Genomic DNA, 72,089 nt, shown 5'->3' with positions numbered 1-72,089 from the left:
GAATAAGGGGCTGCTCTTTCAAAACTGAGATGAGGAGGAACTACTTCACTCAGAGGGTGGTAGGTCCATGGAATATGCTGCCCCAAAAAGCTGTAGAAGCTACATCATTACATAAATTTAAAACAGAAATAGACAGTTTCCTAGAAGTAAAGGGAATTAAGGGTTACGGGGAGCGGGCAGGAATTTGGACATGAGTCTAGGTTCGGATCGGTCATGGCCCTGTGGGTAGCGGAGCGGGCCCAGGGGCCGTGTAGCCTGATCCTGCTCCTATTTCGTGTGTCTAATTCTGTTAGATTCAGGAGATGGTTCTGTGATAGTAGATTGGCGGTTAGGATCAGATCAGCCATGATCTTATTGAATGGCGGAGCAGGTTTGAGGGGCCGATTGGCCTACTCCTGCTCCTATTTCTTATGTTCTTATGTTATGTTCTTATGAATGTGCCAAACACCTCGAGTCTCTTCGCCGGGGAGGAAGCGGAAGCCAAGCGCAAGCAGCGGAAGCAGCGCACATCAACCGAAGCACCCCACCCACCCGCCCCTTCAACCACCATCTGCCCCGCCTGTGACAGAGACTGTAGGTCCCGCATTGGACTCATCAGTCACCTGAAAACTCATTTTTAGTGTGGAAGCAAGTCAACCTCGGTTCCGAGGGACTGCCTAAGAAGAAGAGGTTAGCAGGACTTACTGCCAGATAGGAATTGGGCGACAGATGTGGCGTGGAGTTTACCTATCCAACAGACACCAATCCCTATCGTACCATGTGACCCATACCCCGCGATACTGTACCATGTGACCCACACCCCGCGATACTGTACCATGTGACCCATACCCCGCGATACTGTACCATGTGACCCATACCCCGCGATACTGTACCATGTGACCACACCCCGCGATACTGTACCATGTGACCCACACCCCGCGATATTGTACCATGTGACCCACACCCCGCAATACTGTACCATGTGACCTGCACCCCGCGATACTGTACCATGTGACCTGCACCCCGCGATACTGTACCATGTGACCCGCACCCCACGGTACTGTACCATGTGACCCGCACCCAGCGGTACTGTACCATGTGACCCGCACCCCGCGATACTGTACCATGTGACCCACACCCCGCGATACTGTACCATATGACCCATACCCCGCGATACTGTACCATGTGACCACTCCCCGCAATGCTGTACCATGTGACCCACACCCCGCGATACTGTACCGTGACCCACACCCCGCAATACTCTACCATGTGACCCACCCCGCAATAGTGTACCATGTGACCCGCACCCCGCGATACTGTAGCATGTGACCGGCACCCTGCGATACTGTACCATGTGACCCACACCCCGCGATACTGTACCATGTGACCCGCACCCCGCGATACTGTACCATATGACCCATACCCCGCGATACTGTACCATGTGACCACTCCCCGCAATGCTGTACCATGTGACCCACACCCCGCGATACTGTATCGTGACCCACACCCCGCAATACTGTACCATGTGACCCACCCCGCAATACTGTACCATGTGACCCGCACCCCGCGATACTGTAGCATGTGACCTGCACCCTGCGGTACTGTACCATGTGACCCACACCCCGCGATACTGTACCATGTGACCCGCACCCCGCGATACTGTACCATATGACCCATACCCCGCGATACTGTACCATGTGACCACTCCCCGCAATGCTGTACCATGTGACCCACACCCCGCGATACTGTATCGTGACCCACACCCCGCAATACTGTACCATGTGACCCACCCCGCAATACTGTACCATGTGACCCGCACCCCGCGATACTGTAGCATGTGACCTGCACCCTGCGATACCGTACCATGTGACCCACACCCCGCGATACTGTACCATGTGACCCACACCCCGCGATACTGTACCATGTGAACCACACCCTGCGATACTGTACCATGTGACCTGCATCCCGCGACACTGTACCATGTGACCCACACCCCGCGATACTGTACCATGTGACCCGCACCCCGCGATACTGTACCATGTGATCCACACCCCGCGATACTGTACCATGTGACCTGCACCCCGCGATACTGTACCATGTGACCCACTCCGCGATATTGTACCATGTGACCCGCACCCCGCGATACTGTACCATGTGACCCGCACCCCGCGATACTGTACCATGTGACCCACACCCCGCGGTCCTGTACCATGTGACCCGCACCCCGCGATACTGTACCATGTGACCCACACCCTGCGGTCCTGTACCATGTGACCCGCACCCCGCGATACTGTACCATGTGACCCACACCCCGTGATACTGTACCGTGACCCACACCCTGCAATACTGTACCATGTGACCCACACCCCGCGATACTGTACCATGTGACCAACACGCCGCCATACTGTACCATGTGACTCATGTCAGTGCTGTAGAGTTTCCCTGATTCTTAATGGGTAATACATACTCTTGTGTATCTTACCTTTATGCTAATTATTGGCAGAATTACAGGCAATTATAGACATTGGCCTGTAAATGACATGTTTGTGGCACACTGCAGGGCTACACTGATTTGGTTTCAGAGGCTGTTTCCAGGCTGCACCAGGTCCCAGCACTGGCTCCGGAATATCAATTCTACTGAATCTCCTGTTTTGAGTTGGAGGATTTCCTGCAGCACCATCTCACCGCCCCCCCACACCCCCTCACCGCCGCTCTTCAATCTGGGATCATGTTAAGTACATCCGGGTTGGCTTCACTTCTGCCAGGGATCACATTCTACAGATTCCAGGAATCTACAGACCCTGCCTGTAGCCAGAGCATTCAGCAGACTTCAAACGGAGGTCATGTCCCAAGGGATCGTGGAGTTGCAAGAATCTGTCTTGTGGCTCCCAGCCTAATGTTCTGAAATTCCAATGTTACAATCTGACAAATTAATGCTTTTTGGATTCTCAGGCTGAGGCAGATACAACAGGAAAAATGGGGCTCGCTTTTCAAAACTCAGCAGTCTTCAAAAATAGATGGAAACAGGAAATGCAAACAAGACATTCCTTGTTGTCAGACCCTGCACATTCAGATATTTGCTCCATTCTTCAGAGTTATTAAACACTGGAATATCCAACAGCAACTAGAGCACAGTGTCAGCCGTGGCTCAGTGGGCAGCACTCTCGCCTCTGTGTCACAAGGTCATGGGTTCAAGTCCCCACTCCAGGGACTTAAACACAAAAATCTAGGCGGACACTCCCAGTGCAGAACTGAGGGAGCGCCGCACTGTCAGAGGGGCTGGACTGAGGGAGCGCCACACTGTCGGAGGGGCAGTACTGAGGGAGCGCCGCACTGTTGGAGGGGCAATACTGAGGGAGCGCCGCACTGTCGGAGGGGCAGTACTGAGGGAGCGCTGCACTGTCAGAGGGGCTGGACTGAGGGAGCGCCACACTGTCGGAGGGGCAGTACTGAGGGAGCGCCGCACTGTCGGAGGGGCAGTACTGAGGGAGCGCCGCACTGTCGGAGGGGCAGTACTGAGGGAGCGCCGCACTGTCGGAGGGTCAGTACTGAGGGAGCGCCGCACTGTCGGAGGGGCAGTACTGAGGGAGCACCGCACTGTCGGAGGGGCGGTACTGAGGGAGCGCCGCACTGTCGGAGGGGCGGTACTGAGGGAGCGCCGCACTGTCGGAGGGGCGGTACTGAGGGAGCGCCGCACTGTCGGAGGGGCGGTACTGAGGGAGCGCCGCACTGTCGGAGGGGCGGTACTGAGGGAGCGCCGCACTGTCGGAGGGGCGGTACTGAGGGAGCGCCGCACTGTCGGAGGGGCAGTACTGAGGGAGCGCCGCACTGTCGGAGGGGCAGTACTGAGGGAGCGCCGCACTGTCGGAGGGGCAGTACTGAGGGAGCGCCGCACTGTCGGAGGGGCAGTACTGAGGGAGCGCCGCACTGTCGGAGGGGCAGTACTGAGGGAGCGCCGCACTGTCGGAGGGGCAGTACTGAGGGAGCGCCGCACTGTCGGAGGGGCAGTACTGAGGGAGCGCCGCACTGTCGGAGGGGCAGTACTGAGGGAGCGCCGCACTGTCGGAGGGGCAGTACTGAGGGAGCGCTGCACCATCGTAGGGGCAGTACTGAGGGAGCGCCGCACTGTCAGAGGGGCAGTGAGTGCCGCACTGTCGGAGGGGCAGTACTGAGGGAGTGCTACACTGTCGGGTGGGCAGTACTGGGGGAGCGCTGCACTGTGGGAGGGGCAGTACTGAGGGAGCGCCGCACTGTCGGAGAGGCAGTACTGAGGGAGCGCTGCACCGTCGGAGGGGCAGTACTGAGGGAGCGCCGCACTGTCAGAGGGGCAGTGAGTGCCGCACTGTCGGAGGGGCAGTACTGAGGGAGCGCCGCACTGTGGGAGGGGCAGTACCGAGGGAGTGCTGCACTGTCGGAGGGGCAGTACTGAGGGAGCGCCGCACTATCGGAGGGGCAGTACTGAGGGAGCGCCGCACTGTTGGAGGGGCAGTACTGAGGGAGTGCCGCACTGTGGGAGGGGCAGTACCGAGGGAGCGCTGCACTGTCGGAGGGGCAGTACTGAGGGAGCGCCACACTATCGGAGGGGCAGTACTGAGGGAGCGCTGCACTGTCAGAGGTGCCGTCTTTTGGATGAGACGTTAAACCGAGGTGTGGTGTGCGAGGGTCAGGGCGATGCATTTACTCGCTGCACCACCGGGAAAATAAATAAAAGAAACTTGCTTCCTTTCTGGAATGAAACTTTAGCAGAGACTGCTTCCTGTGACGGAGTGAAAATGGAAAGTGCATCTCCCGAGGGGGCCCCTGTTATGTACAGCTGAACTCACCAGATTCCCCGCCCCCTGCCCATGGAATGGTTTCCATTTCAAGCACAATAGGAGAACTGGATCTGCAGGGAAACAGGAATAATTGGAGCTGGCAGTAAAAGGGACTGGAGACTGCGAAATGTGAAAGCTGTTGTTAAGGTTGAACCAGCGATATAAACAGGGCCTTTAATAATGGGTCACTCCCTAAACATTAGCCACCAATTCCTCTTTAAGCAGCCTGTTGTACATTTGCGGTATGTTCTAGTTTTATTGCAGATTTCTGGAATTTGCCATTTTTCTGTTTATTATAACTCTGATTATCTCAGGATTTCTTGGCCTGATCAAAAGAGGATAATTGGCATTTTTTGCGGGGATTGTATTGATTCCTTTGGGGACTAGTTGGTAACTGTCTTGCTTTGCTCTGTGGATTTATGTATCCTATGTTTTAATGTAATAGGAACAGGACTCGATTCACCCGCCCTGGCTCCGTATCCTTGATACCCTTACCTAACAAAAATTCCTCGATCTCAGTTCTTGAAAATTTTCATTGGCCCCCAGCATCCACAGCTTGTTGGGGGAGAGAATTCCACATTTCCACTACCCTTTGTAAGAAAGAAGAAAGGCTTGCATTTCTGTAGCGCCTTTCACGACCACTGGACGTCCCAAAGCGCTTTACAGCCAATGAAGTATTTTTTGAAGTGTAGTCGCTGTTTCAATGTGAAGAAGTGCTTCCCGACATCACCCCTGAACGGCCTGGCTCTAATTTTAAGGTTCTGCCCCCTTGTTTTGGACTCCCCCCACCAGAGGAGATGGTTTCTCTCTCTCTGCCCTATCGAAACACCTCACTCAGATCACCCCTCAACCTTCTAAACTTCAGGGATTACAAGCCAAGTTTATGCAAACTTGTCCCCATGATTTAACCCTTCCAGCCCTGGTATTATGGTGAATCTGTGCTGCCCGCCCTCCATGGCCAGGGTCGAACTGCATTTCCCCAGGCTCCATTCTGAAGAGAGCAAGTCAGAACTATACGGACTGCAACATCTTCACTCACTGACCTGACGGTCAGGGTCCTGTAGACATTGAGCAGCTGTGACACAAACACACTCTCTAGTATGTTGCTTCCACGATAAAGGCTGGACTGGAGGGTTCTGCTGATCCTGCCCATCAGATCGCGGAACATTGTGTTCCCGGAATGGGCACCTTTGCCATCCTGTGTCCGTGTCCTGCAGCTTCTTACCACGGGAACATCGGAAAACATGGAACATCAGGCTTGCCCGTTCCACACACTCTGCCCTAACATGGGCTCAGCCCCATTTATTTATGGATATAATTCCTAAGTTCAGATCATTTACATGTTTTAAAATAAGGAAAGACCGTGGGTGAAGCAAGCGAGTGAGCTGCTTTTGCTTTTTTCAGCTCGAGCTGAGTGTTTCTGTAATAGACAACAGAGCCGGAATGCAGACACTCTCAGTAATGTGTCCCAGCTGGAATCGTTCTTACATCGGAAACCTGGGGACAATTAAAGTTCCTGGGCATGTAAGAAATAAAACCAAACCGTGTGGGGGAGGAATGCTGAGCTACAGTTCAAAATCCACAACACCAACTGCACACGGTTCTGACACCGGGCAGCCTGTGCTGGAACATGACACCGATCACAGGGCGGAACTGAACAGGGCATTTCAACATACGGGGTATGGGTTCCTCACTAACCTGAACTGGGTGTGTCTGAATGTACATAGCTAATATCTGGTTCGACTGCATTTATACTTCCGTAAGTTCACTGAGCAGGGTTTCCAAATCAGATTACTTTCCAGTTTTGAAATCAGCTTGATGCCAGTTTCCGAGATGCCCCAGTGTATTGTGAAATTTTGAGCCTGAGCTTCGGAAGGGGACATTTACACTGCAGCCTGGGCTCTGTAGTCCAGGTGTCAGCCGGGGCTCAGTGGGTCTCACACTCACCGCTGAGTCAGAAGGTTGTGGGTTCAGGCCCCGCTCCAGAGACTTGAGTACTTAATCCAGGCTGACACTCCCAGTGCAGAGTTGAGGGAGCGATGCACTGTCGGAGGGGCAGTACTGAGAGTGTGCCACACTGTCAGAGGGGCAGTACTGAGAGAGCGCCACACTGTCAGAGGGGCAGTACTGAGAGAGCGCCACACTGTCAGAGGGGCAGTACTGAGAGAGCGCCACACTGTCAGAGGGGCAGTACTGAGAGAGCGCCACACTGTCAGAGGGGCAGTACTGAGAGAGCGCCACACTGTCAGAGGGGCAGTACTGAGAGAGCGCCACACTGTCAGAGGGGCAGTACTGAGGGAGCGCCGCACTGTCGGAGGGGCAGTACTGAGGGAGCGCCGCACTGTCGGAGGGGCAGTACTGAGGGAGCGCTGCACTGTTGGAGAGGCAATACTGAGGGAGCGCCGCACTGTCAGAGGGGCAGTACTGAGGGAGCGCCGCACTGTCAGAGGGACAGTACTGAGGGAGCGCCGCACTGTCGGAGGGGCAGTACTGAGAGAGCGCCACACTGTCGGAGGGGCAGTACTGAGGGAGCGCCGCACTGTCGGAGGGGCAGTACTGAGGGAGCGCCGCACTGTCGGAGGGGCAGTACTGAGAGAGCGCCACACTGTCAGAGGGGCAGTACTGAGGGAGCGCCGCACTGTCGCAGGGGCAGTACTGAGGGAGCGCCGCACTGTCGGAGGGGCAGTACTGAGAGAGCGCCACACTGTCAGAGGGGCAGTACTGAGGGAGCGCCGCACTGTCGGAGGGGCAGTACTGAGGGAGCGCTGCACTATCGGAGGAGCAGTACTGAGAGAGCGCTGCACTGTCGGAGGGGCAGTACTGAGGGAGCGCTGCACTGTCGGAGAGGCAGTACTGAGGGAACGCCGCACTGTTGGAGAGGCAGTACTGAGGGAGCACCACACTGTCGGAGAGGCAGTACTGAGGGAGCGCTGCATTGTCGGAGGGGCAGTACTGAGGGAGCGCTGCACTGTTGGAGAGGCAATACTGAGAGAGCGCCGCACTGTCGGAGAGGCAGTACTGAGAGAGCGCTGCACTATTGGAGTGGCAGTACTGAGGGAGCGCTGCGCTGTCGGAGGGGCAGTACTGAGGGAGCGCCGCACTATCGGAGGAGCAGTACTGAGAGAGCGCTGCACTATTGGAGTGGCAGTACTGAGGGAGCGCTGCACTGTCGGACGGGCAGTATTGAGGGAGCGCTGCACTGTCAGAGGGGCAGTACTGAGGGAGCGCCGCACTGTCAGAGGGGCAGTACTGAGGGAGCGCTGCACTGTCGGAGAGGCAGTACTGAGGGAGCGCTGCACTGTCGGAGAGGCAGTACTGAGGGAGCGCTGCACTGTCAGAGGGGCAGTACCGAGGGAGCGCTGCACTGTTGGAGGGGCAGTACTGAGGGAGTGCCACACTGTCGGAGAGGGAGAGGCAGTACTGAGGGAGCGCTGCACTGTCAGAGGGGCATTACTGAGGGAGCGTCGCACTGTTGGAGGGGCAGTACTGAGGGAGCGCTGCACTGTCAGAGGGGCAGTACTGAGGGAGCACAGCACTGTTGGAGGGGCAGTACTGAGTGAGTGCCGCACTGTCGGAGGGGCAGTACTGAGGGAGTGCTGCACTGTCGGAGGTGCCGTCTTTCGGATAAGTCATTAAACCAAGGCTCCCTCTGACATTGCAGGTGGATGTAAAAGATCCCATGGCACTATTTTGAAGAAGAGCAGGGGAGTTCTCTTCTGGTGTCCTGGTCAAAATTTATCCCTCAACCAACATCATTAAAACCGATGATCTGGTCATTATCACACTGCTGTTTGTGGGAGCTTGCTGTGCACAAATTGGTTGCTGTATTTTCTACATTACAACAGTGACTACACTTCAAAAATACTTCATTGGCTGTAAAGCGCTTTGAGACGTCCTTAAGTCGTGACAGGCGCTATATAAATGTAAGTGTAAGGGTGAAATTTTCCGTTGCTGGGGGGCTTCACACCCACTGCTCCAACGTGCTTCACTGTGACTCTAAAGTTGGTGTGTAAAACGACTCTTGGATTATTTGATAGTATAATCAGTGTCACATATGAGAATGTCCTTAAATTCAGCTACTGTTCCTCCAGTGGGTGAGTGCACTGCCTAAAGCAAGGGCCCAGGTCCAGTGTTGAGTTAGCTGATCACAGCTGGGTGGTGGGAGGGTCATTGCATTTGGCCTCAGTGTCTGGCCAGGGTTCCTGCTCTCGTCTGCTACCCAGTGACCCCTGCTGGGCACATGTGTGGGCGTTGAACGAGAACAGGATCGGGTTCAGCTGCGATGCCCTTCAATCTCTCTCCAAGCGAATGGTGAGGCGTTTGAGAGCCAAGAACTTGCATTCTGTCGCCGTCCTCCTGTGCAAGAAGATACCTCAAAGCACTTTACAATAAAAAGCAAAAGGAACAGTGAGTGCCAAGCAGGAGAGGTAGAGGGAAAAGTACAAAGGGATAGAGTGAGGGAGAAAAGAGTTGAAGAGAAGGATATCAAGGAGGTTTTGAATGCAGAAAGAAGGTGGCAAGGTGATGCGAAGTACTGAGATACTTCCACAGGGTAGGAATCTTGGCACCGCAACTACTGGCCTTGGAGGGGGAGAAGTGCAGATTCACCAGAATGATACCGGGGCTAAAAGGGTTAAATTATGCAGACAGGTTGCACAGACTGGGCTTGTATTCCCTTGAGTATAGAAGATTAAGGGGTGATCTAATTGAGGTGTTTTAAGATGATTAAAGGATTTTCTAGGGTATAGACACTATTTCCTCTTGGGGGGTGGGGGGTGGTGGGGGAATCCAGAACAAGGGGGCATAACCTTAAAATTTGAGCTCGGTGTTCAGGGGTGATGTCAGGAAGCACTTCTTCACACAAAGGGTGGTGGAAATCTGCTCCCTCTCCAAGGTCATTATACCCTCCCTGAGGTGCGGTGTTCAGAACTGAACGCAGTTACCAGGTGGGGTCTAACCAGAGCTCTGTACAGCTGTCACATAACTTCCAGCCCTTTGTATTCCAGCCCTCTCGAGATAAAGGCCAACATTCTATCAGCCTTTTGAATGATTTTTTGTACCTGCCCACGAGCTTTTAGTGATGTCTGTACTTGGACCCCTGAACCTCTCTGCTCCTCCACAATTCCCAGTCTCTCACCATTTAGAAAATACTCTGATCTATATCTCTGTACTCCGATCGCTGGAGAGCCTCAGGAGTTCAGAGACGCTCAGACATTAAGATCGGCAACATGTCTATGGAACTGTAAGCAAAGGGTTGACGCCTACTGGAGAGAAGGGAAAAAACGAGAGGTCTTGGTACCATTAAACGGTGCTCGAATATCGAAGCTCCTTTTTTGTGAGAGATCTTATACAAGAGGCCCTTTGGCCCATCGTGTCCGCGCCAGCCATCAAGCCCTCTCTATTCTAATCCCATTTTCCAGCACTTGGTCCGTGGCCTTGTATGCTATGGCGTTTCAAGTGCTCATCCAAATGCTTCTTGAATGTTGAGGGTTCCTGCCTCTACCACCCTTTCAGGCAGTGAGTTCCAGATTCCAACCACCCTCTGGGTGAAAAAGTTCTTCCTCAAATCCCCTCTAAACCTCCTGCCCCTTACCTTGAAACTATGCCCCCTGGTTATTGACCCCTCTACTAAGGGGAAAAGTTCCTTTCTATCTATCCTATCTATGCCCTTCATAATTTTGTACACCTCAAATTTTCCTGGATGGGTTTATCGTCTGAGATCTCCTTTGCTGACCATGAAAATTCATGAAAACTTTAATAACTCAGAACTTCCACATCATGAGACACACAAGGAGGAAGACGTGAACTGTAAAAGTCAGACATTTTGGGCCTTGAGAGTTCAACTCAAAAAAATCATTTGTCCGATCCAAAACTGTCAGGCTCTGAGTGAATTGCTGGCAAACAGGCAAAAGGGGAATGGAAGGAGGAGGCGACGTGAGGTGAGACTTGTCTTTTGATGGGATGGAATCTGTTCCATGGCAACGGCAGAACAGGCCTCAGGTTGCAGTTCAGGTTTGGTGAATTCCTGCCGCCTCGGTAACATGATCGGAGCCAGCTCCATCCTATCGCCCAGCGACCGTCATACCTGACTAACGACAGCAAATGGCTTGTTTAGAGATGCCCTACTCAAATGACTGTCACACAGTGCAGCCACTCCGCTGTACCTGCGGATTGTGTTTGTTCATTGCTGCTCGGATGGGGGCGGGAGCAAGCAGGGTGGATCAGCTCATCCTTGATTCAGCTCTGCTTGCTAGCCGGAATGTCGGAGGTAACCGCCTGATATCAGTTTGAGAAGCTCCACCCCACTACTTAATCTGTCATTTACCTCACAGCACTGCCAGTGACTTAGAATCTCGTCAGGGACAGCGCCGGAAGGTGATTCTAAATAAAAACAGAGAATGCTGGAAAATACTCAGCTGGTCAGGCAGCATCTGTGGAGAGAGAAGCCGAGTTAACATTTCAGGTCGATGACCCTTCGTCAGAACTGGAAGAAAAGTCTCTGCTGCCTCTGGAGGCATCAGCTCTGGAGCTGAGCGATCACCCTGTCGGGAGAGGCCAACATTGTGGGCTCTGCTGTCTGCTCCCTGTGGTCCTTCACCAACCATCCATTTGGGAGAGGGCCACTTGAGTTGGTGTAACTTTAGGGTGATGGTTAGAGGCCTGTCTCATCAGGGATGGCAGTGGGAACAACTTGAAGTGACCACGCAAAAAGCTTATCGTGGTTAAGGGTGATAATTCTTATACCCAATACAGGAATGGGCCACTGACAACACAACGCACACAAGTGTAACTTGCACTAACACAGCCAACAGCGCTGTAGGGATGAAGCAGAACACGATGGGCCTACAGTACTTGGTCCTGATGTGTCACTCGGGAAGCAAGGGCGGAGTTTGTCTTGTGGGATCCCCGTGTAAAGGTTCGGTTTGGAGACCCCTTCATGTTATTAGATGAACTTATCACTGGATCTGCTTGTGGCCACAGGCAATTGCACAACAACAACAACTTGCATTTATATAGCACCTTTAACATAGTAAAACGTCCCAAGGCGCTTCACAGGAACGTTTGACACCAAGATACATAAGGAGATGTTTGGCTAGGTGACCAAAAGCTTGGTCAAAGAAGTAGGTTATAAGGAAGAGAGAGAGGTAGCGAGGCGGAGAGGTTCAGGGAGGGAGTTCCAGAGCTCGGGGCCCAGGCAGCTGCAGGCACGGCCGCCAATGGTGGAGTGATGAAAATCTGGGATGCGCAAGAGGCCAAAGTTGGAAGAGTGCAGAGATGTTGGAGGGTTGTCGGGCTGCAGGAGGTTACAGAGATAGGGAGGGGTGAGACCAGGGAGGGATTTGAAAACAAGGATGAGAATATTAAATTTGAAGTGTTGCTGGATCAGGAGCCAATGTAGGTCAGCGAGCACAGGGGTGATGTGTGAACGGGACTCCGTGTGAGTTAGGACACGGGGCAGCCCAGTTTTGGATGAGCTGAAGTTTACAGAGGGTTCAAGGTGGGAGGCCGCCCAGGAGAGTGTTGGAATGGTCAAGTCTGAAGGTAACAAAAGCATGGATGAGGGTTTCAGCAGCAGATGAGCTGAGGCAGGGGCGGAGTCAGCAATGTTACGGAGGTGGAAGTTGACGGTCTTGGTGATGGAGCTAAGGGGGTCAGAAGCTCAGCTCAGCGTCAGATAGGCCACTGAGGTGAAGTGAAGTGAGGGCAAGACCCATAATTCTAGAGTGAAGGATGGTGGTGCTGAGGATTGTGGGGCTGTTGGTGTATTGGGGACAGGAGGGATGGTTCACATGAAACGCTCTTGGAGGAGCTCTGGCAGGAGGTGCACTGGTGTTGAAGGTGCTTCTGGTCTTCCTCCTCCTCTTACTCCACTTCCTGCCGCCCAGGTGGTGAGGGCAAAGTTACACAGCATGCTGCAAATGACAATAAATGTGGATACCCGCTCAGGGTGAACCGCAAAGCTCCTCCCGAGCGGTCCAGGTAGTGGAAGCGTTGCTTGAGCGCACTGACTGGCTGCTCGATTATATTGCTGGTGGGGGCGAGGCTCTCGTTGTAGGTCAGCTCTGTGTCAGGAGTCATGAGCCATGTCCGGAGGGGATTACCCTTGTCACCCAACAGCCAACCTGACGGCCTGTCTGGAATAAAGGCGGCACAAAGAACTGGCGCAGGATGAATGAATCATGACTGCTGCCAGGATAGCGTGCACAGACCTGCATGATGCGCTGCCTGTGGTTACAGTGAACGTTGAGGGAGTGGAATCACTTTCAACTGAGAAAGAAGCCAGGCTGGTGATGGGGAGCACGCAGGGCAATGTGGGTGCAGTCTGTGGCACCTTGCACCCTGGAGAAGCGTGCTATGCGAGCGAAGCCAATTGCTCTCTTGCCCTGGGGAAGGTGATGTAGATGTTCCTTCTGGTGCAGAGAGCCTCAGTGACCTCCCTGATGCAGGGGTGTATTGCAAATTGGGAAATAGCACTGATGTCAGCTGCTGGAATGACCTTGCAGTTCAAAGGTTAAGGGTCCCAATGACCCTGACAGCCACAGGCAGCGCTCTCCAGGTCCTAGTGTGAGGCTGCAGCAGGTGACATAGCTCAGTAGCGAAGGCTCCTCAGACATTGCTCCTCAGTGAAGTTGAGGTAGGAGAAGTGCTCCCTGAAGACCCGCTGTGGCTCTGGCCTCCTGCGCAGTCCCCGACTCCCTCTCTCAGCCTGTCCTGCTCTCTCCAGTCTTCTGTGCTGCTCCCCTTCCTCCTCCAGCAGAGGCAGACCGCCCATGACTGCCATAAAACTGTTCTGAAAAACAATCCAGCACCAGCACAAAGTTGTTAGCCAGCAGCTGAAGAAATCAAACCAGCCACTAACCTGCACAGAATGGACAGGCCCTTTAAATAATATTCCTGCAGGTTTCTCAGTGCCTGTTAGAGCCATGAGGTTCTGGGCGGTTTTATCACAGAGCGAGTCAGGCACCAGGGGCAGACCAACAATAAGCAGGGCCTACTGAACGTCATAAATATTGCCAGCACACATGTTCTATACCTGAAAAATGGGCCTGGTGCGATTGAATTTCTGGACATCGATGTTTTTCCACAGTTCAAGTGGACAGAGTACAGAGGAGATTTACGACGATGTTGCCAAGACTGGGGAATTTCAGCTATGTGGAAAGATTGGATAGGCTGGGGTTGTTTTCTTTGGAACAGAGGAGGCTGAGGGGAGATTTAATTGAGGTGTATAAAATTATGAGGGGCCTGGATAGAGTGGATAGGAAGGACAATTTCCCTTAGCAGAGGAGTCAACAACCAGGGGGCAGAGATTTAAAGTAATTGGTCGGCGGTTTAGAGGGGATTTGAGGAGAAGTTTTTTCACCCAGAGGGTGGTGGGGGTCTGGAACTCACTGCCTGAAAGGGTGGTAGAGGCAGAAACCCTCATCACATTTAAAAAACGAGGTGTTCAGCGAGTCGGGCGGAGGCAGCGCAGCGCATCGGGACGCAGCAGCAGCTACGTCGACCCACGAGAGCACGTCGGCCGGCTGCTCCTTTTCGGCGAGTTGGGCGGAGGCAACGCAGCGCAGCGGGACGCAGCAGCAGCCACGTCGACCCGCTAGAGCACGTTGGCCGGCTGCTCCTCTTCGGCGAGTCGGGCGGAGGCAGCGCAGCGCAGCGGGACGCAGCAGCAGCCACGTTGACCTGCTAGAGCACGTCGGCCGGCTGCTCCTCTTCGGCGAGTCAGGCGGAGGCAGCGCAGCGGGACGCAGCAGCAGCCACGTCGACCCGCTAGAGCCCGTTGGCTGGCTGCTCCTCAGCGGGGAAGCATTCCGACTGGGAGGAGGGGAGCCGAGCATGGCGGCCAGAGGCCGGACCGGAAGCGGGAGCAGGCCTGGGCCGTCGGACCGTGGAGCCGGCGACGGTGAGGTGGTGGCCGCGGCGACCGGAGGATGTGTTCGGCGAGTCGGGCGGAGGCAGCGCAGCGCATCGAGCAGCAGCCAGGACGACTCGCAGTCCGACTGGGAGGAGGGGAGCCGAGAATGGTGGCCAGAGGGTGAGCGGGAGAAGCAGGCCACCACACGTGGAGCCGAGCCGGCAACAGTGAGGAGGAGGCCGCGGTGACGAGGAGGACGGAGCCACTGGATGCCAAAGAATTGACTTTCTGAACACGGCGCTGTAAAAATAGCTGACGTGTCCCTACGGGGAGTAAGCATTCCATTGTACTAGTACATATGGCAAATAAAAAATTGAATTGAAAAGTACTTGGATATGCGCTAGAAGTGTCATAACCTACAAGGCTACGGACCAAGAGCTAGAAAGTGGGATTAGGCTGGCACAGACACTGTGGGCCGAATGGCCTCCTTCTGTGCCGTAAATTTCTATGATTCTAGTGCTAAGATTTTACATGGTCAGCATTCTATAGCTGAAATATGAGTGATAAATAACACTGCTCCTAGAACTTGCTGAGACACAACACCAGCTGCAAGCACAAACTGGTCCTTGCGCCAAACCCACAATTCAAGATTATGTCTAATCACTGTGCTCGCACTGAGGCAAGATTATGTCTAATCTCTGCGCATCTGATATAATCTTCTTTGAACACATCCCTAAAGTTGACATTCACAGCCCAGGTAGAGCAGTCCCAGGAGACGGGCAGTGAAAGGGCATGGAGGTGATTGACTATCGCAGAATCTCCAATATCCTGGGGCTGTGATGTTACTGGAGCCTCTTACTGCAAACTCTGTACCCTTGCCATGACTCCATCCTTCTGTCTCAGGCTGAACCAGACTGTTCACAACCTCGGTGCCCTATTTGATACCCCACGCCCATCTCCACTCCTGCTTCAACCCATCTGCTGCTGAAACCCCTCACCACTGCCTTTGTCACCTCCAGACTCGTCTATTCCAACACTCCTCTGGCCGGCCTCCCACCTTGCACCCTCTGTAAACTTCAGCTCATCCAAAACTCTGTTGCTCGTATCCTATCCCGCACCGAGTCCCGCTCACCCATCACCTCGGTCCATGATGATTGGCTCCCAGTCCCCCAACACTCCAAATTTAACATTCTCATCCCTTCATAGCCTCACCCCTCCCTATCTCTGTAAACCCCCCGAACTCTATTCCTCCAAGTCTAGCCTCTTGTGCATTGCCCCGCCCTTTGCCCCACCATTAGCGGCAGTGCCTTCAGCTGCCTAGGCCCCACGCTCTGGAATTCCCTCCCTAAATGTCTTCCCCTCGCTCTCCTCCTTTAAGACCCTCCTGGTAAACCACCTGTTTGACTGAGCTTTCGGTGACCACCGCCTCCCCTTAACATTTCCTAATTTGGCCTGCCGGCCATTTCTTTTTTTGATTACGACTCTGTGAAGCACCTTGGGAAGCATTTTTCTATGTTTAAGCCACCGTACAGATGCAAGATGTTCTTGTTTACCTGCAACTCATCCTTCCCTAACTTAACTTTTCCCATAATCTGCAGCGGCTGCAGGAAGCGCCGTCGACGATGGGTTTGGTGCTGGCCATTATGTCTCGGAGTGTCTCCCGATGCTTCCAGCATTCCCACGGGATCATGGATTCACTGTGGCATGTTTCACAGGGATCCTTTCAGCTTGGTCTGTGATCAGTGGGCAATGCCAGCAGCCACCAGGTTTATTCCAAAGGGGTAACAGCCTCGAAGGAGACAATTCCTGGTGTGATAACTGGATGCAGTGTCACACTCACCATCACAATGGAACAGAGAGAGAGAATGCGTCATACTTACACAGGCAGGGGGAGGATCACGCTCACTGTGGCAAGTTCAGAGAATATTACTCAGCCATTTCCACTGTAAGCAGTTCTAACCATGAGGACTTTCTGTTCCCTGACACCCAAAACCTGCTGTCAGGACATTATCCAAAAGTATCAGATTATTTTACTTCCCTGGAGAGTGGATTACAGAACGATCAGGATCACTACAAAAAGTACCAAACTATTTTCTGTTTTGTCATTTTATTTTGTATTTTCTTTCTCCGGTGTCATGAAGAATTTAAAGGGCTGCGGAGTAGAAATGGCTGCCGCTGATATTAGTGGATGGCTTTAAGGGTCTGTGTAACAGTCCTCTGTTAGTTTAATCAGCTTGCTGGAAAAGGGTAACATTCCCTCCATTAGCAAAGAAATGTCATACAAATGTGTTAAATGTTCATCTGCTAATATCGGCTAGAGTCTGGGTCTGTGCTCGTTTTAACCATTGCAGAAACAGTAATCGGGTCTGATTCTGTGCCCGTTATTACCCAGACTCTGAGCTTTCTGTCTCACTTGTGCCATCAGGAATGTGCCGAGTGTTACCCAGTGAGGGCGAGCGGGACTTTTCCTAAGTGTTGCCTCTTCCTCTCCTGGAGGCGTGACCTGTGCTGAGTTACGGGTGCCAGTCACTCCCCGGTGCCTCCTCCAAATGGCCAACCTTCCTGTGTGAGGCGAGGCCCCAAATATCCACAGGCTCAGTGATCCTGGGGAGTTGCCGGTTTGTGCGGCCCAGGACCTCACTGGGTGTTACATTTACACACAAGAGCCTCTGAACGGCTGTCCTGGGAGTTAGTCTGGGAAAATGTTAGTGCAGCAACGGATTGGCATCAGGTTTATCCCAGCTGACCTCAAGACGCGTTAACAGCACAGGCTGGCTGAGGTAAGGATTTCTCCTCCCAAACCAAGTCCCCACTAAACCCTCCAAAAGTGAGGAGAGGAGGGGACGCGAAGGACTGATAGAAATAACATGAATTCTAAAGTTAGTAATCCCAGGCTTTATGGCTGGAGATGCGACACAATAGTGTTTACATTACTGTTCAACTCCTGCAGTGAGCAGCGAGGTTATTTTACAGAGATACCATATCTTCAACATTTGGATAGAGATTTGTTGCTACTTCGATCTCTCAAATAGCAGATCTAGATACTCTCTGCTGAAGACACGTTACATCTTGACTAAGTTCAGCGCCCAGTGCCTGTACTAACAGCAGTCTGCCCCTCTGAGTCACACTGATGATGTTCTCTGTCCTTCTGCAACAGTCCACACATACTGATCATCATATATGGTTTACCATTATGCAATCTTTATATTGAGAATATTAAATATTGCAGATATATCACTGTTTTATAATCAGGCCTGATTATCAGTGTACAATTGAAGAATGATATACAGCTCTGAGTAACATTGTAGTGGAACAGTTTTAAAGAATACAATCTAAAGTGCAGTGTACTCCTTGAACAGTCCGGCACACCAGGAGCAAGGTTATTGGCACATCACAACTACAGGCTAAATCACAGTGTCAAATCGTCCCCAGGATCCGTCGCACTGGTGCAATCACGCCCCTTTACCTATCGCAGCCTCTCGTTACTTACACTCTGTCTCCATCGCCGCCTCCTCCTCTCATACATCCTGCTGTGACCTCCAATCCTCTCTCGTTTTCTCGCTCTCTCTTCATGCTGAGTTGCTGTACGTTCAGTTACCATTTTCCAATTATACAGTTGAAACCCAATACCATTAGCCCAGCAAAAAACATACCCAACATTCTAGAACACGGGTCTGCCAACCCAATCGTCCAAAGATTTCTAGCCTAGCGGTTGCTAACACAATGCTCTACCACAGTTTACATCCTACCTGTAAAACTAAAGGCTCCTCTATTGTCACAGGTCTCCCTGCACATCCCTGTATAGAAAAGGGTTAAGTATCGCAACAGTTAAAACATCGTATCAAGACATCCCATGACTGCCACAGTCAGAGACCTCTGATGGCGGTTGCCAGGGGAAGTCATATTCTCTCTGTCAGAAAATAGATGTAAACCTTCGGAGCTGGAAGAAGTGACCTGCGTCTGAAATAATGCTGCGTCATCCCTCTTTTCGGGAAATAAAATCTCCTGTAAGTGACGGTAAAGATAAAACCGTCCATAGTCAGTGTAGCTGTCTCTGCTTGGAGCTCTCCTGAATATGTGGTCCCAGTAGAGTTGGATGTGGTGCAGCAGAATCTTGCCACCTGCCCTGGTTGGTAATGTGATCCACACCAATCAAAGACTTCCCGGTAACACACAAAGAAGGTGGTACTGGTGAACAACACACTCTGAACTGCTTCTTACAGCACAACGTGGAAACAGCTCCGAATTAACCATATTGTGCAAACACAAGTTGCAGTGGTGATGTTGAGAGGCAAAGTGTTCTTATTATACATTGCAGCTCGGCTCACATAGGATTGGCTGTCTTTAGTGTCGCAGTTCCTTCTGAGTAGTGACTGTACCTGTTACTGGGTGTTGAAGGGGATTGGGGAAAAAGTGAAAGGATTTCGGGGAAGAGTCAAGGGGATTGGGGAAGTCTCAGCAGCCTTTTCTTCCTGTACAAACCGCCAGAGTCTCGGGGCAGATTCCTCGATTACAGTGTGTCGTACAAGTGCAGAGTCTGCTCCAGTTGCTGGCTGATCCTCTGATAGAAGAGGATCTGTTGCTGGAGGTAAGACTGCATCATGCGCTTGAAATCTACCATTCTGCGCTTGTGAAAATGATTCATCTCGGCCTGCAGAGCAAATCCAACCACCCGACAGCGCCTCTTTATCCCGTCCGCCTGCTCCTGATCCATCTTTCCTTCATCGCTCATCCTCTGGCTGTCTTTCACCTTGGCAAAGGCACCTGTTATAAACACAGACACACACCTGTCAGTCAGCACTCAGCCCACATTTTAGACTTTCCCCCACTGGATTCGTTTGATTTCTTGATTTTTACCATGTTACAAATTCCTACCAGATACTTTTACCGTTTTAAACATACAACAGGACACGATCATCTGGCCACCAAAAGCAATGATATTACCACAGCACTAAATCCGCTGATTCCAACATTTTTTAAGTGGGAGTTTTATTTTTTGTACCTGCAGCTCCTTCCCCTCATTTCCGGAGGTGCTGACTGCCGCGGCTCATTGCGGAGCATTCTTTCCTGAGGTGCTGACTGCCGCAGCTCATTGCGGAGCATTCTTTCCTGAGGTGCTGACTGCCGCGGCTCATTGCGGAGCATTCTTTCCTAAGGTGCTGACTGCCGCGGCTCATTGCGGAGCATTCTTTCCGGAGGTGCTGACTGCCGCGGCTCATTGCGGAGCATTCTTTCCGGAGGTGCTGACTGCCGCGGCTCATTGCGGAGCATTCTTTCCTAAGGTGCTGACTGCCGCGGCTCATTGCGGAGCATTCTTTCCTGAGGTGCTGACTGCCGCGGCTCATTGCGGAGCATTCTTTCCTGAGGTGCTGACTGCCGCGGCTCATTGCGGAGCATTCTTTCCTGAGGTGCTGACTGCCGCGGCTCATTGCGGAGCATTCTTTCCGGAGGTGCTGACTGCCGCGGCTCATTGCGGAGCATTCTTTCCTGAGGTGCTGACTGCCGCGGCTCATTGCGGAGCATTCTTTCCGGAGGTGCTGACTGCCGCGGCTCATTGCGGAGCATTCTTTCCGGAGGTGCTGACTGCCGCGGCTCATTGCGGAGCATTCTTTCCTGAGGTGCTGACTGCCGCGGCTCATTGCGGAGCATTCTTTCCTGAGGTGCTGACTGCCGCGGCTCATTGCGGAGCATTCTTTCCTGAGGTGCTGACTGCCGCGGCTCATTGCGGAGCATTCTTGTCTCTGAGTCAGATAGGTCATGAGCTCAAGTCCTACTCCAGAGACTCAGATACAGAATCCAGGCTGACACTCCCATGCTGCACTGTCAAAGGTGTGTCTTTTGGATGAGATGGTAAACCAAGGCCCCGTCTGCTCTCTCAGGTGGATGTAAAAGATCCAATGGCACTATATCGAAGAAGAGCAGGGGAGTTCTCCATGATGTCCTGGGGCCAATACTTATCCCCCAATCAACATCACTAAAAAACACACATTATCTGGTCATTATCTGCTTGCTGTGCGGATTGGCTGCCACATTTCCTACATTACAACAGTGACTACACTTCAAATGTAATTCATTGGCTGTAAAGCTCTTTGGACGTCCTGAGGTTGTGAATGGCGCTATATAAATACAAGTTCCTTATTTCCTGTTGGAATTCAATTCCTTGGTCTCCAGCAGCCCCTCCTATACCTCAGTGAAGTAGCGATTCTCCATGCGTGAGCCTAGCGGTGTTTGCTGATCAGCTATTCGACCATTGCTGAGCCCTCAGCCAACAATAATGCACGTTTACTTCCAAGCAAGAGTCACCAAGCAGAAACGAGGAGCAGGAACCCTGTCTGGTTTTCGCCCCGGGGTACTGAGACCAACTGGAACACCCCCTAATGCGAGATCATTAGTTGTGATCAAGCTTTGGATGGTTCTGGTCCATATAGCTCTCCGTTCCACACGGGATAACGCAGTTCAGCACCGAGCTCTGGAGAAACGTTTTTAATCAGAGTTTCAACCAATAGGAACAGTTTGTGCTGCGAATACACCGCCTCCCACGGGGCAAATCCGCTCCTGCGGCAACATGGCGGCTCTGGACCAGGCTGTTCCAGGAGCCAATGTGGAGAAAGAGACTTGAATACCTGCACCCTCTCCCACATGGACCAGCCGTAACAAAAAAACAGTTTGAATCCTTTGATCCAGTAAATGCATAACTTTTAACCTTTGACCCAGTAAATGTATGACTTTTAACCTTTGACCCAGTAAATGCACGACTTTTAGCCTTTGACCCAGTAAATGCACGACTTTTAACCTTTGACACAGTAAATGCATGACTTTTAACCTTTGACCCAATAAATGTATAACTTTTACTCTTTAACCCAGTAAATGCGTAAGCTTTGGCCTTTTTGTTTTCCAACTAGCTACTAGTTAAAGTGTTCCCAGCACTTCATAACCGAGCGAAAAGACTTTTTGTTTCTAAGCAGAATGGACTTTAATGAGATCTTCTATATTTTATAACTGTTAAAGGATTTAATAAAAGTACAGGTCACGTATGAAGAATTAGCTTCAATTCTGTTTAACTGGTAGTCACTGGGGAAAGGTTAATGAATCTCATTAAGCACAGCTACCGAGGATTCAAACACCCAAACACAGAGTGATGGGGGAACGGATTAATGCCGTATGTCCAATCCAGTATAACAGTCATCCAAACAGCACCAGCAAGACTCTGAATCAAATTGCCTGACAGTCCAGAAAATGTCCTATCGAGTGTCTCCGCTTACACCAGACCGAGGCTGCTGTCGGCAGCGTTTCCATAGAGCTCTCTTGCCAATGGCATTTCCATATGAAGCCTAGTCCAGTGTAACTATGGAAACGTCACTGACAGGAAGCATCGTTTAGTGTGCCATAAAAATGGCACTGCAAGGCGTAGTTCAGTAACTAGCAGTGGTATTTCCATGTTTACACTAGACTAGGCTTCTCATTAATGGTGTTTAATAGTAACCTTAGACTAGGCCTGTCAGTTATGTTCAACAGTTGCATTTAACTAGACGTTTCAATGGTGTTTCCATAATTGCACAAAACAAGACAATTATTTGTTCCTGAACCAGTTCTAATCTCTACTCCCACGATTGTAATGATTCAGTAATATGATGTCATCTTAAAGTCCTCCAACCCCCTTTACCTAGCGCTGACAGGCAACAGTTAATAACTGGAGCCAAGTGATTCTGCTTCAGACTCTGGCTTCCTAGACACTGATGGCAGCCAGAAATCATGGGAGTGATTTCAGAAAATGAGATCATATCCCAAACCAAACCTTGTTTTTCTGAGGCATTTAATAGAGATCATGTCAGGAAAACTTGAGATTACAGTCAAGCCAAAATCACACCAATAGAAAATTAAATTTACAACGCTTAGAAAATAATTTTGAGGGGTTTTGATAGAGTAGATAAGGATAAACTGTTTCCAGTGGCAGGAGGGTCGGTAACCAGAGGACACAGATTGAAGATCATTGGCAAAAGAACCAGAGGGGAGATAAAGAGAATTTTTTTTACGCAGCGACTTGTTGTGATCTGGAATGCGCTGCCTGAAAGGGCAGTGAAGCAGATTCAATAGTAACTTTCAAAAGGAAATTGGAACAGAAAAATTTGCAGGGCTGTGGGGAAAGTGTGGGACTAATTGGATCGCTCTTTCAAAGAGCCGGCAAAGGCATGATGGGCCGAATGACCTCCTTCTGTGTTGTATGATTCAATGAAACTACATTACAGGAACAGAGCAACAGATGTGGACACCGGCAATAAGGTCACCTTTCTGTCAGACTGATCCAGGCCAGAACTTTAAGCATAGGTGAGATGATGGTAAACGTAGTACCCTTACCACCTGTACTGACGGTGATCAGGTAGTTCAGAATTGACCCAGGACCCAACCTGGGGCCCTCGCGGTATGCACGCTCCCACACGTCACCACGCACTCAATTTTGTAGTGTCAGCCAGTGGCTCAGTGGGCAGCACCCTCGCCTCCAAATCAGAAGGTTGTGGGTTCAAGTCTCACTCCAGAGACTTAAGCACTAAATTCTAGGCTAACACTCCCAGTGCAGTACTGAGGGACTGCTGCACTGTCAGAGGTGCAGTCTTTTGGATGAGGCGCCCTGTCTGCCCTCTCTGGTGGACGTAAAAGATCCCATGGCACTATTTCAAAGAAGAGCAGGGGAGTTCTCCCCGGTGTCCTGGGGCCAATATTTATCCCTCAATCAACATCACTAAAACAGATTATCTGGTCATTATCACATTGCTGTTTGTGGGAGCTTGCTGTGCGCAAATTGGCTGCCGTGTTTCCTACATTACAACAGTGACTGCACTTTAAAAAGTACTTCATTGGTTGTAAAGCGCTTTGGGACGTCCTGTGGTCGTGAAAGGTGATGTAGAAATGCAAGTCTTTCTTTTACCCACAGAACCATCAGGAAACCAGTTAGCAGAACTTCTTCAGCCGCCTTTCAAATCTGGGTGTGCAGGATCTTTACTGTCCTCCAGTATTACTCTGCACTGCGTGAAGAAAAGGAGGATGGGAGAATTCCAGCAAAACAAACACAGAAATAAGACAGGAATATGAAAGCTTAGGAACGAAAAGGAGGAAGTCGATAACAGAAGGAATATGAATGAACGAGAAAGAGAACTGCAATCAAATGTGACGTGAAATCAGCTTTCCACCTCATAGACCCGTAAAGATAATATCAGGCATAGAAAAACGTTGGTGTTATTGTAGCGAGAGCACAACTAGCACTTCCGAGGTAGAGAGGACAAGCCCGAAGCTTTGGAAAAATGCACTCCTGGCAGCAGTCATTCCCCGTGAAGCAGCTCAGAGTAAACAGCGGGACAGGAAATTGAAGAAAGCTTCAGCCGGCCTCAGGGAAAGGACAGTCTGGTTTTCGTAACATTACAAATGGTCGCTAACCGTAACTGCGGGACCCTCTCTCTCTGTGCTGCAGCCCATTAGTGCATTACCCCCCTTTCCTGTGGAGTGCCCCTTCCCTATGCCCTTCTCCCATTGCATGGAGGGGGCTGCTGAGTTATATTAAAGAATATTAAAACCAGAATAATATTTTAATGGCCATTTAAAACTAAAAATATTGTCAGCTACTTTCTTGTTCTCCTGAAATTTCTGTGTCATCAAGAGAAAGGAAAGTCTTCAGCTGGTCTGAGCGAAGCCGCATTAGTGTCTAAACAACTTGGTCACCATCTCACTATATCCCTCAACCCCATCTACCCACCCTCTCACTATATCCCTCAACCCCATCTACCCACCCTCTCACCATATCCCTCAGCCCCATCTACCCACCCTCTCACCATATCCCTCAACCCCATCTACCCACCCTCTCACCATATCCCTCAAACCCACCCTCTCACCATATCCCTCAACCCCACCATCTCACCATATCCCTCAACCCCATCTACCCACCCTCTCACTATATCCCTCAACCCCATCTACCCACCCTCTCACCATATCCCTCAACCTCATCTACCCACCCTCTCACCATATCCCTCAACCCCACCCTCTCACTATATCCCTCAACCCCATCTACCCACCCTCTCACTATATCACTCAACCCCACCCTCTCACTATATCCCTCAACCCCATCTACCCACCCTCTCACCATATCCCTCAACCCCATCTACCCACCCTCTCACCATATCCCTCAGCCCCATCTACCCACCCTCTCACTATATCCCTCAACCCCACCCTCTCACTATATCCCTCAACCCCATCTACCCACCCTCTCACCATATCCCTCAAACCCACCGTCTCACCATATCCCTCAACCCCACCCTCTCACCATATCCCTCAACCCCATCTACCCACCCTCTCACCATATCCCTCAAACCCACCCTCTCACCATATCCCTCAACCCCATCTACCCACCCTCTCACCATATCCCTCAACCCCACCCTCTCACCATATCCCTCAACCCCACCTACCCACCATCTCCCTCAAACCCACTGTCTCACCATATCCCTCAAACCCACCCTCTCACCATATCCCTCAACCCCACCTACCCACCATCTCACCATATCCCTCAAACCCACCATCTCACCATATCCCTCAAACCCACCCTCTCACCATATCCCTCAACCTCACCTACCCACCATCTCACCATATCCCTCAAACCCACCCTCTCACCATATCCCTCAACCCCACCCTCTCACCATATCCCTCAAACCCACCGTCTCACCATATCCCTCAAACCCACCATCTCACTATATCCCTCAACCCCACCTACCCACCCTCTCTCCATATCCCCAACCCCACCTACCCACATAACACAGTGACTGAACTTCAAGTGTAATTTACTGATTGTGAAACACTTTGGGATGTCCTGTGGTCGTGAAAGGCGCTATATAAATGCAAGCTCTTCTCTTCTTTGGGTGAGAAAGTTCCAGCAGTTCTTCCCTTCCTTCTCCTAACTGCTTCATTTTAACTTGTGCCCCATGGAATTGAACCCTTTGCCAGGATGAACCATTTGCCCCTGTGCTGGTGCACGAGGGGCAGGGTCACAAAGCTCAGCAAAGACTGCGTGTATCTTGCCAGCAGCTTGTGTTGATGTGGAGCTACATTATTCCCGATTCAGGGGCCCTCTGCAGAAAACCACCGCATTCCTCAGTGTGATCGGGAATAGGAAGCGGAGGCAAATTCCCACAAGGATTAATCTGTTTACAATCCAGTTAGCAAAATGTATAAAGTAGGAATAGTGACTCAGTGATATTTCAGCAGAGTGAAACATACACAAATGCTGTATATTCTAGAAGCCCTGGTCAAATTGTAACAGGCTGCATGATGTCAGTAGAGTCTCTGTGGCTCATTAGGTAGCACTCTCTCCTTCTCAGAAGGTTGCGGGTTCAAGCCCCACTCCGACTTGAGACCAGAATCGAGGCTGACACTCCAGTGCAGTACTGAGGGAGCGCCGCACTGTCGGTGGGGCAGTACTGAGGGAGCGCCGCACTGTCGGAGGGGCAGTACTGAGGGAGCGCCGCACTGTCGGAGGGGCAGTACTGAGGGAGCGCCGCACTGTCGGAGGGGCAGTACTGAGGGAGCGGCGCACTGTCGGAGGGGCAGTACTGAGGGAGCGCCGCACTGTCGGAGGGGCAGTACTGAGGGAGCGGCGCACTGTCGGAGGGGCAGTACTGAGGGAGCGCCGCACTGTCGGAGGGGCAGTACTGAGGGAGCGGCGCACTGGCGGAGGGGCAGTACTGAGGGAGCGGCGCACTGTCGGAGGGGCAGTACTGAGGGAGCGCCGCACTGTCGGAGAGGCAGTACCGAGGGAGCGCCGCACTGTCGGAGGGGCAGTACTGAGGGAGCGCCGCACTGTCGGAGGGTCAGTACTGAGGGAGCGCCGCACTGTCGGAGGGGCAGTACTGAGGGAGCGCCGCACTGTCGGAGGGTCAGTACTGAGGGAGCGCCGCACTGTCGGAGGGTCAGTACTGAGGGAGCGCCGCACTGTCGGAGGGGCAGTACTGAGGGAGCGCCGCACTGTCGGAGGGTCACTACTGAGGGAGCGCCGCACTGTCGGGGGGCAGTACTGAGGGAGTGCCGCACTGTCGGGGGGGCAGTACTGAGGGAGCGCCGCACTGTCGGGGGGGCAGTACTGAGGGAGCGCCGCACTGTCGGAGGGTCAGTACTGAGGGAGCGCCGCACTGTCGGAGGGGCAGTACTGAGGGAGCGCCGCACTGTCGGAGGGTCACTACTGAGGGAGCGCCGCACTGTCGGAGGGGCAGTACTGAGGCAGCGCCGCACTGTCGGAGGGTCAGTACTGAGGGAGCGCCGCACTGTCGGAGGGTCAGTACTGAGGGAGCGCCGCACTGTCGGAGGGGCAGTACTGAGGGAGCGCCGCACTGTCGGAGGGACAGTACTGAGGGAGCGCCGCACTGTCGGGGGGCAGTACTGAGGGAGTGCCGCACTGTCGGGGGGGCAGTACTGAGGGAGCGCCGCACTGTCGGGGGGGCAGTACTGAGGGAGCGCCGCACTGTCGGAGGGTCAGTACTGAGGGAGCGCCGCACTGTCGGAGGGGCAGTACTGAGGGAGCGCCGCACTGTCGGAGGGTCACTACTGAGGGAGCGCCGCACTGTCGGAGGGGCAGTACTGAGGGAGCGCCGCACTGTCGGAGGGGCAGTACTGAGGGAGCGCCGCACGGTCGGAGGGAAAGTACTGAGGGAGCGCCGCACTGTCGGAGGGCAGTACTGAGGGAGCGGCGCACTGTCGGAGGGGCAGTACTGAGGGAGCGCCGCACTGTCGGAGGGGCAGTACTGAGGGAGCGGCGCACTGTCGGAGGGGCAGTACTGAGGGAGCGGCGCACTGTCGGAGGGGCAGTACTGAGGGAGCGCCGCACTGTCGGAGAGGCATTACTGAGGGAGCGCCGCACTGTCGGAGGGGCAGTACTGAGGGAGCGCCGCACTGTCGGAGGGTCACTACTGAGGGAGCGCCGCACTGTCGGAGGGGCAGTACTGAGGGAGCGCCGCACTGTCGGAGGGGCAGTACTGAGGGAGCGCCGCACTGTCGGAGGGAAAGTACTGAGGGAGCGCCGCACTGCCGGAGGGCAGTACTGAGGGAGCGCCGCAGGGCAGTACTGAGGGAGCGCCGCACTGTCGGAGGGGCAGTACTGAGGAAGCGGCGCAATGTCGGAGGGGCAGTACTGAGGGAGCGCCGCACTGTCGGAGGGGCAGTACTGAGGGAGCCGCGCACTGTCGGAGGGGCAGTACTGAGGGAGCCGCGCACTGTCGGAGGGGCAGTACTGAGGGAGCGCCGCACTGTCGGAGGGTCAGTACTGAGGGAGCGCCGCACTGTCGGAGGGGCAGTACTGAGGGAGCGCCGCACTGTCGGAGGGTCACTACTGAGGGAGCGCCGCACTGTCGGAGGGGCAGTACTGAGGGAGCGCCGCACTGTCGGAGGGTCACTACTGAGGGAGCGCCGCACTGTCGGAGGGGCAGTACTGAGGGAGCGCCGCACTGTCGGAGGGGCAGTACTGAGGGAGCGCCGCACTGTCGGAGGGAAAGTACTGAGGGAGCGCCGCACTGCCGGAGGGCAGTACTGAGGGAGCGCCGCACTGTCGGAGGGGCAGTACTGAGGAAGCGGCGCACTGTCGGAGGGGCAGTACTGAGGGAGCGCCGCACTGTCGGAGGGGCAGTACTGAGGGAGCGCCGCACTGTCGGAGGGACAGTACTGAGGGAGCGCCGCACTGTCGGGGGGCAGTACTGAGGGAGTGCCGCACTGTCGGGGGGGCAGTACTGAGGGAGCGCCGCACTGTCGGAGGGGCAGTAATGAGGGAGCGCCGCACTGTCGGAGGGGCAGTACTGAGGGAGCGCCGCACTGTCGGAGGGGCAGTACTGAGGGAGCGCCGCACTGTCGGAGGGGCAGTACTGAGGGAGCGCCGCACTGTCGGAGGGACAGTACTGAGGGAGCGCTGCACTGTCGGAGGGACAGTACTGAGGGAGCGCTGCACTGTCGGAGGGGCAGTACTGAGGGAGCGCCGCACTGTCGGAGGGGTAATACTGAGGGAGTGCGGCACTGTCGGAGGGGCAGTACTGAGGGAGTGCTGCACTGTTGGAGGGGCAGTACTGAGGGAGCGCCGCACTGTCGGAGGGGCAGTACTGAGGGAGTGCTGCACTGTCGGAGGGGCAGTACTGAGGGAGCGCCGCACTGTCGGAGGGGTAGTACTGAGGGAGTGCTGCACTGTCGGCGGGGCAGTACTGAGGGAGCGCCGCACTGTTGGAGGGGCAGTACTGAGGGAGCGCTGCACTGTCGGAGGGGCAGTACTGAGGGAGCGCTGCACTGTCGGAGGGGCAGTACTGAGGGAGCGCTGCACTGTCAGAGGGTCAGTACTGAGGGAGCGCTGCACTGTCGGAAGGGCAGTACTGAGGGAGCGCCGCACTGTCGGAGGGGCAGTACTAAGAGAGCGCTGCACTGTCGGAGGGGCAGTAGTGAGGGAGCGCCGCACTGTCGGAGGGGCAGTACTGAGGGAGAGCCGCACTGTCGGAGGGGCAGTACTGAGGGAGCGCCGCACTGTCGGAGGGGCAGTAGTGAGGGAGCGCCGCACTGTCGGAGGGGCAGTACTGAGGGAGCGCCACACTGTCGGAGGGGCAGTACTGGGGGAGAGCCGCACTGTCGGAGGGGCAGTACTGAGGGAGCACTGCACTGTCGGAGGGTCAGTACTGAGGGAGCGCTGCACTGTCGGAGGGGCAGTACTGAGGGAGTGCTGCACTGTCGGAGGGGCAGTACTGAGGGAGTGCCGCACTGTCAGAGGGGCAGTACTGAGGGAGCGCCGCACTGTCGGAGGGTCAGTACTGAGGGAGCGCCGCACTGTCGGAGGGGCAGTACTGAGGGAGCACCGCACTGTCGGAGGGGCAGTACTGAGGGACGCCGCACTGTAGGAAGTGCCGTCTTTCGGATGAGACGTTAAACCGAGGCCCCGTCTCAGGTGGATATAAAACTGCCTACTGCACTATTTTGAAGAAGAGCAGGGGAGTTCTCCCCGGTGTCCTGGTTAATATTTAACCCTCAACCAACATCACTAAAAAACAGATTATCTGGCCATTATCAGATTGCTGTTTGTGGGAGCTTGCTGTGCGCTAATTGGCTGCCATGGTTCTAACATTACAACAGTGACCACACTTCACAAGTATTTAATTGGCTGTAAAGCGCTTTGAGACATCCTGAGGGCATGAAAGGCGCTGGAGAAATAAAAGGCCTTTTATTTTTAATTGCCCCTTTGTTATGTGGCATCTTGCCCTCTGCTAGGAGCCCTGCTGCCTGGAAAACTGTGCACCGGAAGCAAAGTCTGTTGCTCACTGGCACAGAGCGTCACGTAACGAGCCACAGTCCACTGAGCAGCGGGGAAACTTACTGTGCGTGGACTTTATGGTCCAGGTATACATGGCACACAGCCCCACAATGGAACTCAGCCGAGAGTTATCTGGAATCAGTTATTTTATTCAAGTTGTTTCCTTGTGGCCTCACCAAGATAACTCCAATACATTTAACCTTTTTACAGTCTCCCAGAGCCAGCATAGGTAGGTCAGGGATCACAGCGATCTTACCATTCTGTGTCGGAGGGAGAGGGGTTTAATGTTGATGGTGTCCCATCAGAGGGAGTACTGAAACTGGTGCTGACACGCTGTCAATATAAAGGAGGCGAACTCTGCACTGCTGAGGGGGGTCCAGGCTCTGATGGGGGACTGGGGGAGTGCAGAATGTGGGGATGTTTCCTATTGGTCCTTTGGTGGTATTCTGGTAAGGAAAACCCAGGAGAGCAACATTTGAGTCTCCCTTTGAGTTCCGCTCTCCCAGTGTCCCACCATTAACACAATAGCAGCTACAGAGACACTCAGAGACAGATTGGGCCAAGACTAGACACCAATCTGTCCTTAGTCCCCTCCTATATCTCATTTACATGCTGCTCCTTGTGGTCGTGGTATTCTCACCACTCTCTGGGGAAAGAAGTTTCTCCTGAATCCCCCATTGGATTTATTACTGATTATCATATTTATGGCCCCTAGTTCTGGTCTCACCTGTAAGTGGAAACAGCTTCTCTGCGTCTACCCGATCGAACCCTTTCATGATTTTGAAGACCTCGATCAGGTCACCCCTCAGCCTTCTCTTTTTTAGAGAAAAGAGCCCCAGCCTGCTCATTCTTTCCTGAAAGGTATAAACTCTCAGTTCTGGTATCATTCTAGCAAATCTTGTTTGCACCTTCTGCAGTGCCTCGATATCCTTTTTATAATATGGAGACCAGAACTGTTCACAGTACTGCAAATAGCACTTAAAAATTGATATTCAGGGTATTATTTCAAGTGAGAAGGTTCCAGGAAGAAACAGGAAGGCAGACACGAGACAGGGAAATGAATCCTCTCACTGGTAACGTCAGTCTCCAAAACTACATCCAGGCCATGATTGATGTAGAGGGAAGGGCACTGGAAGAGGACAATCGAAGTGTCCTTGGGCAGGACAGAGAAACATTGAGACGGCTGCTTAGTGCGAGGAGTCACGGTCAAACTAAACCTTAGACGGGATGTCTCGCTCCTCGGTGCCTGCCTGCCTTCTGTTTGGAAATTAAACCTGAAATTCAAGTGCGCGTGACGGGCTTGGTATTGCGATCCGGTTACCGGCTCCTTTGTCTCGGATCACTGGGGCTGAGCTCTTGCCTTGTTATCTCTGTAACTGAGTGAGTGCGGCTTGGTGTGTGTGTAAGGCTGGGCCAAGTGTGTATAGGTGTTGGTTCTACGTGTGAGAGGATGTGTGTGTTTGTGCATGCTGGAGGCGTGAGCGAGTCTGCATGCATTTCAGTATTTTTTTGAGGGTGTACATGTGAGCGTTTGTTTAGAGTGTGATGGAGTTTATGTGTGTGTGTGCGCAAGTATGTGTATTCTTGTCTATGTATATTTTATTCCAAGGTAAATAAGCCATGTATTAAAACTGTTGTTACCGATAGAAAGAGAGATTGTATGTGTGTGGGTGAGGGCATCTCTGGGTGAGGGCATCTCTGGGTGAGGGCGTGTGTGGGTGAGGGCATCTCTGGGTGAGGGCATCTCTGGGTGAGGGCATCTCTGGGTGAGGGCATCTCTGGGTGAGGGCATCTCTGGGTGAGGGGATCTCTGGGTGAGGGCATCTCTGGGTGAGGGGATCTCTGGGTGAGGGCATCTCTGGGTGAGGGCGTGTGTGGGTGAGGGTGTGTGTGGGTGAGGGCATCTCTGGGTGAGGGCGTGTGTGGGTGAGGGCATCTCTGGGTGAGGGCATCTCTGGGTGAGGGTGTGTGTGGGTGAGGGTGTGTGTGGGTGAGGGCATCTCTGGGTGAGGGTGTGTGTGGGTGAGGGCGTGTGTGGGTGAGGGCATCTCTGGGTGAGGGTGTGTGTGGGTGAGGGCATCTCTGGGTGAGGGCATCTCTGGGTGAGGGCGTCTCTGGGTGAGGGCATCTCTGGGTGAGGGCATCTCTGGGTGAGGGTGTGTGTGGGTGAGGGCGTGTGTGGGTGAGGGCGTGTGTGGGTGAGGGCGTGTGTGGGTGAGGGTGTGTGTGGGTGAGGGTGTGTGTGGGTGAGGGTGTGTGTGGGTGAGGGTGTGTGTGGGTGAGGGCATCTCTGGGTGAGGGCGTGTGTGGGTGAGGGTGTGTGTGGGTGAGGGCATCTCTGGGTGAGGGTGTGTGTGGGTGAGGGTGTGTGTGGGTGAGGGCGTGTGTGGGTGAGGGTGTGTGTGGGTGAGGGTGTGTGTGGGTGAGGGTGTGTGTGGGTGAGGGCGTGTGTGGGTGAGGGCATCTCTGGGTGAGGGTGTGTGTGGGTGAGGGCATCTCTGGGTGAGGGCGTGTGTGGGTGAGGGCGTGTCTGGGTGAGGGCGTGTGTGGGTGAGGGTATGTGTGGGTGAGGGTGTGTGTGGGTGAGGGCGTGTGTTGACCAGGACACCGGGGATAACTCCCCTACTCTTCTTCGAAATAGTGTCAGTGGGATCATTTATGTCCACCTGAGAGGGCAGACTCTGTTTAACGTCTCATCTGAAAGACGGCCCCTCCGACAGTGCAGCCCTCCCTCAGTACTGCCCCTCCGAGAGTGCAGTGCTCCCTCAGTACTGCCCCTCCAACAGTGCAGTGCTCCCTCAGTACTGCCCCTCCGACAGTGCGGCGCTCCCTCAGTACTGCCCCTCCAACAGTGCGGCGCTCCCTCAGTACTGCCCCTCCAACAGTGTGGTGATCCCTCAGTACTGACCCTCCGACAGTGCGGCGCTCCCTCAGTACTGCCCCTCCGACAGTGCAGCGCTCCCTCAGTACTGCCCCTCCGACAGTGAGGTGATCCCTCAGTACTGCCCCTCCGACAGTGCGGCGCTCCCTCAGCACTGCCCCTCCGACAGTGCGGTGATCCCTCAGTACTGCCCCTCCGACAGTGCGGTGATCCCTCAGTACTGCCCCTCCAACAGTGCAGTGCTCCCTCAGTACTGCCCCTCCGACAGTGAGGTGATCCCTCAGTACTGCCCCTCTGACAGTGCAACACCCTCTCAGTACTGCCCCTCCGACAGTGCGGCGCTACCTCAGTACTGCCCCTCCGACAGTGAGGTGATCCCTCAGTACTGCCCCTCCGACAGTGCGGCGCTCCCTCAGCACTGCCCCTCCGACAGTGCGGTGATCCCTCAGTACTGCCCCTCTGACAGTGCGGTGATCCCTCAGTACTGCCCCTCCAACAGTGCAGTGCTCCCTCAGTACTGCCCCTCCGACAGTGAGGTGATCCCTCAGTACTGCCCCTCTGACAGTGCAACACCCTCTCAGTACTGCCCCTCCGACAGTGCGGCGCTACCTCAGTACTGCCCCTCCGACAGTGAGGTGATCCCTCAGTACTGCCCCTCCGACAGTGCGGCGCTCCCTCAGTACTGCCCCTCCGACAGTGCGGTGATCCCTCAGTACTGCACTGGGAGTGTCAGCCTGGATTTTGTGCTCAAGCCTTTGTGATGAGGCTTGAATCTTCTGACTCAGAGTCGAGAGTGCAATCACGGAGCCACGTCTATGGTCTTTTAAAGGGCAATCTAACATGGCTCACACTTACAACCCTCCTGGTGAGAGCCTCAGAGGTGCTACAGTTACGCTGGTTATTTGCCATCCCAGCGTGATCAAGGTCAAGACCTGCTGCCCTCTCTATCGTTAGGCTCCAGTCCAGCTCCTTGATAAGTTACCTAGAAATGACACAGTCCTCCTTTGAGGAGGATGTTATCTGTATCAGTGACAACCCTGAGGAGAAAGGCGGAGGTGTGGAGGGGGAGTCGGCACCTCCAGCTTTGATGGAAGGAAGCCAGAATTGGTGTAACTGTGTTCAAACATTAACTTCGGGACTGATGATGAATCTCTGGTTAATTCTGAAAGTAGCCACTCCTCTGTTCAGATCTGAAACAGACTAAGTGAAAAGGCTGCTGCTGAACTCGACCCAGCAATGCTAGGGTCCAACCCCAGGTTCAACTGGCAGTCGCACTCGATTCTCTCTCTGTGCTCAGATTCCATTCCTCCCCAATCCATCATTGTGTAGTTTGAGGCACTGCTCCCAGATTCTGTCGCTGGACTAGGTGGGGCGGGAGGGAGAGGTGAGGTAGGATAGTGGAAGCCAATCACGGAGCAGCACAATCAGTTGGTACTGAAATACAGGGGGCAATTCCAACCTCACCCGCTGGTCGGGAACTGACAGGATCGGGCGGAACGTCAGTTTCAACACTCGATTCTACTCTGCATTGAAGTCTGTGGAGGATAATACTGGGCGGGTTTCAAAGGCAGCGTGCGCTCGATCCCGCGGGTTAGGTTAACATTACCGCCACGGCCTCAGCAGGCAGTGAGCTCAGAAACACAAGAAGACCATCTGAAGAAGGCTGATGCACTGTGTCAGCTGACTGCAGCAGCAGCCAGTACAAATAGTTACAATCCCTTCAATAAATTGTTTAGCCAACTTCCCAGCAATGAGTGACCTTTGGCTGGGTGTGGTGCCTTCACACCAGTTCCTTGTAGTGCTGGTAAATATTTGCTATGCAGCTCACTCACCCCATGGCAACTTTCCTGTTATTGACGTTCCCGCTTTGATACGCCTTATAGATGTTCTGACACTTGACCTGAAGCCCTGCGGACCGCGAGCGAGGTGTGAGCAGAGCCTTCTGGCCAGCATCAGTTTCCTTAGATGTGGATCCTCAGCAGGTTCCACACCTTCCAGACCCTCCAAGCTTCATCAAGTGTCTGGAACTGAGTTCCTCCCTTGGATTAGAAGGACTTGTCCTACAGATATAAAAAAACGCTCTGATGTTGCAGGTGATTGTCTTCAGAACTCTGCGACCTCAGGACGTCCCAAAGCGCTTTACGGTCAATGAACTACTTTTGAAGTGGAGTCACTGTTGTAATATAGGAAACATGGCAGCCACTTTGCGCACAGCAAGCTCCCACAAACAGCAATGTGAAAATGGCCAGATAATCTGTTTTAGTGATGTTGGTTGAGGGATAAATATTGGCCCAGGACACCGGGGATAACTCCCCTGCTCTTCTTCGAAATAGTGCCGTGGGATCTTTTACATCCACCTGAGAGAGCAGAGGGGGCCTCGGTTTAACGTCTCATCCGAAAGATGGCACCTCCGACAGTACAGCGCTCCCTCAGCACTGCACTGGAGAGTCAGCCTAGATTATGTGCTGAAGTCTCTGGAGTGGGGCTCGAACCCAAAAAACTTTTGAATCAGAGGTGAGGGTGTTACCCACTGAGCCGGGGCTGACACTTTCTTGGGGGCGCGGTGAAGTGTTCTGGCTAGCACAGACTGCCACTATATTGTCCCCCTATCAGTGCAGGAGCTGTGATGGATGCTGGATTGAGTGCAGCTTGAAACATTACTATTACAGGATTCACCAGCTGGGTTTTTAGAGATATAAATGAAAAGTGAGTGGCAAAGGTGAGTGCTGGCGCGAGAAAGTGAGCCCATCGGTCACTCGGTCACCAAGTAGGGTTGCCAATCCTCCAGGCATTAAAGATTAATCTCCTGGGTATGCTGCGAGCAACACCTGGGAGAAAAATCACAGGGGGCGTTAAAAAACATGCCTTCTTTTTCAATTCTTTTGAACACTTTTATTAGTTGTGAAAATATTGGAAAGGGGAAGAAAGGCTGTTTGACTGACAGTCAAGAATCAACCAATCAGGTAACGGAGAGTCTGTTTGCTTTCCAATTGGCCGTGGGAAGGCAGGGCTCGTGTCGGGCGCCCAATGGCGGGAGAGTGGGGGTGGGACAGTTGGAGGTCATGTGATGAATCCTCTTGGAATATGTCCAATCAGAGTTGGCAACCCCCATCACTGCGCACTGACTGGTTGGCAAACCAGGGCCACGATTTGCTCCCGGCATTATTCGTAGTGAATTTCATGTTCGTGCGTTTCAATCTTATAACAGCGGACCGGGACAATCTCTGCCAGCCATCGACCTGTTTAATTGTTCACTACAGGCCTGGATTCCCACCACAAACATCATCCAAATGAACTTCAAAAGAGTTTCAGCAAGAATAAAACATCAAAAGGAAAATATGAAAAAGATGAATAAACAGGAACAATGTTTGGCTCGGACCCTCCGATTTTATCATGTTTTCCTCATTCTGAACCTAACTTACATCTTTGTGTCTGGCACCAGGGTCCAGGCTGATGAGAACGGATCAGTAATAAAACCTGTTGAGCCCTCCACATGTACCGCCTCACCCACCCTGGCATCTCATGTACTGTTCCTCTTTACCCGCCTGTACAAACCACTGCTACGTTATGGGTCATTCACCACAGCACACAGCTCACATCCACAGGACCTCATTAACCACTCTCGAGGGGTGCGGATGCACGGGGATTCCCCCTAAACTCCCTGCGGCAGTGCTTGGAGACTTGGGACCCCCTTCACATCTGGGCACATTATGATGCAGCTCAGAGCCAGATGCACAGTGACTGTGAGAACATAAGAATTAGGAGCAGGAGTCGGCCATTTGGCCCCTCAAGCCTGCTCCACCATTCAATAAGATCATGGCTGATCTTCTACCTCAACTCCACTTTCCTGCACTATCCCCATATTCCTTGATTCCCTTAATATCCAAAAATCTATCGATCTCTGTCTTGAATATACTCAACGACTGAGCCTCCACAGCCCTCTTGGGTAGAGAATTCCAAAGATTCACCGCCCTCTGAGTGAAGAAATTTCTCCTCATCTCAGTCCTAAATGGCCGACCCCTTATTCTGAGACTGTGACCCCTGGTTCTAGACTCCCCAGCCAGGGGAAACATCCTCCCTGCATCTACCCTGTCAAGCCCTGTAAGAATTTTGTATGTTTCAATGAGATCACCTCTCATTTTTCTAAACTCTGGAGAATTTAGACCTAGTCTACTCAATCTCCCCTCATAGGACAATCTCCCCCATCCCAGGAACCAGTCTGGTGAACCTTCGATGCACTCCCTCTATGGCAAGTATATCCTTCCTTAGGTAAGGAGACCAAAACTGTACACAATACTCCAGGTGTGGTCTCACCAGGGCCCTATATAATTGCAGTATGACGTCTTTACTCTTATACCCAAATCCTCTTGTAATAAAGGCCAACATACCATTTGCTTTCCTAATTGTTTGCTGTACCTGCATGTTAACTTTCAGTGATTCATGTACAAGGACACCCAGGTCCCTCTGAACACCAACATTTTCCAATCTCTCACCATTTAAAAAATACTCTGCTTTTCTATTTTTCCTACCAAAGTGGATTAACTTCACATTTCTCCACATTATATTCCATTTGCCATGTTCTTGCCCACTCACTTAGCCTGTCTCTATCCCCTTGAAGCCTCCTTGCATCCTCCTCACAACTTACATTCCCACCCAGCTTTGTATCATCAGCAAACTTGGATATATTACATTTAGTCCTCATCCAAATCATTGATGTAGATTTAGGGTTAGGGTTAGGTAGAATAGCTGAGGCCCAAGCACTGATCCTTGCAGTACCCCACTAGTTACAGCCTGCCAACCCGAAAATGACCTGTTTATCCCTACTCTCTGTTTTCTGTCCATTAACCAATCCTCAATCCATGCTAATATATTACCCCTAATCCCATGAGCCCTAATTTTGTTTAATAACCTCTTGTGTGGCACCTTATCGAATGCCTTCTGAAAATCCAAATACACCACATCCACTGGTTCCCCCTTATCTATTCTGCTAGTTACAACCTCAAAAACTCTAACAGATTTGTCAAACATGATTTCCCTTTCATAAATCCGTGTTGACTCTGCCCAATCCTATTATTATTTTCTAAGTGCCCTGTTACCACAGATTCTAGCATTTTCCCTACTACTGATGTCAGGCTAACTGGTCTGTAGTTCCCCATTTTCTCTCTCCCTCCTTACTTAAATAGTGGGGTTACATTTGCTACCTTCCAATCCGCAGGAACCGTTCTAGAATCTATGGAATTTTGGAAAATGACAACCAATGCATCCACTATCTCTGCAGCCATCACTTTCAAAACCCGAGGATGTAGGCCATCAGGTCCAGGGGATTTATTGGCTTTCAGTCCCATTAATTTCTCCAGTACTACTTTTTGACTAATACTAATATCTTTCAGTTCCTCATTCTCACCAGACCCTTGGTTGTCTACTATTTCCGGGAAGTTTTTTGTGTCTTCTTCTGTGAAGACAGACGCAAAGTATTTGTTTAATTTCTCTGCCATTTCTTATTCCCCATTATAATCTCCGGTCTCAGCCTGTAAGCACCCACATTTACTTTCACTAATCTTTTCCTTTTTACATACCTATTGAAGCTTTTACAGTCTGTTTTTATGTCTCTCGCTGGTTTACTCTCATATTCTATTTTCCCTTTCTTTATCAATTTCCTTGTCCTCCTTTGCTGAATTCTAAAACCCTCCCAATCTTCAGGCTTACTACTCTTTTTGGCAGCATTATAAGCCTCTTCCTTTAATCTAATACTATCTTTAACTTCTCTTGTTAGTTGGACCACTTTTCCTGTGGGGTTTTGTGCCTTAAAGGAATGTATATTTGTTGTAAATTATGTATTAATTCTTTAAATGCTAGCCATTGCTTTTGGGAGGGGGTGGTTCTGGACTTAGTTTTAGGGAATGAAGCTGGGCAGGTAGAAGGCGTATCAGTGGGGGAGCAGTTTGGTGCTAGTGGCCATAATTCAGTTACAATTAAGGTAGTTATGGAAAAGGACAAGGATAGACCAGGAATAAAAATTCTAAATTGGGGAAAAGCAAATTTTGCTAAGCTCAGAGGGGATTTAGCCATTGTGGACTGGAAACAGCTACTTGAAGGTAAATCAGTGTCAGAGCAGTGGGAGGCATTCAAGGAAGAGATCCGGAGGGTTCAGATCAAATATGTGCCCTTAAAGAAAAAAAGTGGGACTAACAAATCTAGAGCCCCCTGGATGTCTAGAGATATACAGGGTAGAATAAAGAAAAAAGGGAGGCATATGACAGATACCGAGGGCTAAATATTCCAGAATCTTTAGAGGCGTACAGAAAGTGCACGGGTGCAATTAAAAAGGATATTAGGAAAGCAAAGGGAGAGCATGAAAAATTCTTGGCAGGTAAAATCAAGGAAAACCCAAAGATGTTTTATAAATATACTAGCTGGGGGTGCCCGGCGGTGCCGAGGCTTTTTTGAGGGCATGTTGTTGTTGGAAGAGAGAGAGGGAGCGACTGGGGGGGAAGAGAGAGAGGGAAGGAGAGAGAGAGGGAAGGAGAGAGAGAGAGAGGGAAGGAGAGAGAGAGAGAGAGAGAGGGAAGGAGAGAGAGAGAGAGGGAAGGGGAGAGAGAGAGAGGGAAGGGGAGAGAGAGAGAGGGAAGGAGAGAGAGAGAGAGGGAAGAAGAGAGGGAAGGAGAGAGAGAGAGAGAGGGGGAAGGAGCGAGAGAGAGGGGGAAGGAGAGAGAGAGAGGGGGAAGGAGAGAGGGGGAAGGAGAGAGAGAGAGGGAAGGAGAGAGAGAAGGGGTGAGAGAGAGAGACTGGGGGAGAGAGAGAGAGAGACTGGGGGGAGAAGAGAGAGAGAGAGAGACTGGGAGGAGAAGAGAAAGAGAGAGAGATTGGGGGAGAAGAGAAAGAGAGAGAGAGATTGGGGGGGAAGAGAGAGAGACTGGGAGTGTGAGAGAGAGAGAGGGAGAGAGACTGGAAGTGTGAGAGAGAGAGACTGGGAGTGTGAGAGAGATTGGGAGTGTGAGAGAGACTGGGAGTGAGAGAGAGAGAGAGACTGGGAATGTGAGAGAGAGACTGGGAATGTGAGAGAGAGAGAGACTGGGAGTGTGTGAGAGAGAGAGAGACGGAGTGTGAGAGAGAGAGAGAGAGACTGGGTGTGTGAGAGAGAGAGAGAGAGAGAGACTGGGGATGAGAGAGAGAGAGAGAGAGACTGGGAGTGAGAGAGAGAGAGAGAGACTGGGAGTGTGAGAGAGAGAGAGAGAGAGACTGGGAGTGAGAGAGAGACTGGAAGAGTGAGAGAGAGAGAGAGAGAGACTGGGAGAGTGAGAGAGAGAGACTGGGAGTGTGAGAGAGAGAGAGAGAGAGAGACTGGGAGTGTGAGAGAGAGAGAGAGAGACTGGGAGTGAGAGAGAGAGAGAGAGACTGGGAGTGTGTGAGAGAGAGAGAGAGACTGGGAGTGTGTGAGAGAGAGAGAGAGAGAGAGACTGGGAGTGAGAGAGAGAGAGACTGGAAGTGAGAGAGAGAGAGAGAGAGAGAGATTGGGAGTGAGAGAGAGAGAGAGACTGGGAATGTGAGAGAGAGAGAGAGGCTGGGAATGTGAGAGAGAGAGACTGGGAGTGTGTGAGAGAGAGACTGGGAGTGAGAGGGAGAGAGAGAGAGAGACTGGGAGTGAGTGAGAGAGAGAGAGAGAGAGAGACTGGGAGTGAGAGAGAGAGTGGGAGTGTGAGAGAGAGAGAGAGAGAGAGAGACTGGGAGTGTGAGAGAGAGAGATTGGGAGTGTGAGAGAGAGAGATTGGGAGTGTGAGGGAGAGAGAGATTGGGAGTGTGAGAGAGAGAGATTGGGAGTGTGAGAGAGAGAGAGATTGGGAGTGTGAGAGAGAGAGAGATTGGGAGTGTGAGAGAGAGAGATTGGGAGTGTGAGAGAGAGAGAGATTGGGAGTGTGAGAGAGAGAGAGAGAGAGAGAGAGACTGGGAGTGTGAGAGAGAGAGAGAGAGAGACTGGGAGTGAGAGAGAGAGAGAGAGACTGGGAGTGTGTGAGAGAGAGAGAGAGACTGGGAGTGTGTGAGAGAGAGAGAGAGAGAGAGACTGGGAGTGAGAGAGAGAGAGAGACTGGAAGTGAGAGAGAGAGAGAGAGAGAGAGATTGGGAGTGAGAGAGAGAGAGAGAGACTGGGAATGTGAGAGAGAGAGAGAGGCTGGGAATGTGAGAGAGAGAGAGACTGGGAGTGTGTGAGAGAGACTGGGAGTGAGAGGGAGAGAGAGAGAGAGACTGGGAGTGAGTGAGAGAGAGAGAGAGACTGGGAGTGAGAGAGAGAGAGAGTGGGAGTGTGAGAGAGAGAGAGAGAGAGAGAGAGACTGGGAGTGTGAGAGAGAGAGATTGGGAGTGTGAGAGAGAGAGATTGGGAGTGTGAGAGAGAGAGAGATTGGGAGTGTGAGAGAGAGAGATTGGGAGTGTGAGAGAGAGAGAGATTGGGAGTGTGAGAGAGAGAGAGATTGGGAGTGTGAGAGAGAGAGATTGGGAGTGTGAGAGAGAGAGAGATTGGGAGTGTGAGAGAGAGAGAGATTGGGAGTGTGAGAGAGAGAGATTGGGAGTGTGAGAGAGAGAGAGATTGGGAGTGTGAGAGAGAGAGAGATTGGGAGTGTGAGAGAGAGAGATTGGGAGTGTGAGAGAGAGAGAGATTGGGAGTGTGAGAGAGAGAGAGATTGGGAGTGTGAGAGAGAGAGATTGGGAGTGTGAGAGAGAGAGATTGGGAGTGTGAGAGAGAGAGAGATTGGGAGTGTGAGAGAGAGAGAGATTGGGAGTGTGAGAGAGAGATTGGGAGTGTGAGAGAGAGAGATTGGGAGTGTGAGAGAGAGAGATTGGGAGTGTGAGAGAGAGAGATTGGGAGTGTGTGAGAGAGAGACTGGGAGTGAGAGAGAGAGATTGGGAGTGTCAGAGAGAGAGAGATTGGGAGTGTGAGAGAGAGAGAGATTGGGAGTGTGAGAGAGAGATTGGGATAGACCAGGAATAAAAATTCTAAATTGGGGAAAAGCAAATTTTGCTAAGCTCAGAGGGGATTTAGCCATAGTGGACTGGAAACAGCTACTTGAAGGTAAATCAGTGTCGGAGCAGTGGGAGGCATTCAAGGAGGAGATCCGGAGGGTTCAGACCAAATATGTGCCCTTAAAGAAAAAAGACGGGACTTACAAATCTAGAGCTCCCTGGATGTCTAGGGACATACAGGGTAGGATGAAGAAAAAAAGGTGTATGACAGATATTGAGGGCTAAATATTGCAGAATCTTTAGAGGAGTACAGAAAGTGCTGGGGTGCAATTAAAAAGGATATTAGGAAAGCAAAGAGAGAGCATGAAAAATTCTTGGCAAGTAAAATCAAGGAAAACCCAAAGATGTTTTATAAATATATTAAGAGTAAGAGGATAACTAAAGAAAGGGTAGGGCCTATTAGAGATCATGAGGGTAATGTGTGTGTGGAGGTGGGAGACGTCGGTAGGGTTCTTAATGAATACTTTGCATCTGTTTTCACAAAGGAGAGGGGCGAAGCAGACATTGCTATCGGGGGAGGAGTGTGAAATATTAGATGAAATAAACATAGTGAGAGAGGAAGTATGAAGGGGTTTAGCAGCTTTAAAAGTGGATAAATCCCCAGGCCCGGATAAAATGTATCCCAGGCTGTTAAGCGAAGCAAAAGAGGGAATAGCAGAGGCCCTGACCATCATTTTTCAATCCTCTCTGGCTTCAGGTGTGGTGCCGGAGGACTGCTAATGTGGTACCCTTGTTTAAAAAAGGAGAAAAGGATAGACCGAGTAATTACAGGCCAGTCAGCCTAACCTCGGTGGTGGGGAAATTATTGGAAAGAATTCTGAAGGACAGGATAAATCTTCATTTAGAAAGACACGGATTAATCAAGGATAGTCAGCACGGATTTGTTAAGGGAAGGTCGTGTCTGACAAACTTGATTGAATTTTTTGAGGAGGTAACAAGGAGAGTAGATGGGGATAGTGTGTTTGATGTAGTGTATATGGACTTTAGCAAGGCTTTTGATAAGGTTCCACATGGCAGACTGGTCACGAAGTTAAAAGCCCATGGGATCCAGGGCAAAGTGTCAAGTTGGATTCAAAACTGGCTCGGAGACAGGAAGCGGAGGGTAATGGTTGACGGGTGTTTTTGTGGCTGGAAGGCTGTTTCCAGTGGGGTTCCGCAGGGCTCAGTACTAGGTCCCTTGATTTTTGTGGTATATATCAATGATCTAGACTTGAATATAGGGGGTATGATTAAGAAGTTTGCAGATGATACTAAAATCGGCTGTGTGGTTGATACTGAAGAAGGAAGCTGTAGACTGCAGGAAGGTATCAATAAATTGGTCAGGTGGGCAGAACAGTGGCAAATGGAATTCAATCCGGAGAAGTGTGAGGTAATGCATTTGGGGAGGGCTAACAAGGAAAGGGAATACACATTAAATGGTAGGACACTGAGTAGTGTAGAGGAACAAAGGGACCTTGGAGTGCATGTCCACAGATCCCTGAAGATAGCAGGCCAGGTAGATAAGGTGGTTAAGAAGGCATACGGAATGCTTGCCTTTATTAGCCGTGGCATAGAATACAAGAGCAGGGGGGTTATGCTTCAACTGTATAACACACTAGTTAGGCCTCAGCTAGAGTACTGCGTGCAGTTCTGGTCAGCACATTACAGCAAAGATGTGACTGCACTAGAGAGGGTACAGAGGAGATTTACAAGGATGTTGCTGGGAGTAGAGAATCTTAGCCATGAGGAAAGACTGGATCGGCTGGGTCTGTTTTCCTGGTGTGGGAGAAATGGGTTTTGCTTCTTGGGACACTGGCATCAGTACTGGGACAGGAGAGAGCTGTTCCGTTGGGACGGACTTCACTTAGCCAGTGCTGGGACTAGAATCCTGGCGAATCGAATAACTAGGGCTGTAGAGAGGGCTTTAAACTAATTAGTGGGGGGGAGGTTTTAAGAGAGCGAAAAATAAAAATGACAGCGGAGAAGACAATAGAGCAAGGTAGCAGTGGGGGAATTAAAAACCAGAGCGTGTCAGGAAGGGACAGAATGTACAGTATGATGATAAAGGTAAAGTAGTAAAAGGGGTAAAAGCAGGAATAAATTGTCAGAAAACATATTTGAAAGTTCTTTATCTGAATGCACGCAGCATTCGTAACAAAATAGAGGAGTTGACAGTATAAATAACTACACATGGCTGTGATCTGGTGGCCATTACGGAAACATGGCTGCAAGATGATCATGACTGGGAACTAAACATACAAGGGTATTTGACAATTAGGAAGGACAGACAGGAAGGAAAGGGAGGTGGGGTTGCTATGTTAATCAAGGATGGAATCACTGCAATAGTCAGAAATGATATTGGGTCAAAGGATCAGGATAGTGAAACAGTTTGGGTGGAGATAAGGAATAATAAGGGGAAAAAGTCACTAGTGGGCGTAGTCTATAGGCCTCCTAGCAGTTGCAACTCTGTTGGTCGGAGTATAAATCAGGAAATAGTTGGGGCTTGTAATAAGGGAACAGCTATAATCATGGGGGATTTTAACTTTCATATTGACTGGACAAATCAAATTGGGCATGGCAGCCTTGAGGAAGAGTTCATAGAGTGTATTAGGGACGGGTTCCTTGAGTAGTATGTAACTGAACCAACCAGGGGGCAGGCAATCTTAGATCTGGTCCTGTGTAATGAGACAGGATTAATAAAAAATGTCCGAGTAAAGGATCCCCTTGGAATGAGTGACCATAATATGGTTGAATTCCAAATTCAGTTTGAGGGTGAGAGAGTTGGATCTCAAACCAGTGTACTGAGCTTAAATAAAGGAGACTATGAAGGTATGAGAGTAGAATTGAATAAAGTGGACTGGGAAAACAGATTAAAGTGTAAGACGGTACAAGAGCAGTGGTCTACATTCAAGGAGATATTTCATATCTTTCAAGAAAAATATACTCCACTGAGGAAAAAGGGGAGTAAAAGAAAAGACAGCCATCCGTGGCTTAGTAAAGTAATAAAGGATAGTATCCGACTGAAAACAAGGGCATATAAAGTAGCCAAATCTAGTGGGAGGATAGAAGATTGGGAAGCATTTAAAAGCCAGCAAAGAATAACTAAAAGATTAATTAAGAAAGGGAAGATAGATTATGAAAGTAAACTAGCAAAAAATATAAAAACAGATAGCAAGAGTTTCTACAGCTATATAAAAAGAAAAAGGGTGGCTAAAGTGAACGTTGGTCCCTTAGAGGATGAGACCGGGAAACTAGTGGTGGGGAACATGGAGATGGCAAAGACGCTGAACAAATATTTTGTATCAGTCTTTACAGTAGAGGACACTAAAAATACCCCAACACTGGACAAACAGGGGGCAATGGGGGGGGGGGAGGAGCTAAACACGATTAAAATCACTAAGGAGGTGGTACTCGGTAAAATAATGGGACTTAAGGCGGATAAATCGCCCGGACCTGATGGCCTACATCCTAGGGTCTTGAGAGAAGTAGCGGTAGGGATTGTGGATGCATTGGTGATTATTTTCCAAAACTCCCTGGACTCAGGAAAGGTCCCGGCAGATTGGAAAACTGCTAATGTAACACCCTTATTTAAGAAGGGAAGTAGACAAAAAGCTGGAAACTATAGACCAGTTAGCCTAACATCTGTTGTTGGTAAAATGTTGGAGTCCATTATGAAGGAAACAGTAACAGAGCATTTGGATAAACATAATTTAATAGGACAGAGTCAGCATGGTTTTATGAAAGGGAAGTCATGTTTGACAAATTTGCTCAAATTCTTTGAGGACGTAACATACAGGGTGGATAAAGGGGAACCAGTGGATGTAGTGTATTTGGACTTCCAAAAGGCATTTGACAAGGAGCCACACAAAAGATTACTGATCAAGATAAAAAATCACGGGATTGGGGGTAATATACTGGCATGGGTGGAAGATTGGCTATCTAACAGAAAACAAAGAGTTGGGATAAATGGTTCGTTCTCGGGCTGGCAATCAGTAACTAGTGGTGTTCCGCAGGGGTCAGTGCTGGGACCCCAACTCTTTACAATCTATATTAATGATTTGGAGGAAGGGACCGAGTGCAACATATCCAAGTTTGCTGACGATACAAAGATGGGAGGGAAAGCAGTGAGTGAGGAGGACATAAAAAACCTGCAAAAGGACATAGACAGGCTAAGTGAGTGGGCAGAGATTTGGCAGATGGAATATAATATAGGAAAGTGTGAGGTTATGCACTTTGGCAGAAAAAATCAAAGAGCAAGTTATTATCTAAATGGAGAGAAACTGCAAAGTGCTACAGTACAAAGGGATCTGGGGGTCCTGGTGCATGAAACACAAAAAGTTAGTATGCAGGTGCAGCAGGTGATCAGGAAGGCCAATGGAATCTTGGCTTTTATTGCAAGGGGGATGGAGTATAAAAACAGGGAAGTCTTGCTGCAGTTATACAGGGTATTGGTGAGGCCACACCTGGAATACTGCGTGCAGTTTTAGTTTCCATATTTAAGAAAAGATATACTTGCTCTCGAGGCGGTTCAGAGAAGGTTCACTCGGTTGATTCCGGAGATGAGGGGGTTGACGTATGAGGAAAGGTTGAGTAGGTTGGGCCTCTACTCATTGGAGTTCAGAAGAATGAGAGACGATCTTATCGAAACATATAAGATTGTGAGGGGGATTGATCGAGTGGATGCGGTGAGGATGTTTCCACTGATGGGTGAGACTAGAACTAGGGGGCATAATCTTAGCAGAAGGGGCTGCCCTTTCAAAACTGAGATGAGGAGAAACTTCTTTACTCAGAGGGTAGTAAATCTGTGGAATTTGCTACCCCAGAGAGCTGTGGAAGCTGCAACATTAAATAGATTTAAAACGGAGATAGACAGTTTCCTAGCAGATAAGGGAATTAGGGGTTACGGGGAGAGGGCAGGGAAGTGGACGTGAGTCTAGGTTTGGATCAGCCATGATCCTATTGAATGGCGGAGCAGGCCCGAGGGGCCGTATGGCCTACTCCTGCTCCTACTTCTTATGTTCTTATGTTATGTTCTTATGTTCCTTCGAACGGAGGAGGCTGAGGGGAGACCTTATTGAGGTGTATAAAATTATGAGGGGCATAGATAAAGTGGATAGAAAGGACCTGTTTCCCTTAACAGAGGGGTCAAAAACCAGGGGGCACAGATTTAAAGTAATTGGTGGAAGGTTTAGAGGGGATTTGAGGGGAAATGTCTTCACCCAGAGGGTTGTGGGGGTCTGGAACTCACTGCCTGAAAGGGTGGTAGAGGCAGGAACCCTAACCACATTTAAAAAGTACTTGGATGTGCACTTGGGGTGCTCTAACCTGCAGGGCTACGGACCAAGAGCTGGGAAGTGGGATTAGGCTGGATAGCTCTTTGTTGGCCAGCGCAGACACGATGGGCCAAAATGGCCTCCTCCGTGCTGTAACTTTCTATGATTCTTTACTGTCATACCTTTTAATGTCGTTTCCCAATCTACCTTAGCCAACTCGCCCCTCATACCTATGTCGTTTGCTTTGTTTAGATTTAAGACCCTAGTTTTGGATTTAACTAAGTCACTTTCAAACTCAATATAAAATTCTATCATATTATGGTCACTCTTCCCTAAAGGCCCCTTTACTACAAGGTTATTAATTAACCCTTTCTCGGTGCACAATACTAGATCTAAAATAGCCTGTTCCCTAGTTGGTTCCTCAACATACTGATCTGGAAAACTATCTTGTATAGGTTCCATGAATTCATCCTCCACACTATTACTGCAAATTTGGTTTGCCCAGTCTATATGTGGATAAAAGTCCCCCATGATAACTGTATTATCCTTGTTACATGCGCCTCTAAGTTCCTGATTTATACTCTGCCCTACATTACAACTACTGTTTGGGGGCCTATGAACAACTCCCACCAATGTTTTCTGTCCCTTGCTGTTTCTTAGCTCCACCCAAACTGATTCTACTTCTTGATTTTCGGAGCTAAGATCCTTTCTCTCTCCTGTCTTTATCCCATCCTTTATTATCAGGGCTACTCCTCCTCCTTTTCCATTTTGCCTAACTCTTCTAATAGTTATGTATCCTGGAATATTTAGTTCCCAACCTTGGTCACATTGCAACCACGTCTCCGTTATGGCTATTAGATTAAACCTATTAATTTCTATCTGCGCTATTAATTAATCTATTTTGTTGCGAATGCTTCGCGCATTCAGATATAGTGCCTTTAGCTTTGACTTATTTCTATTTTTCCCTGATGTCACCTTAGTCACTGATGCCTTATTACCTTTGTTACTCTCTCTGTCCCTTCCTGACCCACTCTGCTTATTTTTACCCAAAACTCTACTCTGCTCTCGAGCCTTGACATTTCTCTCACTGCTTTTAAATTCACTCTTTCCTGAATCCTCCTGCCACCCCACCCCTTCATTAGTTTAAAGCCTTGTCTACTGCCCTAGTTATTCAGTTCGCCAGGACACTGGTCCCAGCCCGGTTTAAGTGGAGCCTGTCCTAATGGAACAGCTCCCTCTTTCCCCAGGTGCCAGTGCCCCATGAACCGAAACCCCTTCCTCCCATACCACACACCACTCTTTGAGCCACGCATTTAAACCTCTAATCTGTTTATCCCTATGCCAATTTGCGTGTGGCTCAGGTAACAATCCAGAGATTTTTACCTTTGAGGTTCTGCTTTTTAACTTGGATCCTAGCTCCTCAAACTTTTTTAGCAGTACCTCATTCCTAGTTCTACCTATGTCGTTGGTGCCTATGTGGACCACGACAACTGGATCCTCCCCCTCCCACTCCGTTCTTCTCTAGCTGCACCGGGCAGGCAACAGAACCTTCGGAACTCTTGGTCACGGCTGCAGAGAACAGTATCTATCCCCCTGACTATATTGTCCCCTACCACAACTACATTCCCTTTCACTCCCCCCGCTTGAATGGCCTCCTGTACCATGGTGCCATGGTTAGCCTGCTCATCCATCCTACAGGCTTTTCCCTCATCCACACAGGCAGCAAGAACCTCATACCTGTTGGACAAGGGCAAAGGCTGAGGCTCCTCCAGCACTGCACCTGGGGTTCCCTTACCTGCCTGAGTTGCAGTCACACCCTCCTGTCCCTGACCACTAACCAGACCTGTCCCACTACCTAACCTAAGGGGTGTGACTGCCTCCTGGATCAAAGTGTCCAGGTAACTCTCCCCATCCCTGATGCCCCACAATGTCTGCACCTCAGACTCCAGCTCAGAAACTCTGAGCTGAAGTTCCTCAAGATGCAGATACTTACTGCAAACGTGGTTGTCCGGGATCACAATGCTCTCCACAAACTCCCACATGCTGCAGTTGCCTGCACTGCCATCCCTATATGACCTTGATTTATTTACTTAAATTTAATTAAATTTGTATTTAGGTAACTTAGTTTACAGTGTAGTTTCCTGACTACTTGCTTGATCTAGGTTAAGTTAAGGGTACTGAAATTAAATATCTACCTGTAACACAAAGCACTACAAGTAGTGTCGGCAAAAAGCAACAACTCCTCCAAATTCCCACTCTTTCCAAATTCCCAACTAAAGCACTCTGTTCAATTCCACTCCGTTCAATCCCACTCTGTGCAGACCACGCTGTGAGATAACAGCATTCTCTCTTGGTGGCTGTTTGGCTGTTGCTTTTCCTGTCATTTGCACAGTTTCTCTTTTGGTGGTGTATATTTTTTTATAATAACGGGGGTGAAAGTGAATAACTAGCTATAGGTTGCCTCCAAATTAACATCAATAAAACCAGAGATTGGAGCCGAGTTATGCTGATGGCACAGTTAAGGAGACTAACCACCACTCTTCCTGCAAGTTACCGATCGCGGGATTGGCCTCGAGCGAGTTGCACTCTGCATACCATCAGGCTTCCGATTGCTGGACAGAATACGCACGTGGGACTCGAGGCTGGTAGGAGCTGCTGGTGGTGCCACAGCCAGGGGGGCACGTCACGTCGCTAATGATGGGATCGGACACCCTCTCCTCAGCACGAGTCTGTACACAGCGCCGTTTCCCCAGATTAAATGAGTCAACTTTGCAACATGTCAACTCATTGTTCCTTTCCTTCCTTCCCTTCAATTTTTTCTTTCAAAAGAGCCCAGCAGTGATGCATGTATTTTGTTTTAATTATCCCTCCTCTTACACTGGAGTCTGGTTCCATTGGGTGTTGGCTGCTCCATGAGATCGGATAACTGGGCATGGATCAAACCTGAAACCTTTCAGGTCCGTGCAGTTCAACTACTCCTTACCAAAGTCAGATGAGCAATGGAGGGAGTTCATCACATCATCCCTGACATACCTTTAATGTCTTGCTATGTGGGTCTGTTCTTTGGGGTACAGTACTGGTGGGTACAGGTCTGTCACTGCATAACACTGGGGTACAGTATTAGTGGGTACAGGTCTGTCAGTGTATAATACTGGGGTACGGTACTGGTGGGTACAGGTCTGTCAGTGTATAACACTGGGGTGCAGTACTGGTGGGTACAGGTCTGTCAGTGTATAACACTGGGGTACGGTACTGGTGGGTACAGGTCTCTCACTGTAAAACACTGGGGTACAGTACTGGTGTGTACAGGTCTGTCAGTGTATAACACTGGGGTACGGTACTGGTGGGTACAGGTCTCTCACTGTAAAACACTGGGGTACGGTACTGGTGGGTACAGGTCTGTCAGTGTATAACACTGGGGTACGGTGCTGGTGGGTACAGGTCTGTCACTGTATAATACTGGGGTGCAGTACTGGTGGGTACAGTTCTGTCAGTGTATATCACTTTTAAGGCAGTAAGAGTCTAGAGTTGGCCTCAGTGTCCCTGCTTTAGGGTTCCTAGTCCTAAATGCTGTCCCTGATTTCTGCTCACACGTTTTGGGGGTAAGGTACTGACTTGGATAGAGAACTGGTTGGCAGACAGGAAGCAAAGAGTTGGAATAAACGGGTCTTTTTCCGAGTGGCAGGCAGTGACTAGTTGGGTACCGCAGGGATCGGTCCAAGGACCCTGTGGTAAACCACTGTTTGTATTCCACTGTGTACATGCCTGGACATGCCTCGGCTGACTCCTCCCACAAGTCCTAGTATAAAGGTGACTGCTCCCCAGCCCTTTGTATTTCTGGACCGGTCGACCACTCGAGGCAGACCTTCATTCTTTTGTTAATAAAAGCTTTTAGTTACTCTCTTAACTCTCAGCCTTTTATGAGTAATTGATAGCGCATCAATTTTATTAACAACATTTTTATAATGGAGAAGATCCTCACACCAGCATGCCTGGACTTAGATCATCGGGAGGCAGACTCATCCACCAAGTTTACTCACTGGCTTAAGTGTTTCGAAAAATTCCTGACCGCCTCCGCAGCAATCAAATCGGACGAGGACAAACTGGATGTCCTGACCTCCAAAGTGAACCACCGAGTGTACTCAGTCATCCAAGACGCGACCTCGTACGCGGACGCTATCAAGCTCCTCAAGGACCAGTACACGCGCCCAGTGAACGAAGTGTACGCCAGGCACCTTCTGGGGAGTCGTAAACAACAACCTGGGGAATCGACCGTGGAATACCTTCAGGCACTGTCTGTGCTTGGCCGGGCCTGTGGTTGTAAGGATGTAAAGGCCGCCGTGTACACAGAGGAACTTATCCGGGACGCTTTTGTAGCGGGCCACAGATCCAATTACACCCGACAGCGACTGTTGGAGCAGAGTGACCTCGACCTCAACAAGGCCTCTGAACTCGCACTATCATTGGATGCAGCCTACCGGGGCATGGATGCCTACTCCTCTGCACCGTGGACGCCGCGGGGAATGACAGCCTGGGACACGGTAGGACCGCCTCATAGCGCCGTGCCACCCCAGCCACACCCCAGCAACGGCCCAACTACCGCAGCAGTGTCCCAAGGCCAGACAGCAGTGCCCCAAGGCCAGAAATGCTACTTCTGTGGCCAGGCAAAACACCCCAGAGCGCGCTGCCCGGCGAAAAACGCGATCTGCTCGGGCTGCAGGAAGAAGGGACACTACGCTAACGTCTGCAGGGCCAAAGCCACCCCGAACCCCAGCAGCGCCGCGTGTGGGCCATGCGGGCCGCCATCTTGGGCCTCCCCGGCCATGTGCGAACCACCGGTACAGCAGCCATTTTGGACGCCTCCAGCCACATGGGGATCATGGACGCCGCCATCTTGGACGACAGCCGGAACGCAGCAGGCCCCCAACACCGCCTCATCTGATACCCGCAGCGACACACTGACCCCTACGCTGGCATCCGTTACACTGGACCAAGCGAGACCGCACCAGCTGGCCAGTTCCACAATGGACATTAAGGTAAATGGCCACGATACAATCTGCCTTTTTGACTCTGGGAGCACGGAGAGCTTCATCCACCCCGACACGGTGCGGCGTTGCTCTCTCCCAGTCCTGCCTGCGCACCAGCGGATTTCTATGGCCTCCGAGTCCCAGTCGGCGGACATCGGCGGCTACTGCGTAGTGACACTCGTAGTAGACGGGACCGTGTACGATCATTTAAACTTCTGGTCCTGCCCGACCTCTGCGCTGCCGTCCTGCTGGGGTTAGATTTTCAGTGCCACCTTAAAAGTGTTACGATGGCGTACGGTGGACCCCTACCCCCACTCACAGTCCGCAACCAGCAGCTCCCAAATTGCCCGCCGCGCACCAGGTGCAACCTCTCCACACTCAGAGTCACCCCCCCCCCACTGTTTGCTAACCTCACCCCCGACTGTAAGCCCATCGCCACAAAGAGCAGGCGATCCAGTGCCGGGGACAGGGTTTTCAATAAAACCGAAGTGGAGCGGCTCCTGAAGGAAGGGATTATTGAGGGCAGCACCAGCCCCTGGCGAGCCCAGGTTGTGGTCATTAAGACCGGCGAGAAGCAGCGCCTGGTCATCGACTACAGCCAGACAATAAATCGCTACACCCTGCTGGACGCCTACCCACTCCCCCGCATAGCTGATATGGTCAACCAGATCGCGCAGTACCGCGTCTTCTCGACCATTGACCTGAAATCAGCGTACCACCAGCTCCCTATCCGCCCTGAGGACCGCCAGTATACTGCCTTTGAGGTAAACGGCCGCCTCTACCACTTCCTTAGGGTTCCCTTTGGCGTCACCAACGGGGTCTCCGTCTTCCAAAGGGAGATGGACCGGATGGTAGATCAAAATGCGTTGCAGGCCACTTTCCCATATCTGGACAATGTGACCATCTGCGGCCGTGACTTGCAGGACCATGACGCAAACCTCGAAAAATTCCTCCGCACCGCCCAACTTCTGAACCTGACATATAACAAGGAGAAGTGCATATTCCGCACAAACCGCCTCGCCATCCTTGGCTGTGTTGTGGAACACGGAGTCATCGGCCCCGACCCCGACCGGATGCGTCCCCTTATGGAACTCCCACTGCCCCACTGCCTCAAGGCCCTGAAGAGGTGCCTAGGGTTTTCCTCCTATTATGCCCAGTGGGTCCCCTACTATGCGGACAAGGCCCATCCGCTGATCAAGTCCACCTCTTTTCCCTTGACGGCAGAGGCCCGCTTAGCCTTCCACCGTATCAAGGAAGACATTGCCAAAGCCACCATGCACGCAGTGGACGAATCCATCCCCTTCCAGGTGGAAAGCGACGCGTCCGACTTTGCCCTGGCCGCTACCCTCAATCAGGCGGGGAGACCAGTGGCCTTCTTTTCACGAACCCTCCAAGGCCCGGAGACCAGACACTCCGCTGTTGAGAAGGAGGCCCAGGCGATTGTGGAGGCTGTGCGTCATTGGAGGCACTACCTGGCCGGAAAACGATTTACCCTGCTCACTGACCAACGTTCAGTTGCTTTCATGTTTAACAACAAGCAGAGGGGCAAAATCAAAAATGACAAGATCTTGAGGTGGAGAATCGAACTTTCCACCTACAATTACGAGATCTTGTACCGGCCCGGGAAGCTCAATGAACCCCCGGATGCGCTATCGCGTGGCACCTGCGCCAGCGCGCAGATCGATAGACTGCGGGCCCTCCACAATGACCTCTGCCACCCGGGGGTCACCAGGTTCTTCCACTTCATCAAGGCCCGCAACCTGCCTTACTCTATTGAGGAGGTCAGGACCATGACCAGGAACTGCCAAGTCTGCGCTGAGTGCAAACCGCACTTTTATAGACCAGACAGGGCCCACCTGATAAAAGCCACTCGCCCCTTCGAGCGCCTGAGCGTTGATTTTAAAGGGCCTCTCCCCTCCTCCGACCGCAATGTGTACTTCCTCAATATTATTGATGAGTACTCCCGTTTCCCGTTCGCCATCCCCTGCCCGGACATGACCAGTGCCACGGTCATTAAATGTCTGAACGACCTCTTCACCCTGTTCGGTTTCCCCAGCTATATCCATAGCGACCGGGGCTCATCGTTTATGAGCGACGAACTCCGTCAGTACCTGCTAACTAGGGGTATTGCCACAAGCAGGACCACCAGTTACAACCCCCGGGGGAACGGACAGGTGGAAAGAGAAAATGCGACAGTTTGGAAGGCCGCCCTGCTAGCCTTAAAGTCTAGGGGCCTTCCAACCTCCCGCTGGCAGGATGTGCTCCCCGATGCGCTCCACTCTATTCGGTCACTGCTCTGCACTGCCACTAACGCCACCCCTCATGAGAAAATGTTTGTCTTCCCAAGGAAGTCCACATCGGGGACATCGCTACCGCCATGGCTGACGTCCCCAGGGCCGGTCCTACTGAGAAGGCACGTGAGGACCCATAAAACGGACCCCCTGGTCGAGAGGGTCGACCTCCTCCACGCCAACCCCCAGTATGCTTACATTGCATACCCGGACGGGCGGGAGGACACAGTCTCCATAAGAGACCTTGCACCCTCGGGGGCCGCAGTAACCCACTACTCACTACCACCCCCCCCCACGATCCGATATCCAGCCCCAGCAGACGGCAGGCCTGGGCCCCGCGACCCGCTCGACATCTACGAGGACGACACGCCTGTGCCACAGCCCACGCAGGACTCGACGCCGGAAGCTCCACTACCCCTGCCGTCGCCACGCCGATCACAGCGGCAGACAAGACCTCCGGAGAGACTCCAATACACTAACTTTTAATACACTTCACCCCGCCGGACTCAATTTTAAACAAGGGGTGAATGTGGTAAACCACTGTTTGTATTCCACTGTGTACATGCCTGGACATGCCTCGGCTGACTCCTCCCACAAGTCCTAGTATAAAGGTGACTGCTCCCCAGCCCTTTGTATTTCTGGACCGGTCGACCACTCGAGGCAGACCTTCATTCTTTTGTTAATAAAAGCCTTTAGTTACTCTCTTAACTCTCAGCCTTTTATGAGTAATTGATAGCGCATCAGACCCCAGCTAATCACAATATATATTAATGATCTAGACGAGGGAACTCGATGTAATATCTCCAAGATTGCAGACGACACAAAGCTGGGTGGGCGTGTGTGCTGTGAGGAGGATGCTGAGAAACTCCAGTATGATTTGGACAGGTTGGGTGATTGGGCAGATGCATGGCAGATGCAGTATACAGGAAACTTTGGTTTATCCGGAGGTTGTATGGCCAGAAACCTCGATCTAACGGCAGAAATCAGCAGCCGTTTTGTTAAGTTTTTTTTCTTCTAGCAGGTTTTTTTTCTTCTCCTAGCATTTTTTTAAACAGTCAGTCTCTGGAAAGCCTCTCTGAAGCTGTTGCTAAGTTACAGAGGCGCTTCCAAGGTACGGGCCGACTGTTTACAAGCTGTTGCTAAGGAACAGTGTTTGTTGTCAGATACGGAGATGAAAACCTCCGTATCCTTCAACATTAGCGCTGGTCTGTCCGGAAGTTTTCATAGATCGGCATCACGCCGGTCCCATCGGTGCCGGATATCGCGAAGTCTCCTGTAATGTGGATAAATGTGAGGTTATCCAATTTGGTGGCAAAAGCAGGAAGGCAGATTATCTGAATGGCAATAGATTGGGAGAAGGGGAAGTGCAACGAGACCTGGGTGTCCTTGTGCACCAGTCGCTGAAGGTAAGCATGCAGGTGCAGCAGGCGGTTAAGAAGGCAAATGGTATGTTAGCCTTCATAGCGAGAGAATTCGAGTACAGGAGCAAGGATGTCTTGCTGCAGTTGTACTCTCTCTCTCTTAGGCAGTCCCTCGGAACCGAGGATGACTTGCTTCCACATTAAAAATGAGTTCTCAGGTGACTGATGAGTCCAATGCGGGACCTACAGTCTCCGTCACAGGTGGGGCAGACGGTGGTTGAAGGGGCGGGTGGGTGGGGTGCTTGGGTTGACGTGCGCTCCTTGCGCTTGGCTTCCGCTTGCTCCCGGCGAAGAGACTCGAGGTATTCGGCGCCTTCCCGGATGCTTCTCCTCCACTTTGTGCGGTCTTGGGCCAGGGATTCCCAGGTGTTGGTGGGGATATTACATTTTTTCAAGGAGGCTTTGAGGGTGTCCTTGAAGCGTTTCCTCTGCCCACCTGGGGCTCTCTTGATGTGCCGGAGCTCCGAGTAGAGCGCTTGTTTTGGGAGTCTCGTATCGGGCATGCGGACAATGTGACTCGTCCATCGGAGCTGATCGAGCGTGGTCAAAGCTTCGATGCTGGGGATGTTGGCCTGAGCAAGAACACTGACGTTTTGGTGCGCCTATCCTGCCAATGGATTTGCAGGATCTTGCAGAGGCAGCGGAGGATCTTGGCGAGACCACACCGTGAGTATTGTGTGCCGTTTTGGTCGCCTTATCTGAGGAAGGATGTTCTTGCCATGGAGGGAGTGCAGCGAAGATTCACCAGACTGATACCTGGGATGGCAGGAATGACGTATGAGGAGAGATTGGGTCGATTGGGCTTATATTCGCTGGAGTTTAGAAGAATGAGAGGGGATCTCATTGAAACTTATAAAATTCTAACAGGACTAAGCAGACTAGATCCAGGAAGGATGTTCCCGATGGTCGGGGAGTCCAGAACCAGGGGTCACAGTCTAAGGATAAGGGGTAAGCCATTTAGGACAGAGATGAGGAAGAATTTCTTCACCCAGAGAGTGGTGAACCTGTGGAATTCTCTACCACAGAAGGCAGTTGAGGCCAATTCATTAAATGTATTCAAGAAGGAGTTAGATATATTTCTTGAGGCTAAAGGGATCAAGGGATATGGGGAGAAGGCAGGGACAGGGTACTGAATTTGGACGATCAGCCATGATCTCATTGAATGGCGGAGCAGGCTCGAGGGGCCGAATGGCCTACTCCTGCTCCTATCTTCTATGTTTCTATGTGAGGACGCGATGCCTTTCACAATCGAATTGGGTGAGCACGAGCTGCCGTGGATCAGATCCTAGCCGAAGTATAGGGGAGAAAAGGGCAAGAGACTGGGAGCAGGGCTATTTCACCACCTGAAATAAAACCCCGGTCTCATTTTTGTTTCTCTGAATTTTTATAATTCAACTATCAGAACAGGTCTGGCCAGAAATGAGAAGTGCTGATGGGCTCACTGCAATGATAAGTGTGCGGCACAAGTATGATAAATACCTTTCTCAGCACTCAGAAATGCAAATCCTCCAGTGACTGAGTCAAACACCACTCCCCAGCTCCACGATTCACACACAAGGGGCTGGATTTTGTCAGCCCCGAGGAGGCGGGTATGGAGGCGGGACTGCCGGTAAAGTTGCAGGATTTGGGGGCGGCTGGCAAACCCACCCCCATCCCTCCTCCGTGCCCACTTGCCAGGAGGCGGGAAGCCGTCCTGCCCCGGGTCCCGTCTCCTCGAGGCGGGAAAGGGATTAAAGCCTATTAACTCCCTGTTAACAGGTAGTCAACAGGCAGAAAATAGGATTATCCCTATTTTTAGCTCCAAAGTGCAGGCTTCCCGACCTCAGAGAACCCCGCCAGGGTGTAGGAGACGAGAAGGAGGTCTGCAGGGTCTGGAAGTGAGATGTCGAGGTGAGTGATGGGTGCAAGTGTGGAGTGGTAAGTATGTAAGGTGAGTGTTAAGTGTTATAAAATGTTCACTTACCTTTGTTGCTGCCTACAGCCTTCGGCCGCTGTGGATCCGGAGTCCCGACATCTTCATTGTAGATTTCACAGACTGGCTGTTGGATCCTCCGAACCAACAGCCAGGTGATTTCTGCAAAGTTGAAAGGTTTGATGAGTCCTGAACACAAGGACTCATCAAACTACACAGAATGTCAGTGTTTAACAGCTTCACAGGTTTAATGTTATGTCTGAAAGACGGCACCTTTGACAGTACAGCACTGCACTGGAGTGTCAGCTTAGATTGTTGTGCTCAAGTCTTGGAGCGGGACTTGAAGCCACAACCTTCTGACTCAGAGGGGAGAGTGCTACCAACTGAGCCATAACTGACACAGTGCACTGATGGTCTAGCGCTGCAGGGTTGTACCCAGGCTCTGGCTGATGTGGTACCGACAGCGGGTGTGAAACAGAAAGGTGCAACAATTCAAACCGTCAAGGAGTGTGAGCTCCCTATCTCAGCTGTATTGGCATGGAGAGGTACCTGGCACTCTCCCCTGGACCAATCTTCACATCAGCACTGCCTGCCACTTCTGGGCTGCAGGTGGAGGCCACAAAAGAGGGAAATGGATTAAAAATATCTCAGAAAGTGGCTGAGCTATGGCTTAGTTAACAACATCTCAATTTAACACTCAAAATCTTTGCCCCTATTTGTAAATCTCCAGCAACTATAAAGACCTGTTTCCCTTAAGGATGAAGGCAGGTAACTACCACACTCAGAAACAAATACATTAGAATTTTAATCTCCAGTGAAATCCCTTTACAACACATTCCAGAGAAGATCAAAACCAGCAAGATATGGGGTGTCCCAGTGGACTGGGCCCCGAGCCCCAAATCTTCACTCTGGTTGACAGACATGTGGAGTAATGGGTGCAGTCAGCCCCGGATTGTACACTTCCTATACAGTCCGTGCAGCCACCCGAGTAACCCACAGCTCCCTGTGTGAGGCACTACAGCTCTCTGGTCAGCCCCAACAGTCCCTCTGATGTAACAAGCTGTTCAGTCCATACAGCTCCTCCTGTGTAACGCACTATTCAGTCCGTTAACTCCCCCGTTTAAATGTGCTGTTCCCTTCGTACAGCTCCCCTCGTGTAACGCACTATTCAGTCCCTACACCTCCGCCAACGTAACACACTGTCCAGTTTGTACAGCTCCCCTCGTGTAACGCACTATTCAGTCCCTACATCTCCGCCAACGTAACACACTGTCCAGTTTGTACAGCTCCCCTCGTGTAACGCACTATTCAGTCCCTACATCTCCGCCAACGTAACACACTGTCCAGTTTGTACAGCTCCCCTCGTGTAACGCACTATTCAGTCCCTACATCTCCGCCAACGTAACACACTGTCCAGTTTGTACAGCTGTCCCTGTGTGTCACACTGTTCTTTCTGTACAACTGCTCTTATGTAATACAGTGCTCAGTCCATACGGCTCTCTGTGTAATGTAATGTTCAGTCTGTACAGCTCCTGATTAACATACCGGGCAATCGACACAACTTCCCCTGTCCAGTGCATTATTTAGTCCGTATATATCTCCTTGCATCTATCAGTCTTCAGTCCATACAGATTCCCCTATAACACATTGCTCAGTCCACACAGCTTGTATATAATCCTAGGTCGAATCTGTACAGCTGTGTTGCTTGTACGCTGCCAATAATATAGCTCCCCTGTGCATGACAAGATCACCACAAATTACTAGTATGTGTACAATGAATGTCCTTGGATCTTGTACAGATAACAATGGACCTAGAGAGATAAAAAGATTGAGGTTTTAAACGGTTTCTGTTTCTTTTCTGTACCCGACACTTGTGAGCTGACATAAACTAATTTGTAGTGAGCTCTCATCTTCCTCCATGACACCAAGCGAGGTTGATCACATCAGGGAGAACCTCAACACCTCAGAGCTCCAGTGCACCTTGCAAGATTGAAGGAGATGAATGCAGGATATTACATCTGGTATCTGGCGTGAATCAAACAGAGATAATCCGCTATAATAGTGAGGTCAGCTTACCTTTCTGAACATGAATGATATCTGGGAAATTGGACAGCAGGCCCTGGTACAGAGAAAGCGTATCCAACATATGGAACAGATCATTCTTGGGCTGCTCTGCAAACAACTCCCCAATGGCTTCATATGTTTTTCCCGTGTTGGAAATGGCCTTGTTCAGAGGGACCGACAGGTGTGGTTGATCCATCTCAAACGCCTGACTTATCGAATTAAACGCGTTGCCCAATTTCTGAAATTCCTTCCTGAAACCTCCGGCGTGTTTCCGGCAGAGATCGGTGGCCACATTGCTCAGCTGTAGCACGCTGTCATCCAACCTCTTGGAGAAGGCTTTAAAGGTGTCCACCCTCTCCTCCACGTCCTGAAGATCCTGATGCTCCTGCGGGATCTGGATGGTGAGGAAAGAGTTGGCGCCGACCAACTCGTCCTTCTCTGTCCGCCTCTTCCCCTGTTTCCAAGCCCTGTCGTCCGTGCAGGTCAGGAAGTGCTGGAATCCTTCATACTGGGAGAGCACTGGATGGCTCGTCATGTGGTCCATCCACAGAATCAAGCGCCTCTTGCGTTTTTCTATGAAGTCATCTTCAAATCGGCCCGTGGCCTGTTTCTCGGGCAGATGTGGCACGGAGATCACAGAGAACTTGTGCAGCAGCCTGTTGTGCAGCCAGTCAAAGTGTTTGTAGCGACGATACACGGGGTAGTTGGTTTGACTAGGGGTCAGCTTGTAGGAGATGTAACTCTTGATGCCCTTGAACTTGGTCTGCTTGGTAGGCTCCTCGATGGTGCAGGTAAAGGGGTGAGGGCTGTCACTCCACTGAGGCCCGTTGGAACTCATCTCCACACAGTAGGTTTCGGAGGTCTTAAAGACTGAGGGCACCTCACCCAGGATGAACGCCTCCCCGCCAGATCTCACAAAACTTGAGAAACGGTTGAAGTTCTTGCCCACGGCGCTACTTTTAGTGCTTAGCCTACTAGCAGTGCTGTCCTGCCTTTCCACAGTTGGCTTTTGCCTGTAAGCCACGCTGGAATAAGGGGAGGCCGTGTACGGATGGAGGTGATTGTGGCCATTGGTGTCACCGGTCACCCCAGGTTCATCGACCACCGTGCAAGTGTCATCCCAGTCATCCCAATCATCGTCATCATCTTCCTCGAAGCTGCCCTGCTGGTAAGGGGCACCAGAGCTTGGAGCGTAGAATGCGGAGTGGCTCCCGGGCGAGCTTGCAGGGCTGGAGTGGTCAGTGAAAGAGGAGTTGGAGGTGTAGGGCGAGGGTGTGCTGGGTTTGAGGATTTCCACATAGGAAGCTGGGAAGAGCCCTTTGTCCCCCCGGCTATTCTGGCCTTCCAGCCAGCCATCCAAAGACTTCTCGTTGAAAACCAGCAGCTGCTCATTCTCCTGGATGCTTATCTCCTCTGGATTCTCACTCTGGAAGCTGTAGAGGGCTTTGGCTTTGATGGAAGCCATGATCCAGGGGTGGGGAAGGGGGGGGGGGGATTGAAGTATCCCCGGAGGGGGATCTGGCAGCCTGGAGATGGGACTGGAAGGGTGCGGGCAATCGCTATCGCTCCAACTCTCTCTCTCTCTCTCTGCAGCTCGGCTGGCTATATTTTTTGCAGCGCCCCAGCCAGGGAGACGATGTGACGGGCAGCTCCTACCGTGCGCTCTGCCCCGGTTGCATTTCCCAGCCGGGGACCCTGCCCCTTGTGTCCGAGTCCCGCTCCCTGTCCCGGGAGCCTGCGATGTCCAAGCGATGGCCGCGGCCAACTCCTCTTTGTTGTGACGAGCTCGTACTTTGAGGCGCAACCAAAAGTTTTTGCTGATTCCAAAACGAAGTTCTCGACTGCCCTCTAGGTATTGGATCTGGGGCTGGCACTTCAAGGAACAGGAGCAACACGTCCCATTAATCCACCTCTCCTGTCCCTTCGCTCAAAGCAGTCAGGTCATTTTCTGAAGGTTCTGACTGTCTTCACCCCAGGACTGCCCCTCTCCTCTGGCACCTCACCCTTCATGTGTAAGGGTTGGTGGGCTATTTGACTGTGATAGGCACAGCCAGATCATCATATCATAAAGAAAGACTTGAATTTCTATAGCGCCTCTCACAATTTCAGGACGTTCACGTTCCAAAGTTCTTTACAGCCAATCAAGTGTTTTTGAAGTGTAGTCACTGTTGTAATGTAGGAAACGCGGCAGCCCCCCCTTCTTCAAAATAGTGCGGTGGGATCTTTTACATCCGCTTGAGAGAGCAGACGGGGGCCTCGGTTTAACGTCTCATCTGAAAGACTGATCATGGAAACAGGACGAGGCCATTCAGCCCCTCAAGCCTGTTCCGCCATTCAATGTGATCACGGCTGAGCTGACATCTAGAGGGCACTTTCCAGCAGGTAATGACCAGGACTCTGGAGTCTGGATAATTTTCCTCCTCTTTTTTCCAGAGGACATGTGACGGTTTTTATTGTACCGCAGGCAATGATGTCACCTCCATTAAATATTTATCTTATGTCATGGAACTGGTGTCAGAGTTTAGAGCAATCGGTACAGGAATAAAACCTGTTCATAGCCTCATTACTGGGAACAACATCCCAGTGAAAATAAACATCTCTCCTGACCTCACAAAGCGCCCCGTCATGTAATAGAGACATAGAAACATAGAAGATAGGAGCAGGAGTAGGCCATTCGGCCCATCGAGCCTACTCCGCCATTCAATGAGATCATGGCTGATCATCCAAACTCAGTACCCTGTCCCTGCCTTCTCCCCATATCCCTTGATCCTTTTAGCCTTAAGAAATATATCTAACTCCTTCTTGAATATATTTAATGAATTGGCCTCAACCGCCTTCTGTGGTAGAGAATTCCACAGGTTCACCACTCTCTGGGTGAAGAAATTCCTCCTCATCTCTGTCCTAAATGGCCTACCCCTTATCCTTAGACTGTGACCCCTGGTTCTGGACTCCCCGACCATCGGGAACATCCTTCCTGCATCGAGTCTGTCCAGTCCTGTCAGAATTTTATAAGTTTCAATGAGATCCCCTCTCATTCTTCTAAACTCCAGCGAATATAAGCCTAATCGACCCAATCTATCCTCATACGTCATTCCTGCCATCCCAGGTATCAGCCTGGTGAATCTTCGCTGCACTCCCTCCATGGCAAGAACATCCTTCCTCAGATAAAGCGACCAAAACTGCACACAATACTCAAGGTGCAGTCTCACCAAGGCCCTGTACAACTACAGCAAGACATCATTGCTCCTGTACTCGAATCATCTCGCTATGAAGGCCAACATACCATTTGCCTTCTTAACCGCCTGCTGCACCTGCATGCTTACCTTCAGCGACTGGTGCACAAGGACACCCAGGTCTCGTTGCATGTCCCCTTCTCCCAATCTATTGCCGTTCAGATAATAATCTGCCTTCCTGTTTGTGCCACCAAAGTGGATAACCTCACATTTATCCACATTATACTGCATCTGTCATGCATCTGCCCAATCACTCAACCTGTCTAAATCACACTGGAGTTTCTCGGCATCCTCCTCACAGCACACACGCCCACCCAGCTTTGTGTCGTCTGCAAACTTGGAGATATTACATCTAGTTCCCTCGTCTAGATCATTAATATATATTGTGAATAGCTGGGGTCCTAGCACCGATCCCTGCGGTACCCCACTAGTCACTGCCTGCCACTCGGAAAATGACCCGTTTATTCCAACTCTTTGCTTTCTGTCTGCCAACCAGTTCTCTATCCAAGTCAGTACCTTACACCCAATCCCATGTGCTTTAACTTTACACGCTAATCTCTTATGCGGGACCTTATCGAAAGCCTTCTGAAAGTCCAAATACACCAAATCCACTGGTTCTCCCTTATCTATTCTACCAGTTACATCCTCAAAAAATTCCAGTAGATTAGTCAAGCACGATTTACCTTTTGTAAATCCATGTTGACTTTGTCCGATCCTGTCACTGTTTTCCAAGTGCTCTGCTATTACATCTTTTATAATGGACTCTAGCATTTTCCCCATCGTCCCCAAGATCTCCCGTCCATCACCAAATCACCACAGAAACATTATCGTTTTGAGATTTGTCTCTGTAAAGGTTTATGTTGTCTAACTTTTACACTAAAATTGTTCCTTACTTTAAAAAATAATTTCATGTGTGCAGTGAAATAGAGCAACAGAAAACCCAGGGGTTTGGCATCCAGGAGTATGATAAATGTATATTTTGTCACTTTGTAATGTTAGAGCTCCAGTAGTTCACCGCCAGTGATTTAAATCCTGATTTAACCATTGGTAAGCTGCCAAATCAAGGAGTAGAAGAAAAGATTCAGTTATTTTTTACAAAATAAGTTCATGTGGAGAAGCAGAATCGGCAGTAAATGATAACCTGGACCAATACAACTTTATGTTGTACAATGTATCTAGATTAATAGGAATCTGAAAACCTGTTGTAATTTTCATCAACTGAATTCTAAAGCTATCGATAGTGATTATAATCTGGAAGGACAGGATCTGCAGATCAATAGTTTGCTATGGGAAATATAAAAATAACAACAATTAGAAATTGTTGTAGAGATTAGAGCAATAATAATAAGAAATGGATATAGAATCATTCTCGGAAATAAGAGCTACAGAAAGGGAAGGGGAATTGAGGTCCCAGAAATTAAGTAGAATGATGGTAGGGATCTGGCAAAATGGAGCAGGGGTAAATTCACGGAGTTAGTACAAAACTAGTGCCGGGCACAACAGGTTAAACAGGGGCTTGGGGAGAACTGAAGAAAACTAATAGATGCTCACCCGCTGGTACCTTAACCCTCGCACCACTGGGCCATTCACTGCTTAATAGTGATCCTGAGACAGTGGATAGTCTGGAGATCGTGCAGCACCTCATTTTAGTCTTCAGTGCTGGAATCTCAGTGAGAATCACAGGGGAACGCCGAATTTGTCAATCTGAAGAAGGCAGTGGATTTTCCATAATGTAGTCAGATGTACTGAACTCTTGATGGCCAACTGAAGATGCCACATTCATCGAGATTGTGGATTTGGCAGGAAACTGAGTGCTGGATAAAGCACTTTCCCTTCTGCCCATTCCTCGTGCTATAAATATATTTATGTAGGAGTTCGACAAAATAATGGGCTAAGACTGGAGTCAAGTGTCTAAAACCATAGGAGCTCAGACACGACACAGCCTGGCCCTTCCTCACCATCCTGCCGCAAGCCCTAATTACAAGTCTTCCATTTCATTCTTCAGATGTTAGAATTGCTGCTTTTCCAACTCGTCTCCAGTTAATTGGTTGACTTTATCCACAGCCGTTACTTTAAATGTTTCGTAAAATGTTTTTCCAATGGTTGGCTGTGGGCATTTTCTGATATAAAATAGTTAACTGCCTTTTTTAATTTAACAAGGAAAGAATGAAAGCACCATCTACTGGTAGAGTGTGGCAGCTCAGCAAACAGCACTAACTAACGGAAAGATGAATCTCAACCGCAGCAACTATGCTTAGGAAGCAGAGGTGCATAGTGTCGACCCTCCCTGACTGCGCTCTATGTCTTCATTCCAAGCATCAGAGAGTCCCGCTGTCTTGTTACTGATGGGAGTTAGTATCCCTGGTATCCTGGCCAATAGTTAATTCCTCAATCAACATCACTAAAACAGATTATCTGGTCATTATCACAGTGCTGTTCGTGTTTCCCACATTACAACAGTGAACACACTTCAAGAAGTACTTCATTGGCTGTAAAGCGTTTTGGGACGTCCGATGGTCGAGAAAGGCGCTGTAGAAATGCAAGTCTTTCTTTCTTTATATGTCCTGTTTAACCGAGGGTGATCCCATGCCTGCCTCCGACCCGGAGCGGGTCCCTTCCTGACCTCGATTCTGATCTTCAGAGCCCAGTTTACGAGAACTTTGTCTCTGAGACGGGCACTGGTGGTTATGCCCACCAGCGACGATTAATGATGACGTCAATCTTCTCGAGTCTCATTCTCGATGTTACATCTGTGTTACGGATGTCATAGAATGGTTACAGCACGGAAGAAGGCCATTCGGCCCGTGTCGGCTCTCTGCAAGAGCACTTCAGCTAGTCCCACTCCCCCGCCCTTTCTCCGAAGCCCTGCAAATTTTTTTTCCTTCAGGTACTTATCCAATTCCCTTTTGAAAGCAGTGATTGAGTCTGCCTCCACCAACCTCTCAGGCAGTACATTCTGTAATGTATATACCTTTAAGGGGGGAACTAATTTTTACAGCTCATGTATACTGTAGTACCGGCAGTGACCACACCTGTATATAGCACTGAGTAGTAATCTGTACAGTCAGTTCCACTGTGAGCCACGTTGAGTAAACACCTGTTGTTACCGTTCTCCTGCAGTCTGTGTCTTATTATACACGGACACAACATTGGCGACGAGGCAAGTTCGAACCTACCTGCAACTCTGCATCACCTCCCGGGGATTCGTTCCTGGAGATCAGTGGATTGGAGGTCAAGGCCAGAGGCTCGGGCATCGACCACGGGCAACCGCCCAGTCATCCAGCAGAGACTCGAGAATTGCGGGGAGGCTGTCGAGAGCCAGGCTTGGCTTTCCAGTCGAGGTGGTCCAGCGAAACGGGCTGGCAACAGGTCGTGCGCAGACCCTTCCCGGACAGCGGCGGGCTAGAGCCCGACCGAGCGGCACAGCAAAGGGCCGAGCAGCGTCGACGGGGGAGAGAGAGAGGGCAGAGCGCACAGGGCGCAGCCGGTGTTCAGGGGCCGAGCAGCGTCGGCGAGAGGGAGAGAGAAGCGCGTGAAACCTACAGGGTGCCGCCATTGCCATGAGGACCGCCGAGAGCGGCGTTGGCAGCAGCGGGGGAGGAAGGAAAGCGTGGGAGACGCCATTTTAAGCCATTGGGAGATGCCATTTTAAACCACACCCAAAATGCCGAAGAGTGGCAGTATCACCGCATTTGACAATGAAGTTGAAGATTGGACTACATATGTCGAATGAATAGAGGTGTACTGCAAGGCAAATGAGGTGTCAGATGACAAGAAAGCGTCGGTATTGTTAAATTTAATGGGTGCAAAGATGTATGGTTTATTATGAAATCTAGTAACCCCAACGAAGCCAATGGAAAAGAGTTTTGAAGACATAGTAACGATACTACAGGGACATTTAAACCTCACACCACTGCTGATAGCAGAAAGATTCCAGTTTCACAAACGGAACCAGCATAAGGATGAAAGCAATGCTGATTATTTAACAGAACTGCGCAAACTATCGAAACACTGCCAGTTTGGAGCGGCACTGGCAGATACCTTAAGGGACAAGTTTGCGTGTGGGCTTCAAAGTGAAGGAACCCAGAAACGGCTTTTATCTGAAAAGGACCTTACGCTGAAAAAGGCTTTCAGCATTGCGGTATCATATGAAGCAGCAGCACGGGGCGCTGCAGAGATACAACAGAGACCGCAAAAATATGGCACAAACGAAATGTCATATGGAACAGAGAAGTGCTATCGCTGCGGCAGAACAACACACGACCAGAATGATTGCTGGTTCAAAGACAAAGTGTGCAGACAGTGTGGAAAAGTAGGACACATAGCACGAGTCTGCAGGTCGGGAAAGAAAACCAGCAATAAGAAACCTACCAAAGGAAAGTACAAGAAGGTACATAAGATGACGGAGAATAGTTCAGACGAACAAAAGAGTGATAACGACTCCGAAAGCAGGGAACTGAGTTGTCTGAAACTACATAATGTGATCACAACGGAGGATCACCGAACCATTTGGGTCACTCTCAAGATAGCAGGAGTCCAGGTAAAGATGGAATTGGACACAGGATCAGCCCTAACAGTCATAAACCGATGGGACTATGAGCGGCTATTCTCACACATACCCTTGAGAGACACAAAAATTATTTTGAAGACGTACACGGGGCAAAAAGTCTACCCCAAAGGAAAAATAAGGGTGACCGTTATATATAACGGTAAGGAAACGCCAAAACTAGACCTGTATGTATTGCAAGATGGAGGACCACCATTACTGGGACGTGAATGGATCCGGAAAATACAACTGGATTGGCATTCCATACAGGCACTGACTGTGGCTGGCAAAAAGGATGACGACGTCACACCTGGGCGACTGTCAAAGATCCTAACTGACGCAAAAGAAGTGTTCCAGCAAGGACTCGGAACACTAAAAGGCATGACAGCGACGATTAAAATGGAAGAAAACGCAATCCGCCTTATGCAATCCGCCCAGCCGTCGAAGCAGAGCTGGAGAGTCTGGAACGTTCAGGTGTACTGTCCAAGGTAGACTGGAGCAAGTGGGCTACACCCATCGTCCCTGTGATGAAAAAGTCACTGAGCAGCACGCCCGGGGAACCAAGGAAGGTTCGCATCCGTGGGGACTTTAAGGTAACAGTGAACCCGGTCCTTCACACCGTACAATATCCACTTCCGCGGATTGAAGATATTTTCGCCTCGCTATCTGGAGGAAAACGCTTCATTAAGATTGATCTGGCCCAGGCGTATCTGCAAATGGAGGTAGAAGAAGCATCAAAAAAATACCTCACAATCAACACCCATAAAGGTCTCTACCAATACAACCGGCTGGTATTCGGGGTAGCATCAGCTCCGGCTATTTGGCAGAGGGCAATGGAACAAGTCCTGCAAGGGATCCCAGGGACCCAGTGTTATTTGGACGACATCCTGGTCACAGGCGAAAATGACAGTGATCACCTTACCAACCTGGAGCAGGTGCTCACTAGATTGCAGGAATGTGGGCTCCGAGCTAACCGCCCCAAATGCGAGTTTTTTAGAAAACAGATCTCGTATTGTGGCCACGTTATCGATAAAGAGGGGTTACATAAGTCCCCAGAGAAGATTGAGGCAGTAGTCAAGGCTCCAGCACCGGAAAATGTGTCACAACTGAGGTCGTTCCTCGGGCTGGTAAACTACTACCATAAGTTCTTGCCAAATTTGTCTACAATACTACACCCACTGAACACCCTACTGCAAACTGGGGTGCCATGGAAGTGGAGTGACGAATGTAGACGAGCTTTCCAGAAGAGCAAAACACTAATCACATCGAAAGAGGTATTGGCCCATTACAACCCAGCATTACCAATTCGGTTGGCATGTGATGCGTCACCCTACGGCATTGGAGCGGTGCTGTCGCACAAATTCTCGGACGGCTCAGAGAGGCCAATAGCCTTTGCGTTACGATCACTAACCTCCGCCGAGCGTAACTATGCCCAGATTGATAGGGAGGCCCTCAGCCTAGTGTGGGGAGTGAAAAAGTTCAATCACTATCTGCACGGGCAGAAATTCACCTTGCTGACTGATCACCAGCCTCTTGTCTCCATTTTTAATCCAAAGAAGGGCGTTCCGGTGATGACTGCGCAACGACTACAAAGATGGTCACTTTTTCTAGGGGCGCACCACTATGAGATTGAATATAAGGGCACGAAACAGCATGGAAATGCTGATGGGCTATCACGCCTGCCACTGCCTACTGCGGAGGAAGCACCAGCAGTGGATCCTGTCGAAATATTCCATTCGACTATAGTTGAATACCTACCGGTAACTAACGCTTGTATCGAAAAGGAAACCCGAAATGACCTGACACTGTCTCGGGTATATGATTTGACGGTGAAGGGATGGCCAGCACATGGCGACTCACTGTTGCCAGCATTCTCGACAAGGAGAGAACAGCTGTCAGTGTGCCGGGGGACCTTGATGTGTGGATCCCGAGTGGTAATTCCACCCAAGTTAAGGGATAGAGTGCTCAATGAGCTTCATGAGGGTCATCTAGGAGGGTAAAAATGAAAAGCCTAGCCAGGACTTATGTGTGGTGGCCGGGAATCGATAAACAAATCGAGGACCTGACCAAGAGCTACTCAGGATGCCAGAAAGTCCAAAATGCACCACCACAGGCCCCTCTACACCCATGGGAGTGGCCCTCATCTCCATGGCAACGAGTGCATATTGATTTTGCTGGTCCATTCATGGACTCAATGTTTTTAATAGCCGTGGATGCGCACTCGAAATGGCCTGAGGTGATCAAAATGTCCTCCACCACCACGGAGAAAACTATTGCAGTCCTACGGACCATTTTTGCCAGGAATGGCTTGCCAGAACAGATTTGCTCCGACAATGGACCACAGTTTGTGTCCAAAGAGTTCCGGAGGTTCTTGAAAAAGAATGGGGTAAGGCATTACACATCCGCCCCGTATCATCCAGCCACAAATGGATTGGCTGAGAGGTTCGTACAAACCTTTAAGAAGGCAATAAAGGCTATGTACAATGACAACATTCCGCTGCAGCACAAGGTGGACAATCTCCTGTTCGCCTACCGGAATGCGACACATGCAGTCACCAACCAGGCCCCAGCCATGATGTTCTTTAACCGAAGGTTAAGATCTCGCCTGGATTTGCTCAGACCAAACGTACGAAGAGATGTTGAGAGTAAGCAATTCCAGCACATCCATGAGAAGCCAACAAGGAGCTTCAATGTAGGGCAACCAGTCTTGGCCCGCGACTACCGAACAGAAAAATGGCAGCCAGGAACGATATGCACACGGCAGGGCCCACTAATGTACACAGTGGACGTTGGGGAGAACATCGTGAGACGCCATGCTGACCAGATCCTAGAGTCACAGGAACAAGTCAACCCCATGCCTCGCCCATGCGTACCTGGTGATGAACCCGACGTACAGGTCGCATCTACCCCAGAAACATTAGCATCGGAAGCTGATGAACCAACCGACGACAGGGGGCCAGAATCGCCTCCGCACCAAGAGCAAGACACTCGGGAAAGGCGCTATCCAGAAAGGATCAGGAAGCCTCCCCAAAGACTGAATATATAAATAGACTATTTTCAGCTAATGTTGCATGTTAAAAGTGTTAATTGTAATTAGTTTGATACAGATTGGCTATGATAAATTGACCCTTAGTGTTAGGGGGATTAAATATGTGGGGTTACAGGGATAGGGTGGGACATGTGTTGGTGTAGGGGTTACGGGGATTGGGTGGGATATGTGTTGGTGCAGGCTCGATGGGCCGAAATGGCCTCTATCTGCACTGTGGGGTTTCTGTGATTCTGCGATTTAATTGTTAAATGAGTGTTATGGTACTGTTAATCTAAAAGGGGAGGAATTGTAATGTATATACCTTTAAGGGGGGAACTACTTTTTACAGCTCATGTATACTGTAGTACCGGCAGTGACCACACCTGTATATAGCACTGAGTAGTAATCTGTACAGTCAGTTCCACTGTGAGCCATGTTGAGTAAACACCTGTTGTTACCGTTCTCCTGCAGTCTGTGTCCTATTATACACGGACACAACACATTCCAGAGCCTAACCACTCGCTGAGTAAAAACATTTTTCCTCATGTCGCCTTTGGTTATTTTGCCAATCACCTTAAATCTGTGTCCTCTGGTTCTCGACCTTTCCACCAATGGGAACAGTTTCTCTCCATCTACTCTGTCTAGACCCCTCATGATTTTGAACACCTCTATCAAATCTCCTCTCAACCTTCTCTGCTCTAAGGAGAACACCCCCAGCTTCTCCAGTCTATCCATGTAACTGAAGTCCCTCATCCCTGGAATCATTTTCGTAAATTTTTTCTGCACCCTCTCTAAGGCCTTCACATTCTTCCTAAAGTGCGGTGCCCAGAATTGGACACAATACTCCAGTTGAGGCCGAACCAGTGTTTTATAAAGGTTCATCATAACTTCCTTGCTTTTGTACTCTATGCCTCTATTTATGAAGCCCAGGATCCCGTATGCTTTTTTAACTGCTTTCTCAACCTGCCCTGGCACCTGCAACGATTTGTGCACACATACCCCCAGGTCGCTCTGTTCATGCACCCCCTTTAGGATTGTACCCTTTAGTTTATATTGCCTCTCTTCATTCTTTCTTCCAAAATGTATCACTTTGTACTTTTCTGCGCTAAATTTCATCTGCCACATGTCCGTCCATTCCACCAGCCTGTCTATGTCCTCTTAAAATCTATCACTCTCCTCCTCACTGTTCACTATACTTCCAAGTTTTTGTGTCATCTGCAAATTTTGAAATTGTGCCCTGCACACCCAAGTCCAAGTCATTAATATATATCAAGAAAAGCAGTGGTCCTAGAATCAACCCCTGGGGAACACCACTCTATACCTTCCTCCAGTCCGAAAAATAGCCATTCACCACTACTCTGTTTCCTGTCACTCAGCCAATTTTACATAAGAACATAAGAAATAGGAGCAGGAGAAGGCCAATCGGCCCCTCGAGCCTGCTCCGCCATTTAATAAGATCATGGCTGATC

At 50.7% G+C, this 72,089-nt stretch overlaps 1 protein-coding gene across 1 annotated transcript; it reads right to left on the bottom strand.

The window, feature by feature from the left end:
- Positions 1–17,518: 17,518 nt before the first annotated feature.
- snx33 (sorting nexin 33) lies at positions 17,519–61,824 on the bottom strand. The gene is made up of 2 exons (XM_085972449.1): positions 59,826–61,824; positions 17,519–19,410 (listed from the first exon to the last, which is right to left on the bottom strand). Exons 1-2 carry the CDS (start codon positions 61,276–61,278, stop codon positions 19,157–19,159), a joined length of 1,707 nt encoding a protein of 568 aa, XP_085828575.1. The 5' UTR covers positions 61,279–61,824; the 3' UTR covers positions 17,519–19,156.
- Between the last annotated feature and the right edge of the window lie 10,265 nt (positions 61,825–72,089).

Source organism: Somniosus microcephalus, chromosome 32 (assembly GCF_052327205.1).
Source record: "Somniosus microcephalus isolate GS21.2 chromosome 32, FLI_Smic_1.0, whole genome shotgun sequence".
Lineage (NCBI taxonomy): Eukaryota > Metazoa > Chordata > Chondrichthyes > Squaliformes > Somniosidae > Somniosus > Somniosus microcephalus.
The sequence above is the reverse complement of the archived record's forward strand: the minus strand, read 5'-3'. Positions and strand labels throughout refer to the sequence as shown.

Coding starts and splice junctions, on each gene's coding strand:
- snx33 (XM_085972449.1), bottom strand. CDS start 61,278: ATGGCTTCCATCAAAGCCAAAGCCCTCTACAGCTTCCAGAGTGAGAAT. Junction 19,411..59,825: donor TATCATTCATGTTCAGAAAG/GTAAGCTGACCT, acceptor TGTTTATAACAG/GTGCCTTTGCCAAGGTGAAA.